The sequence below is a fragment of the Marmota monax genome, unplaced genomic scaffold (genome assembly GCF_021218885.2).
Source record: "Marmota monax isolate L192 unplaced genomic scaffold, Marmota_monax_Labrador192_F-V1.1 WCK01_AAM20220418_F8-fsc00700, whole genome shotgun sequence".
NCBI lineage: Eukaryota > Metazoa > Chordata > Mammalia > Rodentia > Sciuridae > Marmota > Marmota monax.
Window position 1 is genome coordinate 10,685 of NW_026693003.1, and position 72,089 is coordinate 82,773.

The 72,089-nt window shown below is 36.5% G+C and overlaps 2 protein-coding genes across 2 annotated transcripts; both read left to right on the forward strand.

Moving 5' to 3' along the window:
• The first annotated feature begins 4,079 nt into the window (after nucleotides 1-4,079).
• On the forward strand, nucleotides 4,080-29,481 carry LOC124098091 (butyrophilin-like protein 2). The gene is made up of 9 exons (XM_046452675.2): nucleotides 4,080-4,359; nucleotides 7,152-7,235; nucleotides 19,078-19,425; nucleotides 21,063-21,344; nucleotides 22,570-22,590; nucleotides 25,222-25,569; nucleotides 26,517-26,798; nucleotides 27,478-27,573; nucleotides 28,149-29,481. Exons 2-8 carry the CDS (start codon nucleotides 7,157-7,159, stop codon nucleotides 27,564-27,566), a joined length of 1,449 nt encoding a protein of 482 aa, XP_046308631.1. The 5' UTR covers nucleotides 4,080-4,359; nucleotides 7,152-7,156; the 3' UTR covers nucleotides 27,567-27,573; nucleotides 28,149-29,481.
• A 17,500-nt stretch (nucleotides 29,482-46,981) lies between these two features.
• LOC124098093 (butyrophilin-like protein 1) lies at nucleotides 46,982-58,853 on the forward strand. Its single transcript, XM_046452677.1, has 10 exons — nucleotides 46,982-47,221; nucleotides 47,790-47,909; nucleotides 50,222-50,572; nucleotides 51,123-51,404; nucleotides 51,520-51,720; nucleotides 53,187-53,207; nucleotides 53,299-53,325; nucleotides 53,702-53,728; nucleotides 55,647-55,673; nucleotides 56,285-58,853. The coding sequence occupies exons 2-10, from the start codon at nucleotides 47,831-47,833 to the stop codon at nucleotides 56,800-56,802; spliced, it is 1,533 nt and encodes a 510-aa protein (XP_046308633.1). The 5' UTR covers nucleotides 46,982-47,221; nucleotides 47,790-47,830; the 3' UTR covers nucleotides 56,803-58,853.
• The last annotated feature ends 13,236 nt before the right edge of the window (nucleotides 58,854-72,089 follow it).

Sequence of the window (72,089 nt, forward strand, 5' to 3'; positions counted from 1 at the left end):
TGATTTCATCGGATTCGGCTCCTGGAGGTCTATTGGGATCCCACGAATCTGGCATTACAGAACTCTCCTGCCATTTCTGCAATGAAACCGAGGCTGTTTGGATATAATTTTGGAGGATTTCTGTTGAGTAATTTTGCATTTATGTTTATCAGGGATATTGGTTTATAATTTGTTACTGTTGTGTTCTTGTCAGGTTTTGGTAACAGTGTAATGATGGCCTCCTTGAATAAATTTGGAAGGGTCTCCTCCTTTCCAATTCTATGAAATAGTTTGAGAAGCATTAGTTATTTAAAAGTTTGGTAAAATTCAGCAGCAAAGCCATCTGGTCCTGAGCTTTTCTTAGTGGGGAATTTTTTTTTATTACTGATTCAATCTCATTACTTGTTATTGGTATATTCAGGCTTTTTTATATCCTTGTGGCTTAATTTTGGCAGGTCATATGTGCACAGGGTCCCCTCTCTCCTCTCCCCTTTGGCTTCCCTTCTTCCCCTCCCCCTTCCTGTCCCTTTATTTAGTCCCTGAATTCTTCTGGTAAGCACATTCTATGGCACCAGCTCCTGACTTAATTCTACAAGCTTCGAACTTAGTTTGCCATGAAATATAAAAACATAATTCGAGAAAGTAAAAAAGTAAGATTTGTGACATTTTGAAACACTATGCTCAGTCCTTCCCTCTCTGCTCTCTGCTTTCTCAAAACCCTGTGGGTGCCCTGGAACAAATCCGCTATCTGCTGGTCACATGCGGAGTTGCAACCTCCTCTTAGAAATGCGCTTTGCAGATAGAACCACATAGTGCCATAGGAGGCGGCTAATCCTGGTTTTTTTCTTTTTTTTTCCTCTTTTTTAAAAAATTTTTTTAAAAATTAAGCCATTTTTTTCCCTTTAAATTTGGACCATCTTCTTATTTCCAGTGTGATAATATCTCTGAATTTCTGGAAAGCATATTTCTTTGATTTCTCTTGCAAATACATTTTTCTGACCTACAGAACAGTTGGTCATCTTGGGGAGACCAGAATGATTTCTTTCCTTTGAGATAATACTGCAGTCTAAAATGCTGGATTGAGGCTGACATTACAGGGTCAGTAAGGAATGGAAGCAGATCCTAGAAGGGGTTCAGGTTAAACTGGTATTTCAACAATATCAATTCATTACCTTTCCTGCAATGAAACCGAGGCTGTTTGGATATAATTTTGGAGGATTTCTGTTGAGTATTTTGCATTAATGTTTATCAGGGTTATTGGCTTATAATTTGGTTTACAAATTGTTCAAGTCCTATAGACATAGAAATGAGTCACTCATTTTGTAAGTACAAATTCTTTGGGGTCCTGGGTGGAGGGAATGTAAAAATATTAACACACAGTGGTTCTCTTAAATCCCCAAGTGAGGCACCTGCATTGGTTCGCCAGTCACTGGTCTGTGTTTCTTCTGTTTGTGTCTTTTCCTAGGAACTTCAATCTTGTAGGCTGAAACATGCAGTAAAATCAGTTTTCTGTAATTTTATCATTTTCAAAAATAATGGATGATAATTAATGATTGTTTTATATTCTTGTAACTTTCTCATAAAAGTAAATTTAAAAATAAAGTTAGAAGAATTAACCCTTGGTTTGTCAGCCACTTTTTGAATTATAAAAGAGTGATGGATCCAACAGTGCAAAGAGCTCTTTGGCTTAGAGAACTAAGACTTTCACCATCTCTGGGATTAGTGTTGTTTTCTTATTCTCATTTCTTACCTCCTTTCTTGTTTGTCTTCCTTCTTTTCAAGAAAACCCTCAACTACCAATACCGACACTTGGTATATAAATAGATATTTTTGTTTCACTACTATATTCCCACCATATCCTTTAAGAATACTTCAATATGAGCAGGGTGTATATTACTCCAGTGTTCAAAATAAGGAAATTGAGACCCTAGGTTTATCCAAAGAAAATCATGCCCAAGTTCATAGCAAATTTAGAATTAAAATCCAAGCCATCCTAAGCTCAGGGCTTTCTTGTCATCTACTGGCTGAGGGAGTCATGAAAATAGGTCACACATGACAGCAGCTTTTAAAGGAAGAAACAACTCTAGTAGTGAATCCAGACAGGAAGAGAAGACCTCAAAGGCCCAGAGAGTGAGAAGGTCTCTGCTGCCCTCTGGTGTTCACATAGATGATCGACTCCTTATTGCTCTCCTCTTAAGAATCTTGCTTTTCTGGTAACAATACTATGGACATTTGTTTTGCCTTTCCCAGATGTGGATTCTAATCAGAATGGCAAGGATATTGTGTCTTTTTTTCCTCTTCTACATACCATCAATGTCCCTACCCAGAATATCCACCCGTAACAACTAGCATAATGCAAGACACAGTTCTTATTTCAACACTGGTAGACCTCAGAGCAAGATGTGAATGATTTGTGAGGAAAAATGCACAGAAGCTTAAATGGAGCTAAATTAAGTTAAGCATCCAGTTTGCTCCAATGTGACTGACCACAAACAAAAATTCAAAAATGAATATTATACTGACTCCTAGAAGAATCCTAATATTGTTATCATCAAGAGGACCCCCATGTTTATGGGTACTCTACTGTCATGCTACAAACTCAGATGTGAAAAAAAATTAATGTTTGTCTTATCTTATTACTGATACCAATTTTTATATTAAGCACTATGATTTCTTCGCTCTGGAGTTAATCCAGTAATTTCCAAATAAATTCAGTGGTTTTCACAACACTAATATAAAAACAGTCCCTCATTTCTGCCCAGAGTTACTTCTAAGTTTTGGAGTAGAGGTGGTGCAGGTTTGGTGTGTGAGGCCCTTCTCAAAGTTCCAGCACTGACCCCCACTGCATGTCATGGTCACCTTGTGCTCCCTGGTTGTTGCTGTCATCACCAAATATTGGTGGAAATGACTGCTGTTCCATGGTGCCATGTTCTTGACTTTCCATGTTGCATTTCAGGCAGAAAACTTTCATTCCAGTATCGGAGTCTCCCTGGGCCTTCCTCTTCCTGTCTTATGTTCCCTCTGCTGCTCCTCTTAGGGGTCATTGCCTGAAGGAAGTCTACAGGCATTGCTGCCACCTGGGAGCCAGAGGCCAAGTGAGGAGCAAGCCCCTCTACTCCAACTGAATGTTCAAACAGGAAACCCTTATTTCTCACTGATGCTTATTTATTTCTTTATTCTAAAAATCCTTCATCCTCCACCATGAGAAATTTCCTTGTCTATACTGAATGAGGGAGGAGGAGAATGAAAAGAGTAGCCCCATGTGAGGTGTCCCAAATGGGGACTGATCATAATATGGGCAGGAAAGAAACTTCAGGAAAAATAAGCCCCAAACCCTATCATGGTGCTGAGTATGCTATTACATTGAAATGAAAATCTCAAATTGAACATTATTCTGGAGGACTCTTGAAACCCTGAGAATGTATCTAAGAGACTCGTAAATATTGAATAAAATAAACGTAAGGGGAATGTCTGGCTGAAACAAGAGCACAAAACAAAGGTGCCTAGAAGTTCTATCATCACACTCCTTGTGCCCAAACATTATGTTGAGAAGTTTATCAAATTTCTCTGGTAATTATTTGAGAGTGGCAAAACCCTTTATTATTCAGAAAACAGAGACAAAGAATTGAAGCAAACATAGCAGTAAAGTAGCCCACATGGGACCTTCGCGGGTGCTCTGGTTGGGAAGAAGGTCCTTCCTGTCTCTGCGACTGTTTTCTCCTCAGTAGAAATGACAGGTGGGATATTTGCCAAGCAGTCTTGCTTCCAGCTCTGCAGGCTCATGGGTGCCATGTTCTAGTGGAAATTTGGTCCCAGGTGGGGAATCTTTGACATGTGGCAGGAGGAGGGCAGGTGAGGAGACACTGTATGAAGACCTTACAGATGCTGGCCAGCAGGTCTACGTGAGGACCTTACTGGAGATGGCACATATGAGTGTGGAACTGTGACTCATCATGAATCCCTGGCTTTCTGGGGAGGATGAGGAAGGCCAATGTCACAGCTGCCTCTGCAGGTCTAAAGAACTCGCAACTGAACCCAGGCAAAGTCCACTTGTCTTCTGAGTTTCACTTTTGAGAGTATTGCAGCTAGTGGGAGGTGAACATGCTATTCTGACTGAAGTCTCATTTTCAGAGTGAGCCTCAGGGATTTGGTTTTGCCTCTAGCTTGGCAGAAGTAAGCCTTCCTTCACTCAAAGCCTCAGGGAACCAAGGGCTACCCCCACCCTCTCTGGCTGCCCCATAGTTCTGTCTCCAATTAGCACATCCAAGAGCTCTGACCAGTCTTTGGACACCTGCTATGTGAATGAAGGATACATCTGAGAACGAGTGAGGAGAAGACCCAGCAGCCCCTGATTTCATCTCCAAGGAGAGACAGAGACAAGTAAGTGATGGAGTCCCTAGTGAGGGACAGCTATGGGAATTTGGGAGAGTCAACCAGGAGAAGGAGGTGGGGCATTCATGCAGTCAGCGTCCCGTTGGGAAACTCTGTCCTGGTTATGATCCCTCTCACTGTATTTTATATCAATCTCCCACTGTCGTTTTCAAAGTGCCATCACAGTCTACCTGATCCTCACAGTGACCCTGTGAAGCAGCTGGGTGTGGAGGGCGCTAGAATAAAATCACAAAACCAAGATCATTCTGTACCTTCATCAGTATGCTGTTGGGCTTGTGTCTCTGAGCCATGATTTCCTTGTCTGTCACATGGTGATGACATAGCTGGAGAAAATATTAGGAACACTGGTCTCCACCAAAGAGGAGAGAAAGTAGAAGTTCAGGAAGGTAAACTGAGATGCCCAAGGTCACAAAAATAGAAACAAAGTCACCTTGTCCTCTAGAACTCTTATTTTTATTTTTCCTTCTCTATACAATTGTGTTGTTTCAACATCTGACAAACTACTATTGCTTTTAAGCTTTATGTAGACATATGAGCTTCAAACTTTATTAACTGAACTAATTATTATCAGTTAATTAAAAACCTTAAACTGACCAAAACTGTGCCTACTTCGGTGTATTAAACATTTAAGACATTTTAGTAGGAAAAAAAAACTCTAAAGACACAATATGTAGTAATTTGTCATTTTCTTTGACATGAACAGTGTAGGCATAGATCTTGGAATTTAGAATTGTTTTTCACCTAATACCTAAACACAAACTACTACTTATCATTGCTGCTTAACACTTATATTTCATGCAGAAAATTAAATGAGTTTCTAAAGAATTTGAGGACACCAAAGTTTATCACATTTATCATCAATAGTAGTTTCAGAAGATCCTTGGTCAACATTTTAGTAGTAGAGATGTTGAAAACTTATAATTAAACCATTTTAATTTAAAGATTACTATTTAAATCTAGTTTTTTTAATCTTCCAAAGAATGTGTCAAAGACTTTTAACATACTGACAGCACATAGTCTGAGGCAGGGGTTTTCCCTGGCATTACTAACATTCTGGGATGAATAATTCTTTGCTATAGGGTCTGTCATGCACAGTATAGGATGCTCAGTAGAATCTCTGGCTTCTTATTTTGTGTCCCCTCCCCTAAGTTAGGACTCCCCAAAAATGTTCCCAGACATTGCAAAAATGCCTCTAAGGGTAAAGCTTCTCTTTTCCTTATTGAGACCTGGTACAAAATAGTTATTCTTTCTTTTATTCCCTCTCACAAAATCCATCCTTGAGCACAAGGGAAGGTTAAGATGAATTTTCACAATGTTTTTCAAAACCTTCCTTGATGGGAACAAGCAATTCCTCTACAGTACATTTGTAGCTTCCCCTCCTTTCTTTAACATAAGATGTAAAGAAATACAAACCGATCAAGAGCTCTGTAATAAGTGTGGACTCTTCTTAGTTCACAGGACTGAGAGACAGTGCTTGGCACGAGCTTGGTGGGCCTTTCTTTGCTCCTGTTTGCAACAAACAAACAAACAAAAAACAAAAACAAAAAAAACCCCATGTTTTTACTTTTCATAAGAGGAACCGAGGAAGTAGTCCCAAGACCCTTCAACCCCAGGAGAAGTGAGCTGGGCTTCCCACGGAATCCTGGCCACCTGTGCTGTCTTCGGTACTCGGTCTCATTTTTATACAGATACATTAGTGCTCTTTTATATGTATTGTGACTGGGCTCATATTAGTTTGCTTAGAGATGTCTTAGATGAAAGTACACATTTTTGAAAGCAAATAGAATGATATTAGCTTAATAATAATCTCCTGAATCTCAATTTATAATATTTATTTCAGACTGTTGATTTTTTCATCTTGCCCCATAAAATTTTACTAGCATTAGTTTCTGGGGAAAAGGGATCAGTGAGTGACTCAATGTTGCTCCAGAGCTGATTCTTCTGCCTAGTGTGAGGCAAGTTTTTCTTTCAATAAAATACTTGATGCATCAGATATAATGCCTTATGTGTCTTTCACTCTGAATTTTTCGTTTTTTCACACTCACACCATCTTTGTCCTGGTAAGTTTTAAATTTTTTAGCTATGTACAGGATTTTTATCATGCTGGTACAATGGGCTTGTTGGGTTTGCTGATCTCTGCCAGTTAGGCTTTATTTTATTCATTCCTACATGTCTTCAAGACTATTCTAAATGGCCACTAAGGTCATTTCCTTGACCATCTTCTCTGGTAGTACCATTTCCACAAGCATTCCTTCACTTTCCAAGGCCCCTGTGCTCCTGAGTTCTGTGAATGGTGGTACTGAATGTTGGCTTCCTGGTAGCAACTTGGGGACACAGAGCCTTCCGTCTTTCCTCCGCATCTAGGAAACTAGTGATGAAGGATTTTTCATGAGGGGTCAGGAAGAGGACAAGAAAAAATATCTGAATCCTGCTCTATAATTTCTGCATAATCAATGATAGACCAAGGAGTTTTTTTTTGTTGTTGTTGTTGTAGCTTTTTTGTAATATTATATCTCTTTAGCTCAAGACTGCCTTTCATTTCAATCAGAAACCTTCTGCCTTCAAGCCTAAGAAATAGCTTAAAGTGAAATACATTAGGGAAGGAGATCAGGTTTGATCAAGAACTGCAGAGAAATGGAGCCAAACCACTTCACTCTTTCATTGTGAAGAGGTTGATGGTGACTCTTGGCTAAGATGGCATAGCCACTGGAAACTGCAGAGCCTGCCAGGTGTATCACAGCTTGCTTACTACATTCATACTTTTCCTGTGTTTGCTTCAGGGACAATGGTGGATCTTCCAGGATATAGTCTGTCGAGTATGATTGCCTCCTTCTTATTCATCCTGCTGACAATGAAGAAATCAGGTAGGATCCCCTTCTTCCCTTTAATGTAACTTCCCAGTGATCCAGTCCAGGTACAGAGTGTGCAATTCAAAAGGACTAGTAGAGTATTCAAGAGTGCAGATCCATCCCAGCAGCTTGGGAGGCTGAGGCAGGAGGATTGTGAGTTCAAAGCCAGTCTCAGCAACTTAGGGAGGCCCTGAGCAATTCAACAAGACCCTGTCTCTAAATAAAATATAAGAAATGGCTGGGAATGTGGCTCATGGTTAAGCACCCCTGGGTTCAATTACTGGTGCCAAAAAAAAAAGTGTGCAGATTCATAATGCAAGACCTGTGTTCCAAAAAGGGCTTCCCATTCCCAGCTGTGTCATCTTTGAAAAGTGGCTCAAGTACCTTATGCTTTTGTTCTTCATCTGTAGCATGAGAATAACCACAGTACCTACGCTTCCTAGGGTAGCACAGGCTTTGGAAGTCCCTGAAGCCACACAGAGAAAGCACTTGGATCAGTGGCTGGAAAACACTGAATCATTTATCTATTCTCTTACTACCATGTGTGACAGAGCTTTGGGAACAAGAAAAACAGCTGCTTTAACCATACATTATGTGGCATAAAAACTTATAAATAAGAAGCTAGAAAAGACTTCCAAGAAATGGACTTGGAAAATTCAGGAGCTGAATTTTATCAATCAAAGTGTGCCTTGAAAAGAATTAGGAAAATTCAATGTGGGAGGGAAATATCACAACTCCAAGGAAAACTGCAGCCAGGTGAGGTAGAGAAGAACACTGGACGGGGAAACACAGGCTGCAGATTCAACACAGAGGAAGTTGTGTGATGTGATGAAGCTGCTGTCCCCTCTCTGCAGTTTCCTGACCTATAAAAGAGGTCAATCAGAGGGCTGACTTTGTATCTCCACTCCATCAATGAAGGGTGCAAACAGATCTCTATTTAAGTTTGATAGTGACTTTTTGAATTTGATTTTTTTAGTTATATATGACAGTTACTCTATTTTGACATATTTATAAAAACATAGAGTATATCTTATTCTAACTAGGATCCCAGTCTTGTGGATGTATACCATGTTGAGATTCACTGTACTGTATTTATATATGTTCATAAGAAAATTATGTCAGATTCATTCCACTGTCTTTTCTGTTCTCATTCCAACACCCTTCCTTTCATTCCCCTTTGTCTAATCCATTGAACTTCTCTTTTTTTCCTTCCTCTCCCCTTGTTCTGGGTTAATATCACATATCAGAGAGACGATTTGACCTTTGGTTTTTTGGGATTGGCTTATTTCACTTACTGTGATAATCTCCAGGTCCTTCCATTTGCCAGCAAATGCCACAATTTCATTCTTCTTTATGCTCAGTAATATTCCATGGTGTGTGTGTGTGTGTGTGTGTGTGTGTGTGTGTGTGACATTTTCTTTATCCATTCATCTGTTGAAGGGCACCTAGGTTAGTTCCATAGCCTAGTTATTGTGAATTGAGCTGCTATAAATATTGATGTGGCTACATCACTGTAACACACTGATTTTAACTCCTTTGGATATATAATGAGGAATTAGTTATAACCAGGTCAAATGGTGATTCCACTAGTAGTTTTTTTGATGAATCTCCATACTACTTTCCAGAATATTGCACCAATTTATAGTCCCACCAGCAATGTATGAATATACCCTTATTCCCACCTCCTCACAACATTGATTGTTACTTGTATTCTTGATAATTGCCATTCTGACTGGAGTGAGATGAAATCTCAGTGTAGTTTTAATTTGCATTTTTCTAATTGCTAGAGATATTGAATTTTTTTTTACATATCTGTTGACTGTTCATATTTCTTCTTTTTTTAAATTTTTTATTGTTGGCTGTTCAAAACATTACATAATTCTTGATATATCATATTTCACACTTTGATTCAAGTGGGTTATGAGCTCCCATTTTTACCCCATATACAGATTGCAGAATCACATCAGTTACACATCCACTAATTTACATATTGCCATACTAGTGTCTGTTGTGTTCTGCTGCCTTTCCTATCCTCTACTATCCCCCCTCCCCTCCCCTCCCCTCGCCTCTTCTCTCTCTGCCCCCTCTACTGACATTCATTTGTCCCCCTTGTATTATTTTTCCCTTTCCCCTCACTTCCTCTTGTATGTACTTTTGTATAACTCTGAGGGTCTCCTTCCATTTCTTCTTTTGAAAAAGGTCTGTTCAGTTCCTTTGCCATTTATTTGTTGTTTTTTTGTTTGTTTTTGTTTTGTTTTGTTTAGTTTTTGGTGTTAAGCTTTTTGAGTTCTTTGTATATTCTGGAAATTAATGCCTTATCTGAAGTGTACATAGCAAAAATTGTCTCCCATTCTGTAGGTTCTCTCTACATACTCTTAATTGTTTCCTTTGCTATAAAGAAGCTTTTTAGTTTGATTACCATCCCATATACTGACTATCAATTTTATTACTTGTGCTTTAGAAGTATTGTTGATGAAGTCAGTTCCTAAGCCACTATGTTGGAGTATTTGGCCTATATTTTCTTCTGTTAGGTATAAGTTTTCTGGTCTAATACTTAGGTTTTTGATCCACATTGGGTTGGGTTTTCTGCAGTGTGAGAGACAGGGGTTAAATTTCATTCTACTACATATAGATTTCCAGTTTTCCCAGCACCATTTGTTGAAAAGTTTGTCATTTCTCCAATGCATCTTTTTGGTGCCTTTGTCTAGTATGAAATAACTGTATTTATGTGGATTTGTCTCTGTGTCTTCTGTTCTTTTCCATCAGTCTTCATGTCTGTTTGGGTGCCAATTCCATGCTATTTTTTGTTACTATAGCTCTGTAGAATAATTGTTTTTTAAGAAATATCAAACTGTATTTCACTTCAAATATGGATTTTAAATAGGCAAATGATTTCAGAGAAAGGTTACTTTGCACCATATACAAATGGAGAATGTGTTAGAAAATAATAATAAACTTATTATGGAGATAAAAAAAACATTTTTTTACACATATAGAGCACAATTTTTCATATCTCTGGCTATACACAAAGTAGAGTCACACCATTTGTGTCTTCACACATGTACTTAGGGTAATGATGTCCATCTCATTCCACCATCTTTCCTACCCCTATGCCCCTCCCTTCCCCTCCCTCCCCTTTGTTCTATCTCGAATTAGTATGATTCTCCCATGCTCACCTCCCAACCCCATTATGAATCAGCATTCTTATATCAGAGAAAACATTTGGCATTTGATTTTCTGGGGTTGGCTAACTTCATTTAGCAATATCTTCTTCAACTCCATTCATTTACCTGCAAATGCCATGATTTTATTCTCTTCTATTGCTGAGCAATATTCCATTATATATATATATATATATATATATATATATATATATATATATATATATATATATACTCACATTTTCTTTATCCATCCATCTACTAAAGGGAATCTAGTTTGGTTCCATAGTTTAGCTATTGTGAATTGTGCTGGAATAAACATTAATATGGTTGTGTCCCTGTAGTATGCTGTTTTTAAGTCCTTTGTGTACAGATCAAGGAGAGGGATAGCTAGGTCAAATGGTGGTTCCATTCCCAGATTTCCAATGAATCTCCCCACTGCTTTCCAGATTAAGTGCACCAATTTGCAGTCCACCAGCAATGTATGAGTGTACCTTTTTCCCCACATCCTCACCAACCTTATTGTTGTTTGTGATCTTAATAGCTTCCATTCTGACTGGAGTGAGATGAAATCTTAGAGCAGTTTTGATTTTCATTTCTCTAATTACAAGAGTTGTTATACATTTTTTATATATTTTTTGATTAATTGAATATCCTCTTCTAAGAAGTGTCTGTTTAGTTCCTTGGTCCATTTATCGATTGGGTTATTTATTTATTTGGTGCTTAGCTTTTTGAGTTCTTTATATATCCTAGAGATTAGTACTCTATCTGATGTGCAAGTGGTAAAAATTTGCTCCCCAAATGTAGGCTGTCTATTCATCTTACTGATTATTTTGCTGAAAAGAAGCTTTTTGGTTCGAATTCATTCCATTTATTGATTCTTGATTTGAATTCTTGCGCTATAAGAGTCTTATTAAGGAAGTTGACATGATGAAGAATTGGGACTACTTTTTTACCCTATTAATAGATGCAGGACCTCTGATTTAATTACTAGGTCCTTGATCCTCTTTGAGTTGAGTTTTGTGCATGGTGAGAGATAGGAGTTTAATTTCATTTTGTTGCATGTGGATTTTCAGTTTTCCCAGCATCATTTGTTGAAGAGGCTATCTTTTCTCTAATGCATGTTTTTAATGCCTTTGTTTAATATAAGATAATCATCATTTTGTGGGTTAGTCTCTGTGTCTTCTATTCTGTAACGTTGGTCCACCAGTCTATTTTGGTGCCAATACCATGCTGTTTTTGTTACTATTGCTCTGTAGTATAGTTTTAAGTTCTGGTATAGGGATTCCATCTGCTTCACTCTTTCTGCTAAGGATTGCTTTAACTATTCTGGGTCTCTTATTTTTCCAGATGAATTTCATGATTTTTTTTTTTCTATTTCTATGAGGAATGTCATTGAGATTTTGATTGGAATTGCATTAAATCTGTATAGTGCTTTTGGTAGTATGGTCATTTTGACAATATTAATTCTGCCTATCAAAGAACAAGGGAAATATTTCCATCTTTAATTTCTTTCTTTAGTATTCTGTAGTTTTTCATTAAGTTGATTCCCAAGTATTTTTTGAGGCTATTATAAATGGGGTAGTTTTTCTCATTTCCCTTTCAGAGTATTTGTCACTGATATACAGACATGCCTTTCATTTATGGTGTTGATTTTATATCCTGCTACTTGGCTGAATTCATTTACTAGTTCTAGAAGTTTTCTGATGGAATTTTTTGGGTCTTCTATGTATAGAATCATATTGTCAGCAAATAGTTCTAATTTGAGTTGTTCTTTTCCTATTCATATCCTTTTAATTTCTTTCATCTGTCTAATTGCTCTGGCCAGTGTTTCAAGAACTATGTTCCATAGAAGTGGTGAAAGAGGGCATCCTTGTCTTGTTCCAGTTTTTAGAGGGAATGCTTTCAATTTTTCTCCATTTAGAATGATGTTAGTCTGGGGCTTAGCATAGATTGCTTTTATGATGTTGACATATCTTGCTAGGGATAGCAGGAACATATCTCAACATCGTAAAAGCTATCTGTAGAGTAATTTAAAGTCTGGTATTGTGATGCCTCCTGCTTCACTTTTCTCAATAAGGATTGTTTTGGCTATCTGGGCCTCTTATTTTTCTAAATGAATTTCGTGGCTACTTTTTCTATTTCTATGAAGAACATCATTATTTTAATAGGAATTGCATTAAATCTGTTTAGTACTTTTGGTAAGGTAGACTTTTTGACAATGTTAATTCTGCCTATCCAAGAACATGGGAAATATTTCCATCTTCTAAAGTCTTCAATTTCTTTCTTTAGTATTGTGTAGTTTTCATTGTAGAGATCTTGCACCTCTCTTGTTAGATTGATTTCTAAGTCTTTTTTTCCCCCGAGGACATTGTTAATGAGATAGTTTTTCTTATATCTCTTTCAGATAATTTATCATCGTAGCATAATATACCATTGATTTATGGGTGTTAATTTGTTTGTATACTGCTACTTGCTGAATTCATTTATGAGTTCTAGAATTTTTCTGGTGGAGTGTTTTGGGTCTTCCAAATATAGAAGCATGCCATTGTCAAATAGGGAAAATTTGAACTCCTCTTTTCCTATTCATATCCCTTTATTTTTTTTTCTTTTGCCAAATTGCTCTGGCTAGAGTTTCAAGAACTATGTAAAATGGATATTGTGAAAGGGAGCATTCATATATTGTTCCAGTTGTTAGAAGGAATGCTTTCAATTTTTCTCCATTTAGAATGATGTTGGCCTTGGGTTTAGCATAGATAGATAGCTTTTACAATGTTGAAGTAGGTTCCTACTACCCCTATTTTTTCTAGTGTTTTGAACATGAAGGGGTGCTATATTTTGTCAATTTTTTTGCATCTATTGAGATAATAATATGGTTCCTGTCTTTAAGTCTACTGATGTGATGAGTTACATATATTGATTTCCATATGTTGAACTAACCTTACATCTCTGGAATGAACCTTACTTGATCATGGTGCACTATGTTTTTAATATGTATGTGGATTGCCAGTATTTCATTAAAATTTTTTTGTATCTATGTTCATCAAGGATATTGGTCTGAAGTTTTCTTTCCTTTATGTGTCTTTATCTGGTTTTGGTAGCAGGATGATATTAGCTTCATAGAATGAGTTTGAAAGGGTTCTCTCCTTTTCTATTTCATGGCATAATTTGTGGAAGATTTGGGCTGGGGTTGGGGCTCAGGGGTAGCGCACTTGCCTAGCATGCATGAGGCACTGGGTTCCAATCTCAGCACCACAAACAAATAAATAAAAATAATAATAAAGGTCCACTGACAACTAAAAAATAATTAAAAATTAAAAAAATTGTGGAAGATTGGTGTTAATTTGTTCTTTGAAAGTCTGGTAGAACTCATCTGAGAATTAATATGGACCTGGGCTTTTCTTTGTTGGTAAGCTTTTAATGGAATCTTCAATTTCATTATTTGTAATTGATCTGTTTATATTTTCTATATTCCTCTGGTTTAATTTGGGCAGATCATATGTCTTTAGAGTTTTTTTTTTGATGTCTTCAAAATTTTTTAAGTTATTGGAGTATAAATTTATTTTCAAAATAGTTTCTGATAATCCTATGGATTTCAGTAGTGTTCATGTGATATTTCTTTTTTCATCACAAGTTTTAATAATTTGAGGTTTTTTTCTTTCTTTTAGCTAGCTTGGCCAAGTATTTATCCATTTTATTTATTTTTTTAAAACTTTTTCATTGATTTTGGGAATTTTTTTGTTATTTTAATTTCACTAATTTTGGCTTGATTTTTAATTATTTCCTATCTTCTGCTGATTTGAGTGTTAATTTGTACTTTTCTAGAGCCTTAAGGTATAATTTTAGATTATTTATTTGGTGACTTTCTTTCAATGAATGATCTCAATGCTATGAACTTTCCTCTTAGAACTGATTTCATAGTGTCCCAGAGATTTTGATATGTTGTATCATTATTTGCACTCACCTCTAACAATTTTTTTATTTCACCATGATTTCTTCTGCTATCCATTCATCATTCAATAGCACATTAATTAGTCCCCAGGTGTTGCAGTAGCTTTTATTTTTATCTTATCATTGATTTCTAATTTTATTCAATTATGTTTTGATAGAATGCAAAGTATTATCTCAAATTTTTTTTGTATTTGTTAAGAGTTGCTTTGTGGCCTAACATATTTTTTAGAAAATATGGATTTTTTTTAGAAAATGATCTATGTGCTGCTGAGAAGAAAGTCATGAATGGATGAAATATTCTATATATGTCTGTTTAGTTCTATAGCTTCTTTATTTAGTTTTTGTTTGGAAGATTTATCGAGTGGTGAGAGAGGTAAGATAAAGTATTTTGCATGATCTATTTAATTCTTGAAATTGTGAAGGGTTTATTTGATGTATGTAGATGCTCCATTGTTTGGGGCATAAATATTTGAGATTGTTATGTCTTGTTGATGTATAATGCTCTCATAAGCAGTGTTAAATGTCTTCTTTGTCCATTCTCATTAACTTTGGCTCAAAGTCCACTTTATCTTATATGAGGATAGAGACCCTTGCTTGTTTATGTGATCCATGTGAGTGATATGTTTTTTTCCCATCCTTTCACCTTCAGTCTGTGGATGATGTTGCCTATGAGTCTCTTGGAGACAGCATATTGTTGGGTCTTGTTTTTTAATCCATTCTGAAAATCTATGACTTTTGATTGATGAGTTGAGGCCATTTACATTCAATGTTAATATTGAGAGATTATTTTTATTCCCTGTCATTTTGATTAATTTCTAATTTTTTATTTGAATTAATTTCTCATTTAATTGAGCATTCTTCTTATAGCTCCTCCTCTGTTGGTTTTCAATTTTATTTTTCATTTATTCTTTATCATATATTTTATTGAATATGTCTTGTATTACAGGCTTTCTAGTTGTGAATTATTTTACCTTTTGTTTATTGTGGAACATTTTTATTTCATCTTCAAATTTAAAGCTTAATTTTGTTGGATATACTATTCTTGGTTAGGATCTATTTTCTTTCAGAGCTTGGTATATATTATTATAAGACCTCCTAGCTTCAGGGTCTAGGATGAGAAATCAGCTGAAATATGGATTGACTTACCTCTAAATCTGACCTGCTGTTTTTCTCTAGCAGACTTGAAAATTTTATCCTTATTCTGTATGTCAAGCATACATACATAATAATGTGACTTGGTGTGAGTCTGTTGTAATTTCGTATGTTTTGAGTCCTGTATGCCTCCTGTATATAATTTTACATTTCATTCTTAAGATTTGGGAAATTTTCTGCTATTATTTCATTGAAAGATTGGGCTTCATTTATCTTGATAAATCTTAAATTTGGCCTTCTCATGTTATCCCATATTTCTTGAAAGTTCTGTTTATGGTTTCTTAATATCTTTTCTCCATGGTCAACTTTATTTTCAGAATTATATATTTTGTCTTCATTGTCTGAAATTGTCTTTCAAGTGGTCTAGTCTGTTGGTGATGCTTTCCATTGGCTTTTTAATTTGGTTTATCAATTTCTCCATTTGGAAGATTTCCATTTGGCTCTGTTTCAAATATCTATCTCTTTCTGTTTTTTTTTCTCTCTCTGATTTTACTCTTTATATAATCTTTTACTTGCAGATTAATTTAACTATGAACTTTCTAAATTCCATCTCTGACATTTTATTCACTGTGATATCATTGGATTCTGTTATGAGGTATTTTGGTTTGTTTCCAATGGTTCATTCCCTTGCTTTTTCTTATTGTTTGTGTGTCTACCCAAACATGGCAGAGCTTCTACACTATGAACTTATGGTGTCCCTGAAGATTTCTAGTACCTCATGGTTTAGGGGGAGACAAATAATAACAACCAATGCAAACAATATAAAGCATTAAACTAAATACTTATTTCTATTATAATATCTACAAGGTTAATTAGCACAATAAACAGAAATTGTATGGTAAGCCAACAGTAAAAACAATAAGTTTTCAAAGGGTCTGCTCTTTCAAAAGGTAAACAGGGAGAATGCAGAAGAGATGTAAGATATGATGATTATGAGGGAGGAGAGAAAGTAGAAGTAAAAAAATTAAAGGAAGAATAAAAAGAGAACAATAGAATTTGGCTGTTAACAAAAGAAAGAGTGCTGCCCCTGACCAGCACTCGGGCAGCTGAAATTAAGATTGCTAGATTGCTTATTGAATTTGCAGGGACACCAAATAAAACACAGACACAATTTACCTTTACATAAGCTTAAGGATGGCTTCCCTGCTCTTGGCCTCAGGCTCCCCAAAAGGGAGAACAAGAGAAAATCATGAGAGGCTGGCGAGAGAGAGAGAGAGAGAGAGAGAGAGAGAGAGAGAGAGAGAGAGAGAGAGAGAATGTTCGGAAGTGAATTTTTATTGGAAGGACTCTTCTTTTTAGAAAGTTCTATCCAAAAAAGGGCAGAAGGGGCAGGGTTACAAGGGACAAGTGAGTATAACTCAACCATAAGGGCACATTCCACAAAGAAGACCCCTTGCTATTCAAGCTAGACCCCACCCAAGCCACAGAAAATGCAGTGGTTGGTCAGAATCTGAGGCATCAGGACTGGAAGTGTGGGGTCATTCATTGTGGCTCCCCACAAAAGAGAATAAAGAAAAATGGACAGATGAACAACAATATAAAACCAAACCAAAATATGCTAATCAAAGACCCTAGCCCTTAACAGAGACATGAAAATTAACTACCTTCAAAAAATTCTAGAAATGAGAAAAGTAAGACAAATATATATATATATATATATATATATATATATATATATATATATATATATATATATATGTACAAATGTCCATGAACCATTCAGCACATAATAAAGAAGGAGAGAGAGAGTGGGGGTGGGGGAGAGAGAGGAGAGAGGAGAAAAAGACAGAAAGATAAAGAAAATATTCTTGATAAAATGTTAAGGAGTTGTTTCCCTTGCAGTGATCAAAATTGTCAATGATAATATATATTGGTTGTCTGCTCCCAAGTGTCTTTCTTTCCACTTTTTTTTTTCTTAAGGTATGTATTGTGCACAAGAATAGTAGCCACAGTCTGTCAAATCTTCCTCTTTTTGTGTTGTTCCTCAAGTTGCCAATTGGAGTTCAAAAGTTCTCGGCTTCTCTTCTGGGCAGTATGAGGTGGGGGAGTTTGGAGAGTGTGCTTCACTCTCAAGATGGGGTCACTGTAGAGTTCTGGGAGAGGAGTTCCCAGAGGTGGAGCTCCTAAAGGCAGGGTTTAGGTTTATTTAGTACCCTGATGCTTTGCTGAATGGTGATTGTTCTGAAGATTTTAACTCAGCACACCTCCAGAGCCAGGCAGCTGCCAATCCATGCTGGGAGTCTGCACCCTGGGAGTCTCCCCTGAGTTCCCTTTGTGCAGTGCAGGAGCCAATCCTTTGCCCCTCTCCCTCAGCCACCTGTGGGTCCTACCCTTCCCAGCCTCCTGGGCTCAATCTCTGAGCACCCAGTCACATCCACTCACACACCCACAACCCATCTTGGGTGTCTTTCCCTCACAAGGATATAGTATAGTTCACCCACTGGATCAGTCCAACAGTATCCTAATCTCTGATTTCTCCATATCAAGACACACCACAGTGCCACCTTAATGTGGGTCTTCCTACTCCCCCTCCCTGATTTGCCCCAGACAGATCTGCTCCAGCTGGCCTATGGATTTTTCTTCTTTTCTTTTATTATATCCAAACTTCTGAGTTCCTAAGCTATTCTAAGAGTCCAGTATTTAAATCCCAGTAAAGTCCCTCTCATCACACATTTCACTGAGACACTGTTTATCTGCTTTCCTGATCTCACACCACAGAACAACTTGAAAAGCAACCACCTCTACACCACTATCTTTCTCTATGTCCCAAGTTCTATAGTGACTTCTTGAGCAGCATCTGTTTTATATTGAGCAGCAACTCAATAAGATGTGTTTTTAGTCTTAGGAGGACTGAAATCTGCACAGAAAAGGGCAAGTGGCCCTGCATCATTTGGGCTGAGAAAGAATATAGTATATGTAACATATGCAATTATTAAACACACTCACACACAGAATTATCAAACATCACTTCAATTTGCAGATAACAAGGAAGAAGTCAAAACATGACTTAACATTTTATTAAAAGACTCAAACTCAGAACACTGCCCTTAATCCACCACAAAATGTCTCTGTGAAAACTGCCTTGTTCACAGTCCCACTAATTAGAGTCTTCTCTTCTCCACAAAGGAAAAAAAAACCTCAAGTTTTTTATTTAGGACACAAGCGATACTGAAAAAACTTTAAAAATCTCATGAATCAATATATTACTTTAATTCTGGGAAAATGGCTAAAATGTTAATTACTAACAATTACAAAGTTCCCAACTAAAAATCAATTTACATATTAACTTGAGAATGAAACTCAGGTTGTTTTAGTACCTTACAGATGAAGAAATTAAGATTCCAAATGTCAAAGTCTCACTAAGAATAACAGATTTTCTCCCAAAGCTGTTAAGTGATAGATTCAGCATTCATGCTCAAATTTAATTACTTTTATTTGGAGAACACATTTCTCTTTAACAAGAAAACATGCAAATCATCATGCTGAATTTATTTAGAATAGATCCCTCTATTCTAACAGGTTGGACACGCAAAAAGCAAGCATACTGTTCCTCTGGTTGGCATTTCTGATTCTTCTTTTTCATTTTTTTGTAGATGACTTTAGAGTGATTGGTCCTGCATATCCTATCCTGGCCAGGGTTGGGGAAGATGCCTTACTAACCTGTCAGCTCTTCCCCAAGAGGACTGCAATGCACATGGAGGTGAGGTGGTACCGCTCAGAGCCTGGCACACCTGTGATTGCACACTGGGATGGAGTTGAGGTCACCCAGATGCAGGTGGAGGAGTACAGAGACCGGATAGAGTGGATAGATGACAACATTGCCAAGGGAAATGTGACTCTGAAGATACACAACCTCCAGCCATCTGATAATGGGCAATACTGGTGCCATTTCCAGGAGGGGAACTATCATGAAGAGACAAGCTTGCTGCTCAAAGTAGCAAGTGAGTACCTGGGCAAAAACTGGGTCTCAGAGGGAGAAATATATTAATTAATGGTAAGTTTAATGTCAGTTGAAGAATTCCCTTTGAATCAACATAGCAGTTTCCTAATGCCCAGTCCTCTACCCTGAGCCATCTGAAAACAGGTGGTTCCAGAATCTCCAAAGGAAGCTCACAAAAAGTTTTCTCCAAAATTTAATTCACCTGAATTTTGACAGTCCTTAAGGATTATTTGAAAGCCATGACATGTAATCATCAACAATTTTGCTAGGACACAAATTCGTGTCACATAAGGCTGATGGACAAGAGCAAGTCAATTGCTATGGCCATCTGACTGTCCAGCATCTGTATCTCAGTGGAATGGGTTGTCACTTTACCAACCTCATCTATGCAGTAATGAAATGTGAAACTTTTTTTTGTCTTATGCCCCTTATTAGAAATCAGCTGATGAGGCAAAAGAAATTAGGAGCTTTGTGCTTTTATAGAGATTATAATATTTCATATTCAATGAATCAGGGGCTCACAAGTGCCTTTGGAAGCACCCACCATGGATGGCAGGGTTCTTCAGAATGCTATCATGTTAGCAAAGGAGGAAGGAGTGGGAAGGAAGGAAATAACGGTCTATCTTGTGGGGAAATATCTGAAAAGTAAACCTGACAGGAATAGCTCCTCCATTGTGCTTAAGGCAAAATCAGGCAAATTCTTTACCTCAACAGGAGAGCAGTTCTCTGGAGATTTTAACATCTCTGACACTGATTTACTTTATTCCTAACACCTTTTTTATTACTCATGATTATGAATGGTTACTATGTTCAAGATCATTTAAAACAAAGGAATCATGGGACTCTGAGATATGAGTGGAGTGGGTACATACTGATGCACTGCACTTTCTGAGACATTTAAAATTAAGGCAAAACTTTTCTATTACTACAGGTAAGGGAGTAGATCTCTTTCTATCCACAATTGATAAAGACAAAATATCCATCTACAGAAAATATAGTCTCCTTTGGTTTTGAGAGGTGTAGTGTTGAATAGAGAAAGGATTTCATGACTACATTAATTGCTTTAGGATTTCTTAAAAATGTTTTTCCTAACAGAACATCTCCGATAGAATATTTTAATACAAGAATCTTCATGCAGTTTGTCTACTGCATCCCAAGATTACAACCACAAACAAAATAAATAGAAATGAAAAGAATCACCCATGGAGGTGATTTCTAAATTTGTCCTAAACATTTTGTTTAAATTAGATTCCAGATACCGTTCAAAATTTCAGACAAAGTGCCTGAAACAGACAATATTAAGAGGAAAAGTGTTCAGAGAATAAAAGATCTAATGAATAAATTACAGCACATTTGTTTACAGTACTAGAGACACAAAGAAATGTTATGATGCCTCCCTTCCCTCTTATTTTCCTGTCCTGAAAAAAATATTCAAGTTCTAAAATTTAAAAATCAGATTGGAGAACAAGCAAAATGTATCAGAGCTCCAACTTAAATAGGAAAAAAAATTTGGAACACTTTCTGCTCCCCAATCCCTGAGCTCCCACCATCTCCCTGTGAGCAACATCACTGAGATCTGTCTCCAGAGTTTGTACCTCTGTGAGCTCTAGAGCTCAGAGCTGTGACTTCCCTCCACAGATGTGGGGTCTGCCCCTAACATCCACATGGAAGGACCCAGGGAAGGTGAGGTCCAGCTTGTGTGCACTGCAAAGGGCTGGTTCCCAGAGCCCCAGGTCTATTGGGAAGACATCACAGGACAGAGGTTGCTGACTGTCTCCGAGCATCACATCCAAGATGAAGAGGGCCTGTTCTACGTGGAAGACACCCTTGTGATCAGGAATATGTCTGTAGAAACTGTGTCTTGCTTCATCTACAACCCTGTCCTCACAGAGGTCAAGGGGGCAGTCATTGCCCTCCCAGGTCAGTGCTCTGCCTCTGGGACCAGATGCCTAGGTCAGCAGCAGAACTTCAGAACTGTGCAGCAGCAACAACTCATATTTTTTGTCAGGAAAAGTACTACCATTTAATAATATGTATTAAAATGCATAAAACATTTACCACTATAATATATATATATATATATATATATATATATATATATTGCATTTTGATTAAATAGCCACTAATTACTTCAGTAATTTTCAAGTTCTACCTTTTCATCTATTTGCATTGATGTTTTCTACTTACAAGTATTTATTACATTGTAGATATCATTTCAACTAAAATGTTTTCCTATGCTGTGTTGTGCCAATTACCCCTAGGAATCTGTCATATGTTAGTAATCAGAGATAGAAGTCTTTACACAGCAGCATCTAAATTATTATCTTATTTACAAATAGCAAAAATAAAATACTAAAAAAAAACCCAAATGGATAGTGAAGTGTTGTGTGTCTTATGTTAATGAAACCTATAGCAAGAGGGGTTTGTAGATCAGTGGAAGAGCACTTACCTAGTGGTGTGAAGCCCTGGGTTGGATCCTCGGCACCACATAAAATTAATTAATTAATTAATTAAATGTCTTGTGTCCACCTACAACTAAAAAAAAATATTTTTTTACAAAACCTATAATATTGACAAAAAACATTTTTGAAGAATTTTAGAGGTTTAAATAATCTCACGATATACAACTCAATGATAAACATTACATCTGTCTGTCCATCTATCAATAAACATTTCTAATCATGTAAAAACTTATTGGTTTTAAATAACTTATAAGTGGCACACTCTAAATATTTGGATTTATTATTATTTATAATATAAATAGGTTAAAATAAAAAGTATGATATTACATATTAAAATTTAAAAAACCAATATTCTATATTCTTAGTTTGGAATTATAAGCAATACTTGTTTATGTCCGTACAGTTTTATAGTTTCCATGCATTTATAAAAACAGGTATGTGTTATTTTTTAACAGATAAATATCATTAGAAACAAACAGCATTATTGGGTTGATAGATCTGATAGCGTTTTTGTTGTGCAGATAAAAGGAAAGGCAAATGGGATCACCATATGATGTGTAGAAAAAATATTTTCCACATTTCATAGAGCTGGCTTTTATTTCTTGGAAATAGTTTCTCTCCTTTCCCTTACACCAAATTCCTTAATACGTTATTCTCCACCCCACCCCACTTTTTTTTTCCAGAGAAACTCCAGAGTGAGCTGGGTGAGTAGGACCCACAGGCGTGGTGGTGCACTTCTCTGGCCCCAGAGGAGGGCGGAGCTTATGGAGCTGCTTCGGAACTGGGATCTGGATGAGACGTCGAGGCAGGGCTTTCCCAGTGCCCTGTTAAGTTATATGAGAGGAGACCAGCAAAGCTCAGTCTTCCACAGTCCCCTTTGGGGAATTTTCTGCTATGTAACCTGTTACTTTGGGAGATCATGGGGATCCAATCAAGACCCAGATGACATATTTGGGGACTTGTACATCATCTCTGCCAGGGTCTAGAAGAAAGGGAGCTGCCTTTGGCGTGTGCACAGGATGGTATGGGTCAGCTGGCCAGCTTTAGAGGCCCTTTTAAAATATTCCTACTGCCAGTGAGGGCACTGTCAGTGGAAGTCACCTCCCACAACTCCCACCCTCTAGTCATTATGGGTCCTGCACCTGCTTCTCACCCCAGAAGGTCCTTAACCTCATCACTATCGAAAGGAAGCTGTTAAGGGCACCTGAGATCCTGCCACTGGGGTGATAATTTTCCTTTTCTTCATGTGGTTTTTATTTACTTATTTTTTTTACCTGGTAGTTGAACAGCAGATATTATTTTACCATGCCTAAGATGTAATTTAAAAAATAACCAAATGATGTTTGAGCCCCTTTCAGTTTCCTTTACCTCCTTCCAATTGATTGTTTCTATGGCTTTTCTCCTAGCCCATGATGATGCATCTGCTCTCTATTTACATACACATGAACCTGAATGGCTCATTATATCCTTCATCTGTACCATTGTCCATCAAGTCACCTGTGGAAGTGTGTGTGTGTTTGTGCGTGCAATTGTAAAGGGCTTAAGCATACTTTATTTAACCCATGTAGGAGTTTTTGAGGGAAATTAAGATGGTAAACACAATTCCAGTCTCTGCCAGAATCTAGTGTGACACCTTTGACTCCATGGGGCCACAAATATAAAGGGATGAGCCTCAGGAAGGTCAAAGATAGCTCCACAACTTGAGGACAAACCCAGTCCTGTGAGCTTAGCCTTTCCAGCAGGATCTCCCTCTGCCTAGGGCAGTAAATGTGCCTGATCAGACAGAAACTTTAAGGAGAAGAACTTGTTAGTGACACATTAGGAAGCTAAGCCAGTGTTTGGGGCAGGCTGACGCAAGTCTCTGTCCCTCAGGAAAGTCTTAGGCAAAAAGTCACGCATCTGAGTTCTTGAGCCAACTCAGCATGCCCACTGGAGACCCAGCACACAAAATACAATCCTATGTTGTGTTGTTCCTAAATTTTGATGACCTTCCAGGACCACAATTATATAGGATAAAAGCACAGAACTTCCCTTTGCTCCTTGCCAGGTGGGGAGGGCTGTGCCCCAGGAGGTGGGAGGATGTGCTGTGGTAACTGAAGAGTTCAGGAGTTCTATAGCTGCTGCCTCTGTGGTATCCTCATAATTAGGGGCTCAGAGGAAGCACCCATGCAAAGGGCCATGGGCCAACACAATTCTCAACCCTATTATTTCCAGAGCTCATACCCTGGCAAATAATTTTATTGACTTATAACAATAATGACTAGTTTTGGAAATCTTAATTACATGCCATGTATATAAGTGCTTTGGAGGGATCATTTCATATTTCCCTACAGTAGTTAAAAGACTTTCAGGTCTCTATGCTTATGCTCATGCTGCACAGTCATCTAAGTGCTTTGTACAGGTTATTGGGGGGCAGGGTACCAGGGATTGAACTCAGGGGCACTTGACCATGGAGCTACATCCCCAGCCCTATTTTGTATTTTATTTAGAGACAGGGTCTCCTGAGTTGCTTAGTGTCTCGGTTTTTGCTGAGGCTGGCTTTGAACTCTCGATCCTCCTGCCTCAGCATCCCAAGCCACTGGGATTATAGGTGTGTGCCACCACCCGGCTTATATAGGTTATTTTGTTTAACTGTGTAACAATCCTATGGTTTGGGCAGTAATATGCAAAATTTATAGTTTAAGAAACGGAGGCATATTCAGATTAGAAAGTAGTCATCCAGCTTTGAAGTGATAAAAATATTTATTTTATTCTGGGAGTGCTAACTTTAAATTTATTCTATCATTTGTTTTTAAACTGCATAAAATTTTGGGAAGGAGTGGGTAGTGACCCTTTTTTTTTCAGATTGGCATACATCCTGGAAAGGTTCTTCTTGGAACAAGGACAACCTGTATCTTAATATCACAAGATCTCATCTTTCCAAGAGATGACCTTAAGCCTCATACCTCCCCCAGGATGCCTATGGGATATATATTTAATTTTAATTTTTTGAATGTATTTTTTAAAAATTTATTTTTCTTTGCATATATACATTATAGTAAAGTATATTTTGACATATTATACATACACAGAATATAAATTATTCTAATTAGGATCCCATTCTATAATTATTATTGTTGCTGTTATTTGTTTTTTTAGATATACATAACAGTTCAAAGTGGATCAAGGATCCCATTCTTGCAATTCCACATGATGTGGAGTTTCACTGGTCATGTATTCATATATGAACATAGGAAAGTTATGGGTTTTAAACCACACTAGAAATTCACTTGTTGGTGACATTTATTTGTTCCATTTTGATTTGTTCCTTGTATTTTGTCTTCTGTATTTAATAGCATCTTTAAAAGTGATTGGACCTTCTGAGCCCATCATTGTCAGAGTGGGAGAAGACATACAATTGACCTGTTCCCTGTTCCCCAAGACTAATGCACAGAGCATGGAGGTGAGGTGGGTCCAAGCCCACCATTATCCTGCAGTTTATGTGTATATGAATGGGGACCATGTGGCTCGAGAGCAGATGGTAGACTACAGAGGGAGGACTACACTGGTGACTGATGCCATCCACGAGGGGAGACTGACCCTGCAGATACACAATGCCACAACTTCAGATGAAGGGCAGTACCAGTGCCTTTTTGAAAAAGATGGTGTCTACCAGAAAGCCAGTTTGGATCTGAAGGTGGTAGGTAAGGACTCTAGATAGATGTTTTGAATTTGTCACCTGTTCCTACTGCTTTAACATGTTACTAGATAATTTCTGTAGCACTGAAAGTTTTCTTAATGCTTACTTGCTATCAGATTTATATTGAACCACCAATGTATAGGAACTATCATAGATACTTAAAATCCACAAATTCCAACAAACCAAATTTAATTTTTGTGTATGGAACTTGTATACTTCTGAGTATGTCCACAAAATTACCATATATTTAAAGAGGTCTGAGAATTTTACTCTATTTTATACAGGATTCATTATTTCACACAGTATGTTATTAAAATTCTGGGAAATATATCAGGAAGTATAATAATTTGAAGACTAAACTAGATATACCAAGTAAACAGAAATAATGTGGATTGACAATCTTGGTATGAATGGAGGAAGAAAGAAAATCACTCTCTAGAATTTATTTTCCAAGTTTAGCAAATGTCATTGAGGACACAGGTAAAAATCTTGAATATCTGAAATATGTCTCCCATGGATTTTCAATCTAAGTTAATAAACATATTTAGGGAATATCCACAGAAACACACGTTGAGAAGTTAAAGGGGCCCATCTTTTTCTGTCATTGGATATGAACATTTATAATTTTAATCTTTAAGAATATTCTCTTACCTAGGTTCTTTTATCCTGTCAGTTATTTTGTTCTCAGGCAAAAAAAGGTTGAATTTAAAATCTTAAATTTTACCTTTATATATGTCCCTGGATGATTCAGGAATATAAAAATAAATAAATAAGACAAAACAAGAAAACACTCCAGCCAGTCTTTCTCTAGGTGGAGTGTCATTTCCCCTTAAGATTTTTCTCTCTTCCTGCAAGCCCTCTGAATCTTCCCAGCCCTTCTCAAACATAGTCACCAATAACACAACCACTAGCAGAGGCTCCATTCTTGGTTTCCTTGGTCTCTGTTCCCAGCTGTGGGTTCTTCCCCGAGGATCACCATGGAGGTGCTGACAGATGGAGAGGTACAGCTGATGTGCACTGCAAGTGGGTGGTTCCCACCACCCCACATGCAATGGAGGGACATGGAAGGAAAGACAATACCATCAGCTTCTGAGATCCTGCATTCAGACAGCCATGGGCTGTTCCATGTGGAGACATTGCTATTGATCACTAACAGCTCATTGGCAAATGTGACTTGTTCCATCAGCAACCTCCCTCTGGGTGAGGAGAAAACAGCGGCTTTTACTCTCTCAGGTTGGTGATTCTGTATATTCCTCTCAGGTTTGGAATTAAATACTAAGACCAACTCAGATGTTCTCATTTTATTGCTTTCTGTATCCGAATATAAAAATATACATGTCTATATATAATTCTAATGAGATATCCTGCTATCTCTGACAAAGCTTATCTTCAGGACACATAGGGATCTTACTCCTCTGAGTTTCTTGCTTATAACCCAGATACAGCTCTAAAGTTATATTTATTGTTGGCTGTGCACTAAATTCTAATTATTGCCTCTAATTCTCTGTATCTACAAATTCTCTTCTGATATGAAAAGAATTTTAGCACTTTGTTTTTTCCTTTCTGGTGAATTTTATTATGGATTAGAAAATAATTTTCCTTAACACTATCTTTATGGCTGTGGCCTGGGTAATTTTATTATTTTGCCATTATTCCAGTGACTGTGATATGATTGGAAAAAGAGAAGGGAGAATAATTGTGTATGTACATTTCTGAAAGTAACAAACACTAAAGCTAGCTAGACATAAATTTACAGTCTTCCCTCCCTCAGCAAGGAAAAGGGGACCCACTGCTTCCTTGAGAGATCTACTTCTCTTCCTCCTCTCCAACCCAGGAACTGCTCAGATAAAAAAATGCACTTGGTATTTTCCTAGTTTCATGATTTACTGGGATTTGGGGATTTCCATTTCAGAGTCCAGGATGACATTTTCATGGGCAATACTACCTGTTTTGGGATTGCTTCTTGCCATGGCCATAGGCATAATCTGGAGGAAGAACTAAAAGAAAGGTAAGTTAGGAAAACAGGACCAGTGTGAAGTGCACTTTGTGGTCGAACATACAATGTATTTTTTCCTGGCCTCTCTTCTCAGCAATCACATGTGGGAGGCATTCAGTGAATATTTGGTAATTAATGAAGCATGAGTCTACATTCATGTAATCAAGACTCAATGATGAATGAACTTGGGGTTTACAGTGATATTAGAAGCAACAGAATTAAAAAAAAAAACAATAATTTGAATCCCTGGGGCCATTCCTCAGATAGTCAGTTAAGGGAAAGGAAGAAGAGATGTTGGTAGCATAGTCATCCTATTGTCAAGGCTAAGAGCTCAGATGTCACTGAGATTCTGTTGGCATGAACATTTCTCTAAGACCTGTAATAATGAAATGGCCTACTTATTGGTGATTCCTGCTTTATTGATGAAGGTCATCTCACATATTGACAAGTTATTTTGTGTACCCCAGAAAGTTTGTCTACTTTAAATTTCTTTTGTCATAAAGCTTGTTCGCCTGTTTATATGTTAATAGCAGGAAATTAATACTTTTAGAAATTGATATATTATCATAATGAATTTTTTTCTTTAGATTGAATATGACCCTTGATCCTAATACAACTCACTCGAAACTGAGTCTTTCTGAGGAACACAAGGATATGACCCAGGATCATTCATGCAGCTAGACATCCCACAGAGATCTGACTCTCTGCTCTACCTGCTGAACCATGAATGGCTCACATCCATAAGGTGGTATTGAGAGGAAGGGGTCAGGTGATGGGTCCCTGGTATCAAGGACAATGTCTTGAGGAAAAGTCGTCATTGTGTCACAGTCATCATTGTGTCACCTGACATTCCACTACCCAGAAATTCTTATCTGGACTTTCTATAAGCCACTCCTTTCTCCTGGTGTATCTTAACAAACACCCAGAGACCACCTAGTTTCAGTCTTTCTTCTGTCCCTATACTTACTTTTATCTCCCAATAATGTTTCTCTGGAGTAAACAAATTCTGACCATCATGGGTTTTGGGCAATAGTTGCTATGTAAATGTGTACTGGGCCATCACCTCTCCTCCTCCAAACCTTCTCCTCCTGAGGTGGCCCCTGGGTGGTCAGAGTCTCCCTGACTGTGCCTCTAGACATCTTTCTTTTGTAACATGATCAACAAGAGCCCACTCTACACCTTTCCCCAAACTTTCTTCTCTGGAATTCTGCACCCACTCTTCATCCTGTGTCCCCTGATATAGGTTCTCTGTATATTTGCACCCAGAAGGACCCCTTCAACATCTCCAAGGGAAACAACAATCTTGAATTCTGGAAAACAGGATGATAACGAGAGTCCTGGAACTGTCCTCCTTTTACCAACTGCTGGAAGGGGGCTCTTGTCACCATTGATCCCATCAGAGGCCTGTCTTAGTCCAAGTTCTGTGATATTCTAACTCCTGATTACATTCTGATATCATATGACCAAATCCTTACAAAATCCAATAGGAAATGCAATTTAGCACATAGAAGGAAATGAAAGCAATCAAGAAATATCCGATCAGTTATTTTAAGGTGGTGGCAATTAAATTGATCATGTAAGTGAAGCTGAGAAAACAAAAAATACAGTTAAAGAACACTGAGAGAAAACAGCTGTATATAAAGAGAAAAATATGATCACTAAGATATAATCTTAAAATTATAATGTGCTGTATTATGAAATCTCTACTGCAGATTTTTTCCAAAAGTTAAGAGAGAACGAGGAGTAAGGAAAATTTTTAGAAATACCAATCCAAGAGAAAAATTAATTATGTATCATGTGTATGACAAAATCATTTTAATTTTTAAAGCAAATTAAAGTGCACAATTTAAAATTAATAATTATAAATGTAAGCAATAAATGAAACAAGTAGTAAACAGTAAAGTGATAATAAGTTAAAGAAGAGAAACTTTATATGGAAGAAGAAAGAATGGTTGTTTTTTTAAAAAAGATTTTTAAGAAAGAGTCTTAACAGTTAAATTAGAGAACATTGACAATGATGAAGGTGATGGGTTGGGGTGGCCTACTTTCCAGTATATGTTCCTTCAAAGTACTGTATGAGATTAAATATTACACTATATAAAATGTAGTTATAAATTGTTTTGTTACATCTTTTAAAAAAGAGTCTTAAAGTCTCATGAAGTGAGAATGAGGGATATCTGACAATGACACTGCTGCTTTCCAGGATGCAAACATCACAAAGTTGTCACTGTCCTTTGAGGATCATTCATTCATCTACAGCATTCTGGAGGCTATCTTTTGGGTCATAACATTTTCTTTCTGTTTCTAAACTCATAAGCTCATGTTTGAAATTGGTAGTCTCTCAAGTATTTACAAATTTATTTTATTTTTTCAACTGTGGTAAAGTACATACTGAATAAAATTCATCATTTTAAAGCATGTAATTCAGTATCACTCTGTACATTCACAATGTTGTACAACCATCTTCACTATATAGTTTCAGTACATTCCCCCACCAACTCCAGAAAAGAAATGTCATACCTACTAAGTGGTTACTACTCATTTCCCTGCTCCAAGTCCCTGGCAACTACTATTCTACTTTCTGTCTCTGCAAATTATACTGTTTCTATACTCTAGATTTTTTATACAAATGTAATCATAAAATGTAAAGCAGGTTCGCTAATTACCAATCCCATGAGAGAATTCCCATCACCTAGAGGAGAGGAAGATCATCACTCTGCCAGAAGCAGGAGTCTATACACTGTATCAGGACACTGTTTAGCTCCACCATGCACTGATTACCTGTTTGTTTGTGCTATGAAATCATTCACACTTTAAGATAGTGAGTGATCTATATGAAAGTATATGAAGCAGGTTTACTGCCTACAGATAGGCAACAAGGGACACAAAAAGTCTCAGATCTATCATAAGCCAGTGCCCCAATGCTCCAGAAAGCTGCTCAAGTGGATGGATCCTTGACTGCTTGAGTCTCACTTGCACCACAGCTACAGGACCTGGAAAGGCAGCGTACCGAGGGTTGCATACCTCAGAACCATGCGACTCACTAGGCAAAGGTTTAAAGGACATCCTTCTAGTGATGAGAGGAGCAACACTTTGTCCTGGGCAGTTTCCCCTAACTCATTATATTACATACCCAAGAGGAACAGGAGCAAGGCCCAGTCTGTTTCATGTACTTCCTTATCAGGATTTTGCACTCCCAGAATATTCTAAAGTCATTCATGAAAACTGCAAATAAGGGAGGGGGAGAACTGAATCAGTTCACCCAGAAAACTGTCCTGCAGAAAATGTACACACATGCACATGTGTGCGTGTGTGTGTGTGTGTGTGTGTGTGTTTTGTTTTATTTGGCATATCTTCAAAATTCATCCAAGCCATAATGAATACTTACTTCCTTTTTTAAATCAACAGACTTTATGTTTAAGAACAGTTTTAGTTCTATTGCAAAATTGAATAGCAAATCCAGATTTTCCATACACCTTTCCAACACTATGTTTCCCTTATTATTAACATATTCTCCTAATGTGTTACAACTGATGAACCAATATTAATACATTATCTCAACTAAAGTCCATAGTTTACATTAGGGCACACTTTTTTTTTTTTTTGTTTTTTGGTACCAGGGATTGAATTCTCAGGCACTCGTCCACTGAGCCACATCCCCAGTCCTATTTTGTATTTTAATTACAGACAGGGTTTCACTGAGTTGCTTAGTGCCTCACTTTTGCTGAGGCTGGCTTTGAACTCATGATTCTTTTGCCTCAGCCTCCCAAGCTCCTGGGATTACAGGCATGTGCCACTGCACCAGGCTAGGGCACACATTTTGAATTGTACATTCTAAAAGGTTTGACAAATTATTTATGCTTTGTGATACATTGATACACCCTTTATATTTTTGAAGATATATTTATTAGTAAACATTGTGTCTTTGAAAATATTTCAGCATGTTACTCTATTTTGACTTAATGTAATTTAAAATGTTTTACTAATAATGCCTGAAAGTTAACTGCTATTTTGGTGGGAGGCAAGGAATGTTTCATCTTAATTTATTAATCCAGCTTTTTGCTTACTATCCTGTGCTTTTGAAGGCTGTGTGTATAAATGTGTAGGATCAGCTAGAGAAAAGACTCATGAAAATGTATATGTGTATGTTTTATCACACCAATTCCCTTGCTATACATAAAAGAACATAATTACTTTTAGCTTCCAAAATTTATGACTAATTTACTTTATCAATCCCAATTACAGTTAGAAAAACTATAGGGAAGAAGTAGGATTGCAGCTTGAGGATGACAGTATCAACCACTGGCTAATGAATAAGCAATTTGATTGGTCCATCAAGGATCTGTTCCTTCTCATTCCTGATGTGTAGACTAGCTGGATGTAGTCATGCAGAGCAGGGTGACTTTCACAATAGATGTATAAATTGAGTGGATCTCAGTTTCAGGGAGGAAACTAAAAGATTAAGTTAATTAACCACTCTGTTTTTTCCCCTCATTTATCAGTAGAATATAAATATCCATCAGGGCAATGATTTTTTTCTTCCTTTTTGTGTATCCTTCCAACCTCAAAAGCAGCTTATATTAATTGACCAATAAACATTTATGAAATGCATAAATAATTTCATAGATAAGTATTTCTTGAGCACTGTAGAACTCACTACTGCTAGTACTAGAGATATAATCCTACTCTCTGCCCTCAGGTATTCCTTTATTCTAATCAAGTCTTTATCATACTTTTTTAAACTTTACTCAAAATGGGATTTACAAGGTAGTCTAATAATAAAGAATTAATTGATGAGATCAGATAGTGAATTCAAAGTCATTACTTTGCCAGAATCCATGGAGACCCTTCACTGCATATTGATTTGCTGACAGGTACAGATGAGGATAAGATGAACATTACTAGTCCTGACATTTCTACAATTCTGATTCTAACGGACCACCAACCTTCTCATTTTCATTTGTTGTCCATGTTCAGCCATTTCTCCCCAATCTCTAAACTAAGAAGGACAAAAACTCATTAAAAATTAGTGGAGAAGTGACAGAAGACTCTTAGAGAACATACCACAAATTTAGGTACTGTAGGAGAGACACTTAGAACTCATTTGGGAACCTCATGCTTATAAATGTCCTGAGTGTACAACAGAAGTAACATATCTAAAACCACATCCACTATCTCCTGTTCTGTAGCAGGAGTTCCATTTCCATTTGTTCTTGTTTTGTTGTTACTCCCTTGTATAGAGTTTTCATGTCCAGAAATCCCTTTCCACCCACCAGTCCATTTGATTGTACTTACCAATATTTTCCCACCACTTGCTTACCCCCTTTCTGCCTTCACTATTTCTTTCTTGAATCATACAGGCCCTCTTTTATTGTCAGTAAATTCAAGATTTTGGGCCCTGGATTTATTCTTCCAAGGTTCAATCAATAACTTTGCTACTCATTGACTGTATGCCAGGGGAAATATCACCAAGTAGGTACATCTCCAAGAGAAGTTGTGAGAGGTTTAAACATCTGTTGGTGTATTAGAAAAATCTAAGTGGATCTTTTCCATATGGGAAAGAGAGGAGAAACTCATATTTTATATCCTCAAATACATAAATTTTGTGATAAGGAACTGGAGAAAACTAGATATAGTAAAGGGAAGCAATGTGGAAAAATGTGGTTAGAAAGGAAAAAGAAAATACCAATGTTAACAATGACTCTTTCTCCATGAAGACTACAAATGTTTCACCTTTCCTACCTAACGTTTTCTCTTTGAAAACTTGAACTACAATAGCAATTTTTTTTCAATTACATTCTCAGATGGCACACAAACTGGGTTTGCTAACCAGTGAGAACCTTTTAAAAATAAGCACTCTTTTCTCTCCAGAAATCTTGAGCTTCTCAAATGATTTATGGTTACATACCAGACTGCTCCATCCCTTGAAAAAAATCCAATATTAGATGTTAATGGGACAACAGAGGCTGAAGAATTGACAAGCTGAGCTTTTTCAAAACATTTGAACAGATTTCTTTGCAATTCCAACAGAAGGAGCATATATGGAAAATTCATTGAACAATTGATCACAATCCCTCCTTCAAACACCACCTTTCCTACATGGTTTGATAGCAACAAAAAGTATAAAAATATGTATTTCTCTTTAAATGTAGTCAAAAGTATTTATTTCAACACACAGCACCAAAACACGAGAGAGATCTCATGTTCAGAATTTTCTTGTAATGAATTGTTGCTGCCCATAAGGAGACTGCATTTTCCCAATGGTAAAACTAGAGCAGATCCCCGTAGACTTTTTCCAGTTCTCTTGTTGCTCTTTCTGCCTCTCACTCTCTGAAAAAGGCTGAAATCACACTAAGTGATTTCATTGATCTACTTACCTTCCAAGGACAACTTTCTTGGAGAACAGACTATAAGGAGCTTGGGTGGTAGCAACATTTCACTTCTTATGGGGATAAAGGGAGTTTGCTTCCTAGGGAACTTCTGTACCATTTGTTAAGAGAGTCATGGAGGTCTTTGGAGAAGAATTAGCAATACTTTCTGTGTGATCTAAAGCTAAGCAGATAGTCATAGATCTAGATGATCATAGATCTTCAGGGTGCTAGCATTTGTTATTCAACGTTATTCACATTTTTCAGAGGTCTACATAAAGGCAAAAATAAGGGCAGAGAGTCTCACAGAAGGTGTTTCCAGCAAAGGAAGATGTGGGGCCCATGAACCATGTTGTAAAGAACCAGAAAAATTCCTAGCCTATGAGAGGTCTGCTTTAGTGAAAGAGGCTCTGGATGAGTGGTGAAAGCCATGTCTTTTACATTCCTCACACTACCCAGAATTTCTTATCTGGACTTTCTACAAACCACCTCTTTCTCCTCACTATATCTGAGAAAACACCCAGAGCCCACCTAGTTGCAGGTCAATATTATGTCCCTATATTTACTTTTACCTCCCAATAATGTTTCCCTGGGGTAAAGCAATTCTGACCCAGAACACTAAAGGTTTTTTCAGGTTCCCCTCACCCTTGATATGCCAGAGCATCACAGTTTTGAGCAACACTCACTATTGAAGAAACATTTATTTTACTCTTATATAGGATGAGGTTGGAATGAGCTGTGTTTGAATCCAAACAAATAGCTACTGGAAGTGTAGCACTGGAGGGAGTTCAGTGCATTATGGAGTCTTGTTGGTATCAAGAAAGATGTAAATGCTGAGCGAGGACATTGGAGGAAGACAAAAGGAAGAGCAGAAATAACTTGTGTTCTATCCTAGAAGACACATGGTGTATAAATAATAAAGGCCAGGATTGTACAGGACCTTAGGTAACCATCTGTTCTAGACAGACTCAGAAACATCTAGCCAGGATGGCTGTTGCATCTGAAACAGTCAGGGTCAGGCATTTCAGGACTAGGTCTCTCCATCTTCCTTAAAAATACCTAAAATTTTGTAGCTTGCTTTTTTATTATCCTGTCATATTTCTAATCCTGGTGTGTCTACTTCCATTTAAGACTCTTCATAATCATTTTTACTTTGGGCTTATATACTAAGTCATCCTCTTCTTGTACTACCCTTTATTCTGTTTCTAATCATTGAGATATGAAGGTCTGTAAGTCAGAAATTTCTGAATTTTGGTAATAACCCTCACCTTAGTGGCAGTGATTGTGGTGAAGTTGCTTTGCTTCTCTCAACCTCATTTAACCTTCATGATGATGTACACTATTAAGGTGCCTCAGTACAGGAATATAGAGAGAAATAAATGAGATGCTGTATACAAAACTGAGTACTATATCTTGTCCCTAGTAAACACGTGGTAAATTTTAGCTTCTAATACTTACAAATAACATTGATACCAGTATAATAGTACTAATAACTAGTAGTAATCAGTCTGCTTCTTTAAAAACCAAATGTCATCAATAAAGATTTTCCACAAAGGATATGAATATGGGGATCATAATGTTTGAATTTTTGTATATTAAATTAATTAGGAAATGTGGATACAATGATATGTTGAAGTAGGACAGAAGAGGCTATACACCAGAGGAATTAGCAGAAAGCAGGTTTATTGGATGCAGCAGGTCCAAATGGAGCTTTTACCTAAAACATTCTCTGGATCATTAGTCTAGAAATTCTTTGAACTTTATACCCAGTGGTGGGGCGGGGGCTTGGAGGTGTACATTTTTGCAAGGGTCTCAGAAGGTGCCTATTTTCCCATTTCTTAGAACAGTCAGGAGGGATTTTACAGGGTATACCACAAAAACAGAGTACATCCATCAAGTCTACAGTTAAATTTAGTTTTTGCAAGATAGAACAGCAACAAGAATTAGGGCATATAACCACATGGAGCCCTTCAGCAGAGATCTTGACTATTATTTTGTTAACAAGAATATTTGTGGTGAGGGCTCTGGAGAAGTTAAATTAAGAGATGCATTGGTAGAGGAGGGGCGTGTCACTACAATGTAGAATAAAGTAGCATAGACTAGTAGAAACTGATAATCAACCCACAAACCTGGAAAGACTAAGATGATCAGGGGCCATTCTGACTAAGGTAGCTCTCCTCTGCTTTGGGGTAGTTACACAATAGATTTCCTCCTGACTGAACCCATTGCCAATGTTATTCACATGAATGAGTCCATTACATTATTCCAATTTCAGCTTAAATAACAATTGCTTTGGAGGATTCCTTTAATTTTCCCTTTTCTCAGATGGAAACCTCTTATTCCTTCACCATATACCTACATCCCTAGTTGGTTTGTTCAGCTCCAAACTACAACCCTGTGTGATCCTGCTTGGCATGCAGTGTTCTTCTTCCCTAGTCCCCAGGGTATGTAGCTAATAAAGTGCTGTCAACCTCATCTGTCCACTGTTGGGCATAATGCATTTGGTTATCTTGTGCAATTTAGGGTGGAGGTTCTCTCTCTCACCAACTGGGTGAATAAGAGGGGATCAGAAGAGAGGGGCAGACAAAATGGTTGGCCCAATTGTAACATAATAGAACTCACCTTGCTGATATAATCCCTTCATTCTGATTGAAAAGAAATAACTGCCTGATGCCAAATGCCCACTATGGAAATACTCCCCTTCCTCTGAAAGGCAAAGAAAATGGAGAGCTTATGAAATTCTTTCTTAAGTATTTCTTTTAAAAGGAGAGGTAGGTCTCATCTTCAGAAGGAGATGGTGTTTTCTCTCCTTCTGCATCTTTCCATTATACCCCATGCTGGGGAAACCGTCCCTTGCCTATGCATATTATCTTTATTCCTTCATCTTTTGGATCTACCATGAGGACATGAGGACTAGAATCAAGATCTGAAAGAGAAAATCATTCACCAAACACCTGGATGACTTTTGTCCAGAAATCCCTAATCTTATACAGCAGCACTAGCATGAGGAGAGGGGTGATGAAGCACCTTCATTCTGGGTGTTAAGAGAGGATTTCTTTTCTTAAGAAAGGATTAAGAGAGGATTTCTTTTCTTTTCCCATGAGAGAAATGAATAATTAAAAAATTAAATAATTTAAAAAATTATTACAGAACAATTGAAGATGATACTAAGAATTATATCAAGGCCTGTCACACAATTTCTATCCAAGCACACCCAGCAGTTAGAAGGAGAATAGAAAAGGTGGAGGGTAAAATTTTACAATGTTGGGTTCTTTCAGAAAAAATCTCATATGTAATCATCTATCTATTCAATTTATTGAAGTCCCAAAGAGGATGATCTGTATGTGTTTAAAATTATGCTTTTTATAGTCAAGTCCTAATCTTCCTTTTTTAATTTTTGCAAATTTTCTTTCTTCCTCTGGGTAGAGATTATGTGAAAGATAAAGGTAGTCTGATGAAGTGAGTCCGTGAAAGAGTCAAGGTGCCTGTTTTTTCTTACCTGCACCTCTTTCTCTTCCCTTTCCATCACCTTTCCTCTTCAACTCATCACAAAAGAGGGTCTTCTAGTGGTTCCACATAATCATCATCCATATGAAAACAAAAAAATGAGAGTGCTAGAATAACTGTTTCTTTGAGAACAATAAATATCCTCACTTCTAAAACTATATATTATTTTGCCTTTATATCACATTGTATGAACCTCTTGTGTCTGATTCCACCTCAAATTTCTCAGCCTTAGGGAATATATTTAAATACCTGGCTACATACTATTTTGGCTAAAATTATAAAATTGTTAACACTCTTTACTACCAGATTCTCACCATCTAGGGAGGACATACTTCTGAAAAACAGAAAGAAATCTGCAAGAAAACACATCTTCTCAGAATTGTCTGAGTAGCTGCCAACTTTCTTAAACAAAGGAAAAGAATATGTATATCAAACTTGTCCTGAGAAAAACACAGCAAATCAAAGTTTAGGAAGCAAGAACTAACAGACCAAATAGACCTGTACCTCCTAGAGAAATATAACCATTAAAGTTCCAGTGAAACAAGTAGATAAAAGCTATACCTGGGCTGGGTTTTTGACTCAGTGATAGAGCACTTGCCTAGGATGTGTGAAGCACTAGGGTTGATTCTTAGCACCATCTAAAAATATAAATAAATAAAATAAAGTTATCAAAATTTGCTAAAAGAATATACTTTTTTTTTTTTTAAAAAAAGCTATACTCTGCTAAGAAAACAAGGAAGGGATGTTCACATTAACTGAACTGAGATAAGTATGGGCTTATTATAAACAACCAACTAGGCAAAGGTTAACTAAATGGAAGATAAGTATGGGTATATAATCAATCAACTAGGCAAAGGTTAACCAAATAGAAGATAAGTACGGGTGTATAATCAACAAGCATGTGAAAGTCAGATTTATCTTTATACCCTATTAACTGATATGGAAAAGATATTTAAAAATACTGTGAGCCTTATGAGGTTAGTTTTGGGATTGTAGGAGATTTTTGACCTCTTCCTGAGATGATCCTAAAGTGAGATCACAGGAACATGGCTGGGAGAGTTTGTTACTTTTCCTTCAAGATTTAGTGGATTTGGCTTCTTCCTCTTAAAAGAAGGTCTAAAGAAGATGGGTAATATGAGCCTATAGGTATATTGTCAGCATCAACTCAGAACTATTAACTTAAGATAGGTCTAGTGTATTTAAAAGAGTAGAAGTTCATGAACTGAAAAAAAAAAAAAACTACATATTTGTCTTAGCCAGAGAGTATAATTCTAGAAATTGAAGCAGAATGATACTATAAAAGAAATGGGTAGATAAATTGTAATAACCACATAGAAAATTTAGAATTTATACTGGTACTTATATGAGAAATTTATGGAAAATAATGCTTGTGTAAATTGGTGTTGATTTGCTGCTATTAGTCATTCACTAATGGTATAGCAATAAGCGAAAACACATTGGAAAAAATTGAGCAATTCCACAAAAGTTTAAATCAAAACAACATTTGTATAAATTAAAATTTTAAATTTAAAAATCAAAACAATTAGAAAGAGATAAACATGAATAACAACTAGACACAATTAACTACATAGAAAAAAAACTCACAAACATAATGTTGAGCAATAAAACCCAGAGTAAAAGAATATGTGTGTGTGTGTGTGTGTGTGTGTGTGTGTGAGAGAGAGAGAGAGAGAGAGAGAGAGAGAGAGAGAGAAATTCAAATACAAGCAAAATTAATATAAGAGGTCAGAAATCAGACTAGCCATTATCCTTGGGGGAATACTGATTTGAAGAGGAAAATCGGATTTTCCTGAATAGTAGAAGTTGTGTTTCCTGATATGGGTGCTAGTTTTCATGTTTATTCATTTTTGAAAACTTATAGAGTGGTGCATTTAAAGTCACCATTTAATTCTCTGCTTATGTTACATTTCAATATATTTTATTGAAAAAGTAGTAGAAGACAGGAAGGTGACATATTTTGGTGGTGATGATATAAAAGGGTGCTATAAAACTAAGATGTAAAATATAGCATTGGCAGTTCTGTTCATATAGTTTTTAGAAATTTTTATACATAAAAGGTGTCATAAAAATTATAAGACAAATAAAAATAGGAAAAAGTGTTTTTAATATTTATAAGAATAAAAGAGCAACTATGAATTGAAAAAAAAATTCCGGAAAAATATCCCCTTCCTCCTCCAAAAACAGTTAACTAAAGAACATAAACAGGAAATTGAAAGAAGAAAAAAAATTCAAATAGATAAGAAAAAGTTTCTAATTTATTTTTATGAGTAATTAAAATAGGATTTCTTCCCAGGTGAGATGGCACATGCCTGTAACCTCAACAGGTAGGGAGGCTGAAGCAGGAGGATCATGAGTTCAAAGCCAGCCTTAGCAACTTAGCAAAGCCCTAAGCAACTCTGTGGAACACATATATGTGGGGGGCAGGTGGGCCCAGGATTGTGGCTCAATGGATAAGTGCCCCTAGGTTCAATCCCTGGTACCAGAAAAATGGTGGAGGATATCTTTATCTATCAGACTTGAAAAAATATAAACAACAACAACAAAAAAACCCCGACTATTTAGTGTCATCAAAGGTGTGAAGAAATGTTTATTCTCACATAGTTCTGTTACAAATGTAAACTGGAATTATTATTGAATTATGCATACATTTAAAGAAATTTTATGATTATTTTCAAACTGAATTGTTAAACTAGAATATATAAACTTAATAATTGAGAAATTCCTTAAGTGAGGAACATTATATATCACTACTATATATCACTACTATAATTATGGGTTAATATATGTATTTCATCATTTTGTCATGATTTAAAAATTAAAAATAACAATATTAGGTCAGTACTCACATAAATTATGGAATTTCTATATACTTTCAAGCATAAAATAACAAAATCTTTGTAATTTATCTATTATATGTTGTTAAGGAGGACAGGGCAAGTTGCAGAAAGAATATATTGCAAGATATTTTAAATAAGTGTTATGGAATGATATTTTTAGTAAGTGTTGTGGGACAGGCGATTATTTGACTTTTTAATAGTATTATTAACTTTGCTTTGATAACTATTACTTGAGAGTCCCTCTAGAGTTTTCTCTTTCTTGATTTTAATTATGGTATTTGAGCCTTGGGCATATTTCTTTGGCTTTAAGTAAAAACTGCATGAATGAATTGTCGAATGAATTAATTAGAGCAATTGTACAATATTTATGGGGGAAAACGTGTTAATGAGCTAGTCTCCTTAAGGGGAACAGAAAGAAGCTTTGAGAAAGTGCGGAGGAGGTTTCTCAAAACCTAAAGAAGGTGCACACAGATCTTCAGGTTATGTTTTTGTTTTTCTTTGTTTGGTACTGAAAATTGAACTCGGGGTACTTAACCACTGAACCACATCTCCATCCCTTTTTATATTTCTAGTTAGAGACAGGGTCTCCCTACGTTCCTGAGGCTAGCTTTGAACTCATGATCCTCCTGCTTCAGGAGGAGATTATAGGAATGCTCCATCTCACCCAGCTTCAGGTTCCTTTTGAAGAGTTGTATCAAGGCTTTATCAATATTTGGAGTTAACATTCATGGAAGCAATAGAGGAGTGATATAACAAAGCCCTGGATGATAAGCATCCTAGTACTAACCAGTGAGAAACCAGCTCTGGAGTACTATCCAATGCTGGATGCTATGGGCTGTATTACACCCCAAGGATCTTAGCACCATCATTTTCCTTAAGGGAAAGAGAAACAAGATGTTCCAATGAAAACTAACACATAACTCTAGTTCCTGCTTTCTTGGCTGAGGAATCATATTTAATTTGCTTTTATCCAGGTTAACAAATACTTTTAAAGACTAGTTTATTAACAGAGAATAATATATTTTATGTAAATCTATAGTTATATAAAGAAATAGATGTCTAGGAGGGCATAGAACAAGCTGGTAGTAACAGTTACATTGGAAGAGAAAAAATTTATTGGAGGGAAAGGGAGGATTATTGATTTATATTTTATACTTTCCTGAGTTGGTAATGATATAATGATTTTATTTTATAAAAGAAACAACACCAAGTATGAAAAACCCTACAGTGGTCAATCCAGTATCCTAAGCACTCTTCCTCAGTCTATTTCATATTTTCACACTGGTCCCTCTTTTCATTTTCCACTTATTTCCCCCAAGGCCACTCAGCTAATGTTTTTTTCTATTTCTGCTTCACTTAATTATTGAAGATGGATTATTTTCTGACCTCCACCCTAGGCTGATGATATTTTCCTATCGCATCAGTCCACCCTGTCACCACCCTTGTAGTTACTTCCACCAAATAATATAATAATGACCCAGTCACTGATGCTCCCGGATGACACTCAGAAGCCAGTGCAGGGGAGGGACTGGTCTCTAGGTGAAATGGTACACTTTGGTAATCATGATATATTCCTTCAAAATGTATGGGGAGAAACATGAATGGAAATAAGTACCTTTTTTAAAGTACCTGTTTTTATAGTAGTGCAAATTTATACCAGTGGTTTAGTCTATCATGCTAAGTGAAATAAGCCAGTTACAGAAAAACCAAAGGCTGAACTTTTTCTCTGATATGTGGATGCTGACACACAATTCGGGGTTGGGGATGAAAATAGAAGTTCACTGGATTAGACAAAGGGAATGAAGAGAAGGGAGAGGGGATGGAAATAGGAAAGACAGTAGAATGAACCAGACATAATTTTCCTATGTTCTTATATGAATAAACAACCAGTGAAACTTCACATCATGTACAACCATAAGAATGGGGTACCAGTTAGGATAAGTTATACTCCATGTATGTATAATACATCAAAACACACTCTATTGTCATATATATTAAAAAGTAACAAATTTTAAAAGTTGGGAATAACCTAAATATCTATAAGTAGAGGAATTATTGAATAAATGATATATCTAGTATATTACTCACATGAAATCTGTATGAAACACATTTGGGGAGAAAAGAAAAAGCAAATTGCCAAAAAGTATGTATACTATTGCTATTTAAACTCAAAAGAAGGGCAAAGGATATCCTGTATTTTACAGATATAAATATGCATGGAGATGTTCTAGTTCTGGAAAAATCCCCACCAAACTGATGATAGCTATCGTTTCTGAGAAGTAACTATAGAAGTAGTCATGGCAGACTTCAGCTTTATCTTCAATGACTGACTGAACTTATATTGATCTATTACATATGTAATTATACATAAATACACTTTTCATTTTTAGTGGCTAATAGGTGATATTTTACCAAATTAATAAAATATTATTTGCTACCCTAAGAAAAATAAAGTACATCAAAACAAATGTGTAAATAGATCAAGAGCCCTTGGTGTTAAATTCAGTGTCTAGGATGTTGACCAGCTCCAAACATACCTGCCTCTCTGTCCTGTTCACTATCATCCCTTCCAAATCAAATACAGAATACTTGCATTCCTCTGAGAGTGGTCTGTATTCTCCGATAATTATTCACCTATTACATTTAGCTCCAAGATGGCTTCTTTAAAATGATTGCCTTAAAAAAAGGGTCAGGGAAGACCTGGAGAATGTAGATTCTCAAAGCTACTCTTCCCTAGATATGCAGTACTTCACCAATTCTGCCCTCCCTCTGAAATCTACTAGTTGTTCTCCTGCCCGCTCCATTCCATCTTGATAGATGTGCACAGCCACTGAGAACTGGGAGTGAAATCACTGTAGCTCCATGTTCTTCACACTCATTTCTGGGGACACAGCAGGGGAGCATGGTCACACTGTATTCCAAGGAACTAATCATTAGGAACAACTTTGTAGGATGATCTAATAAATACATATTTTCAAGGTATAGAGAGAATCCAGAACAACTGATTTCCCTTTTTTTTTTTTTTTTACTAAATTTTTTACATGATTTATATTAATAGAACTTGGCCCCCTTAGTTAAAATCCTGATTATGATTTTGGGCCTCAGTTTCCTCATCTGATAATAATTCAGTAACAATACATACCCTCAGTTTTTAATGAGGATTACATGAATTTATGCATGTAAAGAATTTACTTTCCATAGCACATATGCTTCGATAAGTACTAGCAATTTTTACTAAAAAGTCCAGCTCAATTCACATGAATATATTTGGCATTCTGGTGATATATTTTCATCTACCTTTTAGGAAACTCATTTCATTATAGAATTGAAAAGACAGACACAGTCCAAATTTCTGACTCTCCTCCCAGGCATAAAAATTCCTCCACTGACATCTTTTAATCCACCTCAACCAGGTAAAAGATAAACATTAATAATAGCCCTCAAAATATTTCCTGAACCCTTTCATCTTCCTTCCGTGCTGTGGACAATGAGAAGAGGTAAGGATGAAATTGCTTCCTCTGTCTCTAAAATTCATTTTTGTTTTGTAATCCTTAAAATCCTATGAACTCTAAAATAATGTTTTTCTTCCTTCTTTTTAATGACAGAAATAATCAAGAAATAATTTCTTGATTCATTTCTGAAATAATCAAGGAAGCTCCTTGAGTAGAATGGAACATGCCTATAATCCTAGATATCTGGGAGGTTGAGGCAGGAAAATCACAACTTCAAGTACAGCCTTGGCAACTCAATGAAACTCTGTCTGAAAATAAAAAAAAAAAAATAAAAAGGCTGGGGATATAATGCAGTGGTAAAGTGTCCCAAGTTCAATTCACAGTATTGCAAAAAAGGAAGGAAGGAAGGAAGGAAGGAAGGAAGGAAGAAAGAAAGAAAAATAAAGACAGCTCTATTTACATACATTACGTATGTACTCAGGGTAATTTAAAATTCTGGATATAAGATTGAATATCTATAAGTAGTTTATAAGAGATTAGCAAAGAATCACAGTCTCTGGGACAGGAGTCCCCTGTGTTTCTCCTTTGTTAGCCAGGTAATAAAACTTATTTTTCCTTTTTTTTTCTTAAAAGAGAGAGAGAGAGAGAGAGAGAGAGAGAGAGACTCAGCAAAATATGAATTAAATAAATGCAAACTAGATATATTCTAACAAAATCATATGTGGAATAACATTAATTTTAAAATTAAAATAAATTTTATAAAGCATTCAAAGTAACAAGATTTCCCTGTAAAACATGGATATTCATTAAAACAGATAACTTGCAATAACAGCAGAATGCAAAAATGTAATCAACTGGGAACTCAAAAAGAAATTTAAAATCACAATTAAGCAGAAATTAATAGTATCATTACAGAATGGATAAGTGAAGTTATAGAGGTTTTAAATAGTATAATAACTATGCTATATCAAATATTTACTTCATGGCTTGATAAGATCCAACAATTTCTCATAGCATTTGGTTAACAGAAATCCTTTTAAAGCAATTAAGATTGGTTAGTAGACTCAATAGCTCATCTAACCCCCTCCTCCACTGGGCTTAGAATAGCAAAGCTTTTCCAGGTCTGCCTATATAAGTAAATACCCAAATATTTATTCATTTCAAGTAGTCCTTTTAAAACTTGTTTAAATATCTAATCTTATTGGGTTTACTTTTCCACAAAGGGATTTGACATGGGTATAGATGGTGTCATTATGCTTCTGGAAAACAATTTAAAATTTTAAATCAGACTCAAACTCTCCCTGAGAGACAACTGCACTGGAACATTCATATTTGAATATATGTAAAAATCTGTTTTATACTCATTATTCTTTAATTTTTGTGTTAGAAAAATCTGAAAATTAGAGATAAGTAAAATTACAGGCAGAAGCATCCATATTTTCACCTCCCAGAAATAAATATCATTTTTTTGGCCTAGAAGTCTATTATTCCATATTTCTTAAACAAATAGGAAAAAAACTATTCATACTGTTTTTTAAAACTGCTGATTTTTGAAATCAATAAAAATTTGTAGATTTTTTCTTCTATCTTGATCTTCTTCAACATCTTTCTCTCTAAAATACACAAACATTGGATACGTATGTACTCAGGGTAATTCCCTCAATATTCCCCACAGATAACTCAATTTTACCTAGTTCCCCATTATTGGAGAAAATTTCTAACATTTGAATATGAGTTTTTCAAGTTTATTTTTTCATCTTTGTTGGAAATATGTATTATTTTTCTTACATTTTAGAATAGAATATGCACATAGACATTCATTATACATTTCAAAACAAACAAGAGGTAAATAATGTATTAACTCCTTCAGTTTTCCCTTTGAATTGCTCTGTATTTCAGAGATAAAACTGTTAGGTGTGGTGTCAGAACCCAAGGGAGACAGGGTAGCCTTGGGGAGGAGGGCTACCTAGTGTGATATGAAAGTACCTAAATTGAGGGAGGAGGCTATGAATCAGGAAGGAAAGCAACCCTGAAGAGACCTGTAAAGGAATAAATGATAGGATATCTATACAATGCAATGTTATGCAGCAATAAATACAAACAAAATACTGATACACACAACATGGTTGAATATCAAAAAACATTTTGTTTTTCCAAAAAAGTCAACTACAAATGCACACATATGTATTGCTCCTATTTTGTTATTTTTGAAGTTTTATGCAAGACAAAGTTACCGTGATTTGTATCATAATTTGTATCAGAATGTTTGTCTCTTCAGAGTTACATTGACTGACAGCAAACATGAGGGAAATTTTCAAGAGAAAGAAATGCTCCATATTTTGATCAAGATGGTGGTTGCATTAGTGTAAGCATTTTTGAAATCTGAACAAAAACCATGCATTTTCATCCATTGTATGCAAATTATATCTGTATGAATTTGATTTCATAAAAAGCCCAAAGTACCTCACTGGGACATCATTATACAAAGTACATGTGTGAAGACTTGAATTGGGTGTCAACATACTTTATATACAGAGATATGAAAAATTGTGCTCTATATGTATAATAAGAATTTTAATGCATTTCACTGCTGTCATGTATTTTAAAAAATAATAAAATCAATAAAAGATAAAAAGAGAGTTTATTTAAGATTGTGGTATAACTTTGGGAAGACTATTAGTGGATTAACACTAGTATTTATGCAATTGCTATCTGTGTCTCTGATTATCTGTAATCCTTGATGATATGAAGAAATGTGAATTAAACTTGGAAAGATAAAATGGAAAGAAAACTTCTTTTGAGCACATCCTACATTCAACACTGTACTTGTGTTATCACTGTAATTGTGTTATCACTTTTATTCTTTTATTGGGACCCCTAAGTTTCTTAAAGCACAGAGATCTCCATTTCTGAGCTCTGACTTTCCTCTGCACAGCTCTGAGTATACCCTCCAAAGTCAATTATGGTATGGTAAGAAGTATTTTTCTTTTGGTTTTACTTATTAATCAATTAACTTTGTGAGATAATCATTGATGAACCACAGATCTGAATGTCACACACAGGATAATTCCTTCTTGAAAACTGTGCTTTCAGAATTATGCAGGTGGAAGAAGGAAGTACACTGAGCATTTTCAACAAAGGCACAAGTTCTAGTTCCTGTCATTCTGTAGCTCAACCCACTCCAAAGTCCCTGAAGTGAGTTTTATTACTTCCACTTTCAAAGTAACTGAGAAGAAGGAGATGGACTATGATTTTCTCTTTAGACTCACTTTAGAAGCACACAAAAGCCAATTCCTCTTGGCTTCCCTGTGTGTTCCTCTTTATAAGAGTATTTTCCCTCTTTATTGATGGTTTGGAAAACTGTTGCTTGGGTGCTGACCACAAGAATAACCAGGTGCAGACAGTCTGTGGAACAAGGTTTGTAGGCCGCTCAGGGGACCAGAGCTTCCTGGAGTCCATCAGCTTCATTGAGATGGTAAGAGAGAAATGTGTGGTGATATATAGGTGTCAGTGGGGGGTACGAACCTGAAGAAAGAGGGGCTTGAATTTGGAGACATATAGTGAGAAAAGGTCTCTCTTGGGAGTTAAAACACAAGAGCTATTTGTAGTAAAAAATCAAGTAAGTAAATAAAGAAAGAAACAAATGCAAGAAGACTGAAGATAGATTAGCTAAGGGGAATAGTTCTGTGACTGACTGTTTCTCAGCATTGAACTCAGGGTTTTCCATTGCAAGAGTAATCTGGGGAGAAGAGGAACCCACAGAAAAGCAAGGGAGTCAACAGAGCATACCGGAATGATTTGCTATTTACTACAGCTGCTGGGGAAACGGTTTTCAGAAGAAAGAGAGAAGGAAAACCCACTGGGGAGGAAATGGGAGTTGGTGGCATTTGAATTCAGGTCTGTGAGGGAGAAACAGTCAAAAATCTGTGGATAAAGCTAAGTCTTTGAACAAAGGATGTGTTTTTTTTGTGTGTGTGTGTGGGGGGGGAGGGGTCGTTTATTTTTGTTTTTCCTTAGAACCTTCTCACCACCTTCTCCTACAGAGTATCTGCTGGTCACAGTGAACCTTTCCGTCTGCTCTAAGATGGTGAGTTTTCCAGGTTTGTCTCCAGCTGGCTCCCTCCTCTCTCTCCTTCTCCTGGTGTCCATACAGTGCTCAACAGGTCAGTGTTTTGCCTCATGCTTTTATTTATTGGCTTGTTTTCAAAGGTTCCTGTGACATAAATGAAAAACACTTGGTCATTCATTGGCCAAGAAAACTCCCTCATATCAAAGCCCCTTACTTCTTTGGGTAGACCTTATGAATCTCAGAGCTATAATATTGATCAAAATCTTTGCTGAGTATTGGTGATTTTAGGCTGTAGGCTTTTGATGTGTCTGTTTGTTGAGCTGTACTCTGTAATATTCACACTGCCAAGAAAGATGGATGGAGTACACAGAATTTAGACTCAAGTTTCCTGAGCTCTACTGAATTATAATCTTGGAAAAATCACTTATTCTCTCTGAGACATGAGTCCCTCTTTCATAAGATGAAAGAACCTCTCAGGATAAAATTTTCAGACTCTTGGTTTAGAGAGAAGCCACATGTGAGATCACAAGAATGACATTTTTGTCAATCTCCTTAATTTGATGTCAGTTAGGTGATATCAAAATTTTTATGTCTGTTCTCATTGACCCAGTAATTCTATGATTATTCTATAGAAGTGCTTTTCTATGTGTTTGTGTATTATACTTACCACAGGACTGTTTGTAGTAATAAGAAGTTGGAAGTAATGTAAATGTGCACCCACATAGGAAAATCTTGAACATGATGGAATAGTCTGTAAAAAACAATTAAGTACATCTGATTATGTGTACCAAAATGGTTGAAAGTCCATTTTTTTGTAGAAATTGATATATAACGATCCCATTTATATGGAACAATGATTTTTTTTAACCACATTGTGGCTACACATAATGTTAAATACTCTTTTCTTTTTTAACAAAAATATTTTTTAGTTGTCAATGGACCTTTATTTTATCTATTTATATTCAATGCTGAGAATCAAACCCAGTGCCTCACACATGCTAGGCAAGTGCTCTACCACTGAGCCACTACCCCAGCCCCTTACATAATCTTTTCTAAATTGAATTGCTTAAATAATTTTTATGCCAACACCCTGGTATCAGGCAGCAATGAACACATATCCCTTGTGTTATAATAATACCCTGGGTTTTATGCAAGAATGGAAAAGAGAGTGTGGCCTCAGTCTAGCACAAAAGCCCCTACAATGCTCTTTGCCCAGGAATGCCACACCCACACTCTCTGGGACAAGATGGCCATGGCCAGTTCCTCTAATTTCATATGCCCTTGCCGTTTGTACTAAGGTCTCCTGGCCATCAATAAAACTACCCTTAGTGAACTTATCCCATCCCAGATCACAACATTTCATTGTAGGCCCATAAGTCCTGACCGCTCACAATATCCATAATATGTTGTGCCTCTGCCAATGTCACTTTTGCCCAGGGATCACCACTTACCTTTCAGCCATTGTAGATTTTTACAGAAAATAATTTTCAGGCAAACAGCTGAAGCGACTTGAGGAAAGAGCATATTTTATCATTCATACAAGGTCCCTATTTTGGCCCTCATTCTTCTTCTCTCCTCCTTTAGGAATCCAACTGTCCTTACTGGCAAGAGGTGCCTGACTCTTAATACCTAAGCTAGAAGCCTCTAAGTCCACCCATCACAAGAAAGTGATTTTCATTAAAATAATTCTCTGTGATTCTAAGCCTTTATTGTTATTTCCCAAAACAAAAAGGCCTACCTCACCTTAAAATTCCACTTTTTATCTTGGGATAATTTATCTACTGTACCAGTATACAGCAACCTAAATCTCAGGGTCAGAAATGACTTCTTACCTTCCTAGAAGCAGAGTGTTAGAAGACAAAGGGATGAGTAAGGAGAGAAATAGATGAGTTACTTTGCCACATTTATTTCTCAATAAATCGCTTTGACATAGATTTTGCAGAAGTTACTAATAATTACTATTTGGAAATGTATAGGAAATATATATCTTTCCAAATGTCAATCTAACAAGAGTTGTTACTTCCAGAGAAATTAATGTAATCTGTTGATAGAGAGTGAGGGAAATACAGTTGAAGAAGATAGATAACACACACACACACACACACACAGGTATATTCAATTTAGTGTATGAAAGATGTGATTTATATTTAAATGTATATACTTAAGTAGGTATATATATTAAGGGTATATACTTAAATATGTGTGTATATATACATGTATATATATACATATATAAATTTATATATATATATATATATATATATATATATAAATTTAAAATATATCTTACTTTTTTTGGAAAATAATACAAAGAAGAAATATATTTGAGTCCCTAAATAAGAAAATGTGTTTTTCCTTTCATTCCACCCTAACTCGTTCTCCAATCTGTCTCTGATCCCCATGTAGTATCTGGGTTTTCTGTGAATGGACCAGCTGAGCCCATCATGGCCTTGCTTGGGGAGGATGTTACCCTGCCCTGCCAGCTGTATCCTGAACAGAGTGCAGCCCGCATGCACATCTGGTGGTACCGTGCCCAGATCTCCCCAGCTGTGCTGGTAGTCCAGAATGGACAGGAACAAAGTGGAGAACAGATGCTGGAGTACCGCGGTAGGACCAAGTTGGTGGGAGACTCCATCAGCAAGGGGCACGTGGCCCTGCTGATACAGCACGTGAAGGCCTCTGACAATGGCCAGTACCGGTGTCGTTTTCAAGATGGTGATATCTCACAGGAGGCCATTATAGAATTGAATGTCATAGGTATGTAACTTGGTGAGTAGCTTAGGTGATAATGTAAGATAAAAGGCAAGGTGAGGGCCTCTAGATTCCAAACCTGGTGTGGTTTAGGATCTTGGATATGTTGATTTTAGACAGTCAGTTTCCTAAACTATACAATGAGGATAAGACTTGTGAACTCTATTAGCTTTTAAATATTAAAGAAGTTAACATTTCTGAACATCCTTTGACATTCTATAAGACCCCAGAAAATTTATTGAGTAATAAACATTGATGCCTTGAAACATTAACTTTCACCCAATCAAGAAATAAAAGTAAACAATAAAACTAGAACTATTTTCTAGTTTTACTTGTTCTTATTCTTTTCTCTTCCTAGAATGACCCAAAAGCTTTTTCAGTCCAAGCACAGTGCAAAGGCAGGAAGTGCATGCCAAAATGAGTCACATGTCAGCCTAATGCTGACCTCTTTGCTCCAGGTTTCTCATCAGGCTAGTGAAGGACAACTCAGCTATCAGCTTCAGGGCCTCTCAGCCACAAGGACCACAGGCCTTACATACATGCCTTCTCTCCTCAGGTTTGGGCTCCATCCCTCATGTTCACATGACAGGACCCAAGGAAGGTGGTATCCAAGTGCTGTGTTCCTCAGGGGGCTGGTTCCCAAGCCCCAAGGTACAATGGAAAGACATGGCAGGAGCCAAGCTACCATCCCTCTCTGAGTCTCAGACCCAAGACTGGGATGGGCTCTTCCATGTGAAATCATCCCTTGTGGTCACAGACAGCTCCCTGAGCAATGTGACCTGCTCCATCCAAAATCCTCTCTCTGGTCAGGAAAAGGTATCATCCATCTTCCTCCCAGGTTAGTGAAACCCAAGGAGGGTATGGTAAGCAAAGGGAGGACAAGGAAGGGATCCTAGGAAGGAGGGAAGGGCTTCGTCCAGGACAGTCTGACTGTGTCTACATACTCCTCTCAGAGCCCTTCTTCCCCAGGATGTCTCCATGGAAAGCAGCCCTTGCTGGGACAGTCCCTGTCCTGGTGCTTCTGCTCATTGGGATCAGCTACATTGGTTGGAAAGAACATCAAGCCAAAGACAGAGAAATAAAGGAAAAGGAAAACGAATCTCAGAAAATACAACAGATAAGGAATGAAAAGGAAGAGGCACTTAAGATTCGAGGTAAATTGGGGCAGCAGGGAAAATCAGTTCATAGAGGAGCTACGGTATAGGGTGGACGGGGAATTCACAGTTTATTAAAGGACCTCAAGGGAAACACAGGATACCAAACATTCCACAGGGCTAGGAGTCCTGTACAAAGGAGAAAGCCACATGAGAAAATCAGTTGGCAGTGAACATCAGGCCTCTAAAGTGTGGCTTCTCAAACCTCAAACTATACCCTCCTCTTCCATGCCTGTTACCAAGCCTGTTTGTTTCTCCTTGTGCAAATGTCTTTCCCTAGCTTCTCTTCCTACTTATCCTTCAGGAATAAGCTTTAGAAATACATAAACAATTCTAAAACACCCATGAAGTATGGACATTTATTCCTCTGTGACCCTATGGCACCTCCCATGCAACTTTTCTTAGTGCTGATCAGTTTAGATTGGACACACATGCTTGCTAATTGCTTCATATAAATTATGGGTCCCTCAAAAGATGTAAACAGAAACTTCTCAATAGAAGAAATGCAAAAGGTCAATAAATATATGAAAAAAAAGATGTTTAACATATCTAGCAATCAGGGAAATACAAATCAAAATGATACTAAGATTTCATTTTACTCTAGTCAGAATGGAAATGATCAAGAATACAAATTCTGAATATACAAGAATATAAATTCTGGCAAGGTTGTAGGGAGAAAGGAACACTGGTGTTGTTTGTAGGACTGCATCAATGGAAACATTAGTACAGCCACTCTGTAAAGAAGTTCAAAGATTCCTCAAAAGCTAGGGATGGAACCACCATATGACTAAGCTATTCCAGTCCTGGGTATTTTCCCCAAAGATCTAAAATTGGCATACTACAGCAACACAGCCACATTGATATTCATAGCAGCAAGATTCATAGTATCTAAATTATGGGAATCAGCCCAGATGCCTGTCAGTAGATGGATGAATTAAGAAATTGTGGTGTATATATACAATGGAGTTCTATTCAGCCATTATAAAGAATGAAATTAGGGCATTTGCAGATAAATGGATAGAAATGGAGAATATTGTGCTAAGTGAAATTAGCTGAACTCAAAAACTCAAAAGGCAAATATTTTCTCTCATATGTGGAAACTAGAATAAAATAAAATAAATGGAGAGGGAAGGATAAAATAACTTAAAGAACCACTCAAATACAAATTAATGGACAAGTGAAAGAAAGACTCATAGAATACAGGAAGGAGAAAGGAGAAGAGGATGAGAGGGAAACAAGGGAGGGACAAGGGGGAGGGATCATGAACTAAAATCAATTTCCATGCATGTATGAATTTTTCAGGATAAACCCAACTACTACATATAACCAGGAAGTTCTAATAAAAAAAAAGTTATACTAAAAAAAATCATGGGGCCCTAAAAAGCCCAACCTAATTTATATAGCTACTTCCCAAACTCAGGGGCAGCTAAACTCAATTTGATGGATTTTATATTTTTCTCTTTTAGAAAAACTCAAGGCAGAGCTTGGTGAGTCTTGCTTCTTCCCATGTCTACTGTAAAGTTTGTTTCCCCTTTCCACATCTCTTCTGAATCTCTCACTGAATGTCTTTTCTTTCAGAACGACGAAGGGCATTGTACCACGAAGGTAAGAGACAGTGTTTCCCACACCACTTGAGGCCCCAATGCCAATGGAATCAACCCAGATGCCTGTCAATAGATGTCAGGAGTAGGATTTGACATGAATTGTTAATCAGTCCACTTAGGAGAAGGAAGGAATAGAATTGAATGATTTTGATGAGATTTGGGAAGAATAAAGAATACCCTATTATGGCAGCATTTTTTGTATTGCAAATAATGTTTAAAAGAACAAACACTTCCTTAGCTCCCTCTCCTTAGAGGAAAAGACCAAATGACTGAAGGATGCGTAGTGGAAGAAAAATAGGAGAAAAGGGAAAAAATGTGAGGTCACAGGTTAATGTCCTCCCACCCTTATTTTACTTGGATTTGTTCTTTATTTTTAGATTGGAAGAAGGCCCTGATATATCCTGGTAAGTTAATCATGGGTAGTAAATCTTCCCAAGTGCTTCTGTTATTATGAGCATGATAAATAGAGACAAAAGAGCCAGGCATGGTGAAACACACCTGTAGTCCCAGCAACTTGGGAGTCTGAGGCAGGACCATCATGAATTCAAAGTCAGCCTCAGCAATTTAGCAAGGACCTAAGCAATTTAGTGAAAACTGTCTCAAAAAAAAAAAAAATTAAGAAGGGCTTGGAATGTGGCTCAGTGGTTAAGTGTTCAATCTCCAGTACAATAAATAAATAAATACACACACATACACACACACATATGCACATCTGTGTACTTGTAAGTTGTGAAAATGTATTTGGCACCTATGTGTGAGACTTTGTATTGTAGGTTCCAATAATTGTTTTCTAGAACTAAGAAAAAAGGAGAAATAACTTTTAATAGTAAAGTCCATAGCAACCTGGCGGGAGTAGGATTTGACATGAATTGTTAATCAGTCCACCTAGGAGAAGGAAGGATAAGAATTGAGTGATTTTAATGAGATTTGAGAAGAATAAAGAATACCCAATTACGTCAGCATTTTTATATTGCAAATAATGTTTAAAAGAGCAAATAATACATTTTAAATTTGGAGAAAATACACTATTATTTTACTTATTTTGCCTATTCAAAATAAAGTAAAAATGCATAGAAACTAAGGTTTAAAAACTTTGAAAATCATTTTCAAAATATTTTAATATCATTTGTAAAAATATGTTTATCTGCTATTGGGGGAATTAGCTAATTTTATAACTTCTAATATCCATGTCTATGTATTGTATGAATTTACAAGTGTGTGTATGTGTGAACATGTGATTGTGAGTGTAATATTGAGTTAGACTTCGTAAACATGCTAGGTCATTCATTTAGCATATTATTGTGCAATTTCTATATGCCAAACATTGTGCTATGTGTTGGTGGTATAAGCCATTATCTCTGATCTTACGGAAATTAAATTAAAGGTCCACTGGGGTAAAGGTAAGCTAGAAATCAGACCTTCACACACAGCCTAATGAGTGTTCTTATGATTTAAGGAGAGAACAAAGTACTAAGGGGGAGGACATGTGAGTTTTAGTTACAACTCTTACCAATTACAACTGAGGAATCAGGTCATTCTCTTTCTTGACTTCAATCCCCTTGTCTCTAAGATGACGAAGATGGAATACATGGTATTGGATGTTCTTCATGAGGCATATAGGTTCTAAATATCACAGTGTTAAATTTCTTCCTGGAGGAAACTTCAATGAGGGAATCACAGTACTTCACTTGTTAAGAATTATGGATAAGTCCTTACCTGTCAATTGTCCCAAGATTCATGAATATATCTAATCTATAAATAAAATCACCAGTCCCATTATGAGAGAAGCAACCCTAGGAAGAAAAAAAATGTAGTTCTATTCCACATGAAGAATCTGATTCTGGAGAAAAAAATGTAAAAATCTGACTACAGTGGTGAAAATAATAGGGGACTACCTAAAGGCCTTAGCCACAAGCTAAAGCACTACTCTGAAAGGGTCATAGGCTGGAAAAAAAAACAAATAAAACAGAATAAAAGGACATTTCACGGCACCCATCTGCAGTGAGGGGGTTACACAGATCTTCAGATCACAGTGCCTGGATACCTTGAGGAGCTACTCCAGGTGTTCTTCAAACCTGGCTCAGGTGGGAGAAGATTAGTCCCCCAGCACCAGGCTGCATTGTGGCAGAGTCTCTAACTGAGGCAGTATAGAAAGCAGTAACTTGTCCTAGTTTTTGGATATTAGCAGAATTTGAGAGGATTAGTGAATGTAGTAAGGAGAATTGGGAGGAGAAAATAATGAGCCAGGGTGGGAAGTATTTTTTCCTTTTCATTCCATGGATACATTTCTTCCCAGGCTCAATTTACATTGCTCTTTTTCAGATTGGAGAAAGGAATATTTCCAGCCTGGTAAGTGCCTTTTGTTTTATATTTTTGGCTCCCTTCTAACCTGCCCTCTGATCTATTGTCTTCTTTTCACATTACCATCTTCCAGCTGAAAAGAGAAAGTCACCATTATTCAGGTAAACTGAAAGTTGCTGCTAGAATTAGCTACTCTGGTTGTTTCCACCTTCACCTGTTGGTTCAGGTTTCTTATTTGTGGGATCTACTTGTTCCTGGAAACCGAAATGAACATAGTCTGTCAGCTGTGGAGACCCTAAGTAAAAAGTGTTCAAAATGGCAAAAGTATTCAGTTGCTTTTTAAAAAGAGGTTAGTTTATGTGCAACCTGTTGCTAATTGAGGAACATGGTTCTAATTTATAGAGAACATGGAAATAATAATATTCTCAAGTAATCAATGCAAGCCCTGGATCAGCCTGGCACTCTGCCAGTGCACCAAGAACAGATAAAATGGATCTAGTAGCCTAGAATGCATGGTCAGAGCAGAGCCACCTCCCAACACACACCCAAAGCAGAGATGCTGTTTCTCCTTCAGCTCCACATTTTGTTTCTTTAAGGATTCACTTGCACAATAGCTTTCTGAAAGATACGATGGTGGATATTTTTTTTCCTTCTTTCAGCTCCTGTGAATCTAAATCATGAACTTTTTCACCAGAACAATTCTGATCCAAAGAGAAAAAAAGATGGCAGAGAGGAAACACAGGATCTTCCTCTTGCTGATAATAAAGGAGATTGCAACCTCCTCACTCTTGATGGGAAAGGTTTCACAACAGGGAGATATTATTGGGAGGTAGATGTCCAGGACAATGATGAGTGGGTGCTAGGTGTTTATGAAACAAACGAAGAAAAGATGGCACCATTAAAAAAACCATCAATGAAGAAATTCAGAGTCTTAGAGAAGAAGAAAGGTGAATTCAGGGCTCTTGCCTGTGATTCACAAAAAGTTCTTCTAGAAAAGCCTCTTACAGAAGAGTGTCCGAAGAAGATTGTGGTTTTCTTGGATTATGAAGATAATGACATTTCTTTCTATAACATGATTGATGGTATGCACATCTTTTCCTTCACTCAGGACAAATTCTCTGCCATTCTCTATCCTTACTTCAAACTTAAATCCATGGAGCTCTCCCCATCTGCATAAGTTTAATAGTGATATAGAAAACAATCTTACACTGAGTAGCCTGTTCTTGGTAAGCTCCAGGACTCTGGTCCTGATGAGTGGTCTCTGGCACCACTGATTATGAGACCCAAGCGTCTCAGATTTCATGAGTCTCCATAATCAGAGTTTCTGATGACATCAAGCTGTGTTTCTCAAATAATCCAAAGAGAAGACCCATGTTCATGTTTTGTTGTAAGTGTTGCTTCTTGCTATAAAGCAAGTAATATATATATATATATATAAGAATATATCACAGACTCAAAAATGGCATGAATGAAAAACAAAGATATGCTATTACAAGTGACAATTACTTTATTATTAGATTCAACATGAGAAAAATAGCTGTCAATTTTCTCTAAAAGTTTTGTAACACTCTATTTCTGTACTCTCTCATAAAGAACTGTTAAGAAACAATTTATGTGTAGTTACTGGTCTTTATATTACACTTTGAGTAGCACTGCTAAAGCAATGTTTGAAGAAATAAAAATTAAATAAATCTCATATTTCTCAACAGCAAAACAGCAGCACTGAATTAAAATTACTGAAGAGTACTATTTTTGAGTGTTAAAAGAGAAAGAAGAAACTTTAATTTGGTAACAAGTTAAGCTCTATCTTAAATGCAAAGACAATTTTAGGAAAGAATAAATATCAAACACAATTTAATTCCAACAAACGAGATGATGTCAACATGATGGAGAACTGGGGCAGAGGGCAGGGCAAAAGTGAAAGAAAGCATATTTAAGTATTTATTTTGTTGGATGGAGGGAAATTTTATTGCTTTGCCTAAGATCTTAGTAAGGGAAATGAATACTTTACATTCTAGAGAATTCTAGTATATTACCCCTCCAATTAAAACTATGTATTATAATGAAATTCAACAATTAGAGAAAAACAGTGCCCAGTGCTCATCGGATCATTGTTCCTATTATTAAGGCCAAAACCTGTAAATTTAGTCAATGTTGGGTACTCAGACCTGGAATTTGGATACTGGAAAAAAAAAAAAACACTCCCCAAACACTTATATTTCAGATAAATATTCAACTCTTAACCACCGAAGAAATTAAGGGTACTGCTATCTTTTATATAACATGCTGATAGGAAATGAGATGCCAGTATAATTCATATCTGCTATAATTCAGTTCCAAGCTCCTCCCCAAGCCCATATGCAAAAAATTTGCTCCTCAGCCCATAACACTATTAAAGCCCATAATCTTTAAGGTGAGGCCCAGTGGAAGGAAGTGAAATCACTGAGGCATGTCCTTGAAGGGGATATTGGAACCCTGACTCCTTCCTGTTTTGTTTTGCTTCCTGGATCCCATGAAGTAATTAGCTTCGTCTACCACACACTCCTGCATTGATATATTACCTAGATACAGGCCCAAAAGCTACAGGGTCAAACTACCATAGAATGACTATAACCTTCAAAATTTGAGCCAAAATAAAACTTTCCTTTTTTAAAAAAATGATTATCTCAGGTATTTTTGTTATAATAATACAAAACTAACACAATGTCTTTTTGTTAGGCATTTTTCTCATAGATATTTATTTGGTGATAATTTCTCCCCTGTCCCATTACTCTCTGGCCATCTATTGAGTCTTTTCAATATAAATATCTCTAACTTTCCTCATCACTGGATAATTCTCTTCTATTGGTCCAGAATAATCCTTCATTTATATATTCTTTTTCATTCTCCCTATTTTAAATCAATCCCATCAATTTTAAAAAATGGAATTGCCAATTATTACCTGTTTTCACTTCCTAGCATAGGAATGAGATTTACCCTTTTAGATTCCACATGAAGATGATTATGCAGTGTTTGTCTTTCTGTGTTTGACTTACTTAACATAATGTCCTTCAAGTTCATCCATGTTGTTACAAAAGTTAGAATTTCCTGATTTTAATGGCTGAAGATTGTTCCATTGTGTATATGTATCACAATCTCTTTCTCCATTCATGTATCAAGGGACACCTAAGTTGATTCCATATCCTGGCTCCTGTGAATAGTGCTACAATAAATGTGGTGTCTCTTCAATTTACTGACTTCATTTTTTTTTGGGGGGGGGCATATGCTCAGTAGTGGTATTATTGGATTGTACTGTAGTTCTATTTTTAATTTTGGGGAAAACCTCTGCACTCTATAATCCATAATGACTATACTAACGATTGTACTAATTTACATTTTCACCTACCATGTATAAGTGTTCCTCTTTCAGAGACTACTGGGAAAGAAGAGTCCAAGGAATGGGGGGAGGGGAGGGCCAGAGAGAGTATAAGGGAGGTTGAATGTGATCAAACCACAATCTATTCATAGAAATGTCACAGTGAAACCAATTATTTGTACTATTAATGTTAATAATTAAGACAAATTTTTAAATAAAACTGAAAAAGAGTTCCTTCTTCTACAAATACTTGCCAGCCCTTGTTATCTTTAGTCTTTTTGAAAATAGCCTTGTTTTTGTATTTTAACTTGCAAAAATAGAAGAGTTCAACAAAACAGCAGTGTAAAATGCTGAGTAACATTACATACGACAATGTTTTTTTTTTTAGTTATACAGGACAGTAGAATCCATTTTGATGTAATCATACAAACATGGAATATACCTTATTCTAATTGGGACCTTATTCTTCTAAATGTACACGATGGTGAGATTGACATAGTAGATAGAAAAATTACATCATATTCATTCTACTGTCTTTCTTTTTCCTATCTCCCCTCCCTTCCCTTCATTCCCCTTTGTCTAATCTACTGAACTTCTGAAGATAGCCATTCTTACTAGAGTGAACTGATACCTCACTGTAGTTTAGATTTACATTCTCCCAGTGGTTACTGATATGAACATTTTTTTTTCATGTATCTGTTGGTCATTTTTAATTCTTCTTTTAAGAAATGTTTATTCAGGTATTTAGCCTATTTTCTTCCTTCCTTCCTTCCTTCCTTCCTTCCTTCCTTCCTTCCTTCCTTCCTTCCTTCCTTCCTTTCTTTCTTTCTTTTGTACTGGGATCGAACCCAGTAATGCTCAAACACTGAACCATAAGCCACATCCCCAGCCCTTTTTATATTTTATTTAGATACAGAGTTTTGCTAAGTTGCTTAGGGCCTCACTAAGTTGCTGAGTCTGGCTTTGGACTTATGATCCTCCTTCTTCAGCCTCCTGAGCTGCTGGGATTACAGGCATGCCCCACCTTGCTTGGTCCTATTTATAAATAGAATTATTTGTTTTATGCTATCAAGTCATAAAACAAATAATTCTGAATATTAACCCTTTGTCAGATATACACTTTGCAAATATTTTTTCCTTTGTGTAAATTGTCTCTTAGGTCTAGTCATTGTTTCATTTTCCTTATAATTATCTCCTAAGCAATATAGGATTGCTCTGTTTGCTAGTCATCTGAAGACTTGGCTGGGGCTGGATTTGAGGCCTCAGTTCCTCACCGAGTGGGTATCTTCACTACTGTGTGACCCATGATATGGCATCTGACTTCCCACTGAACAAGAGATGAGATGAGAGAGATAAGATAGAGATACAGAGAGAAACAAAAAGATACAGAGAGACAGAGATGGGAAGAGAAAAAAGAGATTACAATGTCTTCCATTATCTAATTTTGGAAATAACATATCTTTGTTTCTGCTGTTTTCAATTGTCATACAGATTACAGATCACTCCTGGTATAGTGTGAAAGGGATCTTAATGGGAATATGAATACCATTAGGGTTAATGGTACAGGGTTTCAGCATGCATGATTTTAGTTTGATTAAATTGGTCATTAATGTGTGAAAGTATTTTTGTTGTTGTTATTGGTGGTGGTGGTGGTGGTAGTGGTAGTGGTGGTTTAAGTCTGCCTAGTTACCACTGCACCTTTATTTTTTTACCATGTAAGATAAAGAGACTGGCATATTTTTCTGGAGGAAAATATATCTTACTGACACAAGAAGAGAGTAATAAAATAGGACTTCTATTGTATGGATATGATACAATTTGTGTTGGTTCTTCTTAGTTATATATGATATCAGAATCCATTTTGGTAAAATTATGCAAACATGGAATATATCTTGTTATAGTTAGGACCCCATTCTTGTACATGGTCATGATGGTGTGATTCACAGGTATTTTTATGTGTACATTTTCATGTCTACAAGTTTGATTTATTCTACTGTCTTTCCTATTCCTATTCCCTTCACTCTCCTTTGTCTAATCTACTGAACTTTTTTCCCCTCCTCCCTTTTATTGTGGTTTAGCCTCCACATATCAGTGAAAACATTTGACATCTGGTTTGGGGGGATTGACTTATTTCACTTAGCATGACGGCCTCCAGTTCCATCCATTTATTGGCAAATGCTATAATGGCTGAGTAATATTTCATTGTGTATATATAACACAATTTATTTATCTATTCATCTGTTGATGGGCAACTAGGTTGGTTCCATAGCTTAGCTATTGTAAATTGTGCTGCTATAAATGTTGATGTGGCTGCATAACTGCAGTATGCTGACTTAAAATCCTTTAGATATATGCCAAAGAGTGGGATAATTGGTATGAGGACAAGGCATGGAGTACTGCATACATTAAGGGCGTCTGAATGGCAGGCCACTCCCCTTGTGCTAGGTACATGAGTGGCAGGCCAATTACCTAGTAGGCACAACCCTGGGCGTGAGGCCATGTGGTGCAGTCCCTGTGCTTGCTCTGCGGCCTGCTCCTTGACAGGTCACTGCAAGGACAGTTAGCAAGAAATTGTATTGGTGGCTGTCTGTAATTTGTTTATCTACTGCCTGAGTATATATACATGATAACTGCACAATAAAATCAGACCTGCTTCCTGCTTGGTCTCTGGAGGTCTGGATTAGTGACTATGCAGTCACAATCTCCTCACCCTGTTCTGTGGACCTCCTCGATGGATGAGAGAGAGCCCACACAACTGGTGCCTGAACAGGGACTGAGGTAAGACAGTGTGGCTCCTCTCAGAGCAGTGAGCAAAGGGAAATGGGGAACCTACTGAGTTCCACCAACAAATTGCAGCTGCAAGTGCTGCACACTTTAGATACTAGACGTTTAACCCTGAATAAGAGAAAAGCTCAGAATTTCTGGGATATAAACACTAACTCCTGGATCAATGCTGCTGATGTTTTTGATCCTATGATATAAGACAAGATAATGGCAAATGTGCAGCAAGCTGAAGTGATACAGGGGTATACTTTATCACTACATTTTTTCCCTATTGTGGCAGCCATGCAGCAAAGTGTATGAGGCCCTGAAACAGACTCTTGTCATATAATGATGGCCCTGAAGGAAAATGAAGCTATGAAAGACAGACAAGGGGGAAAATGCAGGGGTGAAAAATTTACTTCAAAGCAAGAAACTATGATAGGTGCAAGAGAGAAAGAGGCAGGAAATGGTACCACTAGCCTTCATGGTGGAGGAAGAGGTGATCACAAATGGTCAAGTGCACCTTCTACTGACAGGCAAAGATTATATCCTTCCCAGAGTCAATGGCAACTGCCTCTTGGTAAGGCAATGCCAAAGCCAACAAGGGACTATAATAGCTTAGAAATTATCAGGCTGCTGGACAGGCCCAAGCCATGTTCTCCCAGAAACCCATTCCAGGAGGCCAGAGATCCTTTTGAAGATCTATATAAGATAAGAGATGAAAATTGGGGTAAGGGAATGCAAGCCTTCCCAGTCAATGGCCCCCACACCACAGAGCCCTGCCACTTGGTATCCACATGCTTTGGGTACCCCGAGGGAGTTAAAAAGGCAGTAAAAGTGGATGGGCCCCAGGCACCGCTTGCAGAGCAAATGCTCAAATCACTCAGTATTGAACTTAATTGCCCTCAAGACTGTAAAGACCTAGCCAGATCAGCTCTTGAGCCCACAACATTTTTTTAAGTGGAAGGCATTCTCCTATGATGAATGTGAACAGCAGGGGTGTCATAACCACACCACTAATGTTAGCCTCCCAGCTGAATGCTTTCTGGGAGAAAGAATATACTGTTCCCCTGCAGTACAAGCCACAGGCCCACCAAATTATTTCAATCACGTGAGGCTCTGTGCTCTAAGAGCCTGGAGCAAGTTACCAGCTTGGGGGGTGGGGTATAGTTTCTATACAGGGCATAAGGCAGAAAGCCACTGAGGAATTGCCATAGTTTATTGACAGAGTAAGCAAGGTGGTAGAAAGGAAGGTGTCTCATGAAGGACCTAGGGAAGCCCTAACCAAGGTATTGATCTGGGATGGACTAAATAAGCAGCATAGAGCAGCAGTGGTGCCAGTGTGCAATGGAACACTGGATGACTGGATTTGGGCCACTCAGGATATAGGGACACTAGCAGCTCAAGCCTCTCTGCTGACCTCAGCCATGACATTTGCATAAAAGCAGGACTAAGGAGGCTTACAAACAGCTAGTCAGAGACTTAAAAAAAATGTGCACTTTTTCTTCCCATTGGCCCTTTACAACCTGCTGGAGTGAATCCCCAAGAGTTAAAATCTAATGCTTTATGGCAAATGGATGTCACTCATTATGGATCTTTTGGAAATTTAAAATATATTCATGTAGTAATTGATATCTATTCAGGCTGTGTAATGGCCACAGCCTCCACAGGAGAAACCACAGAAAGGGTCATCTCCCATCTACTTAAATGTTTTGGAATTACATATGTTCCCATGTCTATTAAAACTGACAATGGGCCAACCTATATTAGCAAGACATTTCAAGTGGTTTGCAATGATTGGCATATACAGGACTTAACCAGGATCCCCTAAAACCCTAAGACTCAAGGCATCATAGAAATTGCACACAAGTAATTTAAAGACCATGCTACGAATCAGAGGGGTGGGGGACTATACCAAGTCGCCTCACAATGCCTTGAACAAAATTTTATTTGCTTTAAATTTTCTTTCAATTTCAGAATTTTCTAAGGAAATAGCAGCCTATAAGCATTGTGCCCCTCTCACAGGGCCTTCCCTTCTATCTATGATCTCATGGAAGGATCCCCAAATAAATGCATGGGATGGTCTGGGGCCCCTCCTAACCATGGGTTGAGGGTTTGCATATGTTAACAGGATCCTCGCCCCATCTGGGTGCCTGCCAGAAAGTTAAGCCCTAAACCCCCAGAATCACCAAGCAAGAAGATAAAGGCAATCATAGGTTTCAAGTGATTGCTTTTTTGGATTAAAAAAATACCTTAGAATGCCACTTGAGAGTATGTTTTCTTATTTAGTATAGTTCTTTTTGAAAAAAAAAAACTTTTAATCTTTCCTATTTTTTAAAAAATTTATACTAAATTTATTTTTAGTTGATATATAAAACATAAAAATTGTTCATATTTAAGGTTACCATGTGATGGTTCAATATATCCATACACTTTGTATTGTTTAAATCAGAGCAAACAGCTACTTCCTCCAACATTACCACTTGAGTTTTAAATAGTATAAGAAATTTGTAAGCTGGTCACAGTGGCACATGCCTGTAATCCCAGCAGCTTGGGAGGCTGAGGCAGGAGGATTGAGAGTTTCAGACAGCCTCAGTAATTTATCAAGGACACAAGCAACTTAGCAGGGCCCTGTTTCTAAATAAAAATATTAAAAGGGGGGATGAGGCCCAATGGTTAAGTACCTCTGGATTCAATCACCAGTACCAAAAAAAATTATAGTTCATTTTAAAACTTACCTCTCTAATTACATATAATAGGTAAATTATAGCTAGTTGTTAAAATATAAAAAGTTAAGCCAGGAACAGTGGTACACATCTGTAATCCCAGTGGCTGGGGAGGCTGAACTAGGAGGATTACAAGTGCAAAACCAGCCCCAGCAATTTAGCAAGGCATTAAGCAACTTAATAAGACCATGACTCAAAAAATTTTTAAAAGATCTGGGGATGTGATTCAATGGTTAAGCACCTTGGTTCAATCCCTGGTGCCAAAAATAAAAAATAAAATATACAAAGTTAAACCCAACTAAACCATTATCATGGTAAGGAAAGAGATAGTATATATAAGAATGAGGAATTTGTAACTAAAATATTTTTAATTTGGGGGTAATATGAAAATTTCCATCAAAATTGACTTAATAAACCAGGCGCAGTGGCACATGCCTGTAATTCCAGAGGTTCAGGAGGCTGAGGCAGGAGGTTACAAGTTCAAAGTCAGCCTCAACAACAGTGAGGCGCTAAGAAACTCAGTGAGACCCTGTCTCTAAATACAAAATAGGGCTGGAGATGTGGCTCAGTGGTTGAGTGCCCCTGAGTTCAGTCCCTGGTACCCCACCCCCCAAAAAAACTGACTTCATAGAAAACTATTCAAGGATTCAAAACTTGTTTTGTGGGGTCCTCTGTTTCTGGTAGTTTTCTATTATAAAAATAATTCTCTGTAACAAACTACATTAAAACTCCAAAAGATCAGGAGAGTGGTTATTCTCTATGTGGAAAGATGGAGGAGAACTGAGAGGGCTAAAACACAACACATGGAGGGCTGAAAGAAAATTCCTTCAACATTCCTACAAAATTTAAGAATTTATCTTTCCTCTTCATTGTTTGGCCCTCTCCTTAAATCTTCTTTCCCTTGATTGTCACTGAAGACATGGACAACTCTACTTACAATTTTTTATGTTTGTGACAGAAATTTTATGTTCTCATTTCAAGGGTGTGTACTATTTACATGCAACAGAATTATAGAGTGAAAAAGATCAACATTTCTAAGGCATAACTCCCCCTCTCTGGCCAATCCTTCATTTACACTTGATATCTTTCATTTCACAGATACAACAATTGCTTGTTTTCCAGGATCACTGAACAAAATCAGAAGCAAGAAAATATGAGAAAAAAAACATTGAAAAGGAGAGAAAAGAGGCACGAACTTGTAATTAGCTTCAGTACACTGACCATGACAACATGAAAACGTAAAAGTCCTCAAATGGTCATCATGATTATTTTTAATTTCCTTGAGAACAGATGGACATAAGCATGATTTATGAGAGACCAAGAAAAGAAACAGAAAAAATCTGATGTGAGCATTTTTATTTACCCTTCATGAATTGAGAAGTCATTAATAAAATTATTATTTTTAAGTAACTATTAATTTAGGCACTGTAAAATCCACTGAAATTAAAATGGGGCTAAGAATACTAAGAAGGATACTAATAAATAAGCAAGCACAATATGATAGGCACATAATTCTATTAACAAATACAAATATTTTTGTGAGATATCGCTCTGTAACATCACTGTGTTAAGTGCCCTTTATAATTTGCCCCTCGAACGTGATTGTGATTGGCCGGAAAGGAAAGAAGACCTGAGTTCTGGAGCTTGGAATCTTTACTAATGCAGCAGAAAACTCAAAGGCCAAAAGAATAAGCCAGATGCCAATAACAAAAACAACAAAAAACAAATTAAGTTTGCAAATATTGACTTATCTATTCTAAAGTCTATTAAAGGTTCTGACTAGATCAGTAAATCAAAGAAAAATTAATTAAAATTAATCCAATATTTTGGATTAATAAAAAATAATTAATAAAAAATTAATAAAAATGTATTGAGTCATGCTCTATAAAGGGACTGTGAGTATGGAAAAGTGAAGGAAGCAGATCCAAATCCCAACATTTAAGGAATTCTCATGGAAGGAAAGGGACAAAAAAAATTTTAAATAAGTTAATTATGAAAAGATTTAAAGGTTGACAAACACTAAGAAAAAAATTACAGTAGTACAAGGATTGAAAAAGGGTGGCAACTTTGGACCACTTGTCCAGAGAAAATCTGAGAAGTGTATAAAGACCAAGAGAACTCAGGGAAGAGTTGTGCAAATTCTGGAAGAAGAGTGTTCAAAGCAGAGGGAAAGGAGAGCATGAAGAACATAGTATATTCATGGAATGACAAGAAGGCTGGTTTGGTTAAAGCAGGTAATCAAATTGTAAGTAGTAGAAGATCCCACTGAAGAGCCACATAGACTAATGTAAGGATTAGAAAGATAAAAACTGTACCCCTAGGCACAATCTAGGTTCAACACAGAACATATGTAAAAAAGATCAGTAAATCTTCAGGGTATAGAAGGTCAAAGAATCTGCAGAAGAGTTTTGTTGGAGCAAGGGGAATTGAATCAGTGGATGACATTTTGAGAAAAAAGAAAGAATCCAGAATCAATTGGTTACTCTATAGAACCATATCTTGATTTTATAGGTCCACATAATTGATAAAGTGAACATAAAAATTCTCCTTTCAGCACTAGACATTATCATTAAGGTTAATTTGCATGGAGATTAAAAAGACAACATAGAAATCTGTCATTTATGTATTGAGATTTGTGTGTGTGTGTGTGTGTGTGTGTGTGTGATTATTTGCACATGCATTTAAATGAGCAAATAAATCCTTCAAACTAAATAGGATGACCTGTGAATTCCAGAATCCAGAGTCTCCTTCCCTGCTTGTGGGTTAATTCCTTACTTCATTTGGCTGCAAAGCCTGGATTGTGAGACTGAGCTTTTTTCTGGCCCAGAGATATTGCCACTGATGTCTTCCTTCTGCTTGTACAGAGAGCACAGATATTCACCTCTCTGGGAACACAGATAAGAACATAGGTGGGAATTTCTCAAGGGCCAGGGGCAACACTGATTCCTTCCAGGGATGGTGACTCAGCTGAAAGATCACCACAGAAATTATCCATGAAGCCTGGGAAATATGAAGATGAATTTTTAGTTCTATTATTTGCGTGCTTGTGTATAGGCATATATGAGCCTATATGTCCAGTACCTCTAAGAAAAGCATTTAAACCACAAAGAGCAGATCCCAGGTACAGAACTTGAGAGCTGACTCTGTCATTCTCAATCCTGTCAATGTGACACCTTATTTATTTTCATTCTCTTAGCTGTCTCTAAATTGTTTGTTCACTAAGTAGTCTCCTATAAGATAGTGCTTTCTCTTCCACCTTACTCTCCTTCCTCACTTCTACTAGTGCACTCTAATTTTTTAATACATATAATATATATATATATATATATACATATATATTAAAATATATGTATATATAGAATATATATATATATACACACATACACATACACAAAAATATATAGTGTCAAAGATAAGAAGCATCTTTGCTTTTATATATTGTATATAATTTATACATGCAAATATATATGATATTTTTCTCCTCTTCCTCTCTTTGATGTTTCCTGCATAATCTGAATTTTGTTCTTTGTCTACTCCAACTTCACAATTCTGACTTTCTTAAAGTAATAATATTTCCATCCTTTTCCATATGTCATTAGAAAGTAATTTTTTAAAATATACAACCAGAAATTGGCACTTGAGGACTGTGATATTGACATTCCAAAGGTAGGGGAAAATGACATTTTAGGATTGAAAACAGACACCCTTGTACCTGCTGCAAACACGAAGAATGATAAAATAGAGCTTATTTTAAAGAACACATTACTGTGGAATTCTAAAAGACTATTAATACTTATGATAAAAACATTTTAAAGTGAAATTTTAGGAGTGAAGTAGAGCTCCAGTCTATAGTGATTATGCTTCTAAGTAAGTACTGAAAAAGCTGATATATGAAACTGTGAGTAAACTATTAAACTTTTGTGTTTGGAAAATAAATCATCATTTGATGAAATCATAAGATGTACCTTATGAATTAGGGAAGTTTAATTCTGGCCATCAAGCAGAGTAGCATAAGATTTCACAGAATTCTTCCCTAGATATTCTAACTCTCAATTGCTTATAGTTTCACAGCTTCCTCTGAAAAAAAAAAACACCTGTCTCTTCTCACTCTGGTCATTTTCTACCCCAGGAAAAGAGATCCTTCTCAACCTCACCAAGTCACAAGTCAATTACCCAAGCTGTTCACAGAATAACCTCAGTGTCCCCTCTCTCAAAAGAGATGGAGGACTTCTGGTCTTCAGAGTAGACCTGAGTTTGGCTGTATGTGTAGCATTTGAAAGGGAAAAACTAACAAGAGCAGCACTGATTTTTTTCATTAGAGCTTTATATTTATGCATAATAGTTGGATTCATCCAAACTCACACATGACTGGAAATTAATTTCAGAGTTTATGATCTCCTCTTTCCCTCCCATTCTACTTCTCCTTTCCAATTCTTCCTCTATTCAAACTTCCTTTCACTCATCTGTTAGTTTACATTTGATTGCTTCTTTATATTATCCTATTCTTCCTGCCCCCTTTCCTTTATTTTACTCTAGGTTCTGCATATAAGAGAAACTATTTGACCTTTGAGTTTCTGAGTTTGTCTTATTTCACTTACCATGATATTCTCCATTTCCATCCATTTACTGGCAAATGCCATAATTTCATTCTTTTTTATGGTGGAGTAGAACTCCATTGTGTGTGTATGTGTGTGTGTGTGTGTGTGTAGTCCATTCACCTATTAACAGGAATCTGGGTTGATAAATTTGGTCTTTGAATCAACCATAAAAATTTCTAGGCTTTCTTTTTCAAATATACACCTTGGAATAAATTATGCCAGATCAGTATTGCAATTATGATCATGATCATTTTTTATTATTTCATCTCGAGTGAACCACATGAAAATGATAAGCCTCTATATGATCTCAAGGGACCTTTCCCCCTCCTAAAACATTTTATCATTGTGTTAATAATAATAAAGACCATATTTGAGCTTCTCCATACAGAAACAATTTCCAAGGAAGGGGTGGCTCTATAGTTTTCTTTGATCACACTGGATCTAGAACTGCTTGGTATTGGAGCTCAGTTTAAAAGATAAGTAGTTTCTTTTTTTAAAAAAAAAGTCAATATCACATTTCTCAAGTACCAATTTCTGGTTATATTTTTAAAGTAAATGACTTTCTAATGACAAATGGAAAAGGATGGAAGTGGACTATTTTAAGAGAGAATTGTGAATTTGGGGTAAAGAAAAGAACATTTGGGTTTTTTTGTTGTTGTTGTTTGTTTCAGAACAGTTGGAGTCTAGAGGCAAGTTTCTCTTGTGTTATTCTTTTGTACAAAGACCATGTCCTATACAGAAGCATCTTTCTATTTTTAATCAATCTCTTTTGAATCTAAAAGTATGTGTTTGTGTGTGTGTGTGTGTGTGTACATATATATATAAACATAATAGGAAATGAAATAGAATCACCATGTTATCTTCCTCAGTGATGATTATATATTGTTCGGAGATTGAAAACAATTGCAAATATTGATTTTAAAGATTAATAAAAATTTTCTCATTGTGTTCAATGGCAAAGTTAGTTATTTTCAATAGTAGAAAAAATAGAAGTAGAAAAAATAAGTCATAGAAATGCGAGTTAGATAGGTAAAAGGAAATGTAGGAAAGAAACAAATCGCGTTATACTCAAAGAAGAATGGAGTGGTAAATGCTACAACTGCTTTAGAAATTTCAAGAATACTAATTGAATAATGAGCTTCTGAATTAGCAATAGATCATTGTTGTTGAATTTTACCAGATCATTTATAGTATGATACTGGGAGAAAAAATTTACTGTACTTGAGAGATAAGATCTGGTTACTTTTGGAGGGAGGAGATTGGGTTTAAAACCAAAGAAACCAATCCATGAGAGGACCCTTCACTAGGAGGACACCTGAAGGACTAGCAGACTCCATCTCAAACAGTGATTATGTAAGCAACTTCAGTTTTCCCCATCAGAAATTTGGCCAAGAAATAGAGAATTGTTGGTCTGAATACAGAAGAAAGATACAATATAAGTGAAAGCAGTAGAGACTACTGAATAATATTACAGACAGATGAAATAAAGATTCACCTCCATTACTTTAGTTCTTGGAATTTATTGCAATTATTTATATCAATGTTCCTTCAAACTAAATAATCTGAATATCACATAAAATCACATTATTGTTTTCAGAAGAAAAAAAATCTGTTTTTAAACGTGCAGCATTTATATTAAAGATATTTGTATGTAGACTTTACAAGTTAAAGATCAGAATCAGAGGTGAGAAAAATGATGCCTTGATTTTCTTCATTGATTAATGACATTTCTCCCAAAGTCTTCAACTGGAAAAACAATGTTCTCATTAAAAAACTAAAGCTTATTTTCTCAGGAGATATTTCTTTGGCTGCTTCAATCAAACACATTTTAACTCACCACTGGTCAGTGGCTTAGTTTGTTTAAAAAGTGAGGCAAAAAATTTACTTTTACTGCAGCCTCACTTTCATGAAGAAATTCTGCCAATTTTATAATTTTTCTTACTTTTTATTGTTGTTTCACAATAATTTGAGAATATTGTGATGAGCATTTATTATATTCTTTAGTCACAGTGCCACTGCATAAAAAATACAATTAACACAGAAATAGATTAATCCGCACTCCAATATACCCTTAGAAATTCCAATTTTAACTTCTTGTTTTGACATGATTGGAATTCTGTGGTAATAAGAAGACAAAGATATAAGAACTGATGTTGGAGTGCCACACAGTTGAGCTACTCAAAATAATGTTGAGTTATAATTGTATCATTGTACTATAGAAATCTTGGCTGCAACTACTTAGTTCTGCTGTTTTAGTGCAAAAGTGGTCTTAGACCATACACATATGAGTGAGCACAACTGAATTAAAGAAATTTGAATTTCATATAACTTTTACTATGAAACATTACTCTTGTTCTCATTTCTTCAATTATTTAAAAATATAAAATTCATTCTGAAATCACAGACACTCTAAAAATATATATCGGACGTGATTTGGTCTGAGAACCTACCTTTCTAATCTCTGCCCAGAAAACAGCAAAATGACTACAGCAGATCTAAAGCTTGAGATGAACTCCTTCATTTACCATGAGATGACCACACCCAGAAATCCCTTACAATCCATGTAAGAAGTATCTCTCTAACCTCTATCTGACCCTGAAATATTCAATTCTATAAGTGACTGCTATAATCTACCTCCATGTGTTACTTAGGAATAATGAGGTCCTCAACTCCATCTACACAGACTGAAATATAGTTCTATGCTTAAATTTTACTTGATGTTATGAATAAAACTCCCACTTTGAAACCAAAATAATGCTGGCCTGGATGGTAACAAGGAAATTCTCTGGCATTAATTGTTCAGAATCCCATATCAAAGTAGAAAATGTAGACATTGTCATTGCAGATATCTTTCTCCAATGCTGTATGGTATTCTTCATTATTTATGTATTCAAAAGGGAACATCATGAAAGTAGTATGTTGTAAGTATGTAAAGTCATGATATCTTAAGGGAACTGTCTACTATTGTAATGGATTTTGACATGGATCCTGAATAGCAATAAAAAACAGAGATGAGCAGGAC

What these genes read in the sequence shown, in the direction of transcription:
- LOC124098093 (XM_046452677.1), top strand. Translation starts at nt 47,831, where the DNA reads ATGGTGAGTTTTCCAGGTTTGTCTCCAGCTGGCTCCCTCCTCTCTCTC. An exon ending in AAAACTCAAGGCAGAGCTTG is followed by an intron (nt 53,208 to 53,298) that starts GTGAGTCTTGCT and finishes CTTTTCTTTCAG; the next exon opens with AACGACGAAGGGCATTGTAC. An exon ending in GAAGGCCCTGATATATCCTG is followed by an intron (nt 53,729 to 55,646) that starts GTAAGTTAATCA and finishes GCTCTTTTTCAG; the next exon opens with ATTGGAGAAAGGAATATTTC.
- LOC124098091 (XM_046452675.2), top strand. Translation starts at nt 7,157, where the DNA reads ATGGTGGATCTTCCAGGATATAGTCTGTCGAGTATGATTGCCTCCTTC. An exon ending in CTTGCTGCTCAAAGTAGCAA is followed by an intron (nt 19,426 to 21,062) that starts GTGAGTACCTGG and finishes TTCCCTCCACAG; the next exon opens with ATGTGGGGTCTGCCCCTAAC. An exon ending in GAAACTCCAGAGTGAGCTGG is followed by an intron (nt 22,591 to 25,221) that starts GTGAGTAGGACC and finishes TGTATTTAATAG; the next exon opens with CATCTTTAAAAGTGATTGGA.